The sequence below is a fragment of the Scardinius erythrophthalmus genome (assembly GCF_964197995.2).
Source record: "Scardinius erythrophthalmus genome assembly, chromosome: 1".
Lineage (NCBI taxonomy): Eukaryota > Metazoa > Chordata > Actinopteri > Cypriniformes > Leuciscidae > Scardinius > Scardinius erythrophthalmus.
The window spans coordinates 21,664,413-21,725,489 of NC_138221.1; the positions used below are offsets into that span (position 1 = coordinate 21,664,413).

General features: G+C 39.5%; 2 protein-coding genes across 6 annotated transcripts; one reads left to right on the top strand and one right to left on the bottom strand.

Moving 5' to 3' along the window:
* Positions 1-3,158: 3,158 nt before the first annotated feature.
* LOC308696896 (uncharacterized protein) lies at positions 3,159-14,708 on the bottom strand. Of its 3 annotated transcripts, XM_081375834.1 has the most exons (4): positions 13,858-14,708; positions 8,735-8,791; positions 5,384-6,713; positions 3,159-3,370 (listed from the first exon to the last, which is right to left on the bottom strand). In XM_081375834.1, the coding sequence occupies exons 1-4, from the start codon at positions 13,973-13,975 to the stop codon at positions 3,307-3,309; spliced, it is 1,569 nt and encodes a 522-aa protein (XP_081231960.1). In that variant the 5' UTR covers positions 13,976-14,708; the 3' UTR covers positions 3,159-3,306. The 3 variants fall into 3 exon arrangements, with proteins under 3 accessions (XP_081231960.1, XP_081231962.1, XP_081231961.1); XM_081375836.1 differs by lacking the exon at positions 8,735-8,791 and having other exon boundaries at positions 5,384-6,671; XM_081375835.1 differs by lacking the exon at positions 8,735-8,791.
* Positions 14,709-16,465: 1,757 nt separating this feature from the next.
* On the top strand, positions 16,466-52,450 carry LOC308696872 (uncharacterized protein). 3 transcript variants are annotated; one of them, XM_081375788.1, is made up of 4 exons: positions 16,466-16,644; positions 18,043-18,317; positions 35,441-36,860; positions 51,285-52,450. In XM_081375788.1, exons 2-4 carry the CDS (start codon positions 18,200-18,202, stop codon positions 51,391-51,393), a joined length of 1,647 nt encoding a protein of 548 aa, XP_081231914.1. In that variant the 5' UTR covers positions 16,466-16,644; positions 18,043-18,199; the 3' UTR covers positions 51,394-52,450. The 3 variants fall into 3 exon arrangements, with proteins under 3 accessions (XP_081231914.1, XP_081231916.1, XP_081231915.1); XM_081375790.1 differs by having other exon boundaries at positions 35,591-36,860; XM_081375789.1 differs by lacking the exon at positions 51,285-52,450 and adding an exon at positions 44,262-44,330.
* Positions 52,451-61,077: the final 8,627 nt, after the last annotated feature.

Sequence of the window (61,077 nt, forward strand, 5' to 3'; positions counted from 1 at the left end):
AGGGGGGGAAGTGGCCCCCGGGGACCAAACGAAATTTTTCCGTAAAAGTCTAGTAGACCAACATACCATAAAAATTTCTTCATCCTCGGTGCCACGGTTCAGGTAGTTATTTAGGAAAAACTGCATTTTTTTGGGTTTGGGGGGGCCCAGCGCGGGGGGGGAGTGGCCCCCGGGGACCAAACGAAATTTTTCCTTAGAAGTCTAGTGGGGCTACATGCCCACCAAATTTCATGTTCCCCGGTGCTTCAGTGTCCCTGGTATCGTTGACAAAAAATTTACGGGGGCCCCAGCGCGGGGGGGGGGGGGGGGAGTGGCCCCCGGGGACCAAACGAAATTTTTCCCTAAAAGTCTAGTAGACCAACATACCATAAAAATTTCTTCATCCTCGGTGCCACGGTTCAGGTAGTTATTTAGGAAAAACTGCATTTTTCTGGGTTTGGGGGGCCCAGCCCGGGGGGGGAGTGGCCCCCGGGGACCAAACGAAATTTTTCCTTAGAAGTCTAGTGGGGCTAAATGCCCACCAAATTTCATGTTCCCCGGTGCTTCGGTGTCCCCTGGTATCGTTGACGAAAAATTTACGGGGGCCCCAGCGCGGGGGGGGGAAGTGGCCCCCGGGGACCAAACGAAATTTTTCCGTAAAAGTCTAGTAGACCAACATACCATAAAAATTTCTTCATCCTCGGTGCCACGGTTCAGGTAGTTATTTAGGAAAAACTGCATTTTTTGGGGTTTGGGGGGGCCCAGCGCGGGGGGGGTAGTGGCCCCCGGGGACCAAACGAAATTTTTCCTTAGAAGTCTAGTGGGGCTACATGCCCACCAAATTTCATGTTCCCCGGTGCTTCGGTGTCCCTGGTATCGTTGACGAAAAATTTACGGGGGCCCCAGCGCGGGGGGGGGGGGGGGGGAAGTGGCCCCCGGGGACCAAACGAAATTTTTCCCTAAAAGTCTAGTAGACCAACATACCATAAAAATTTCTTCATCCTCGGTGCCACGGTTCAGGTAGTTATTTAGGAAAAACTGCATTTTTTTTGGGTTTGGGGGGGCCCAGCGCGGGGGGGGGAGTGGCCCCCGGGGACCAAACGAAATTTTTCCTTAGAAGTCTAGTGGGGCTACATGCCCACCAAATTTCATGTTCCCCGGTGCTTCGGTGTCCCTGGTATCGTTGACGAAAAATTTACGGGGGCCCCAGCGCGGGGGGGGAAGTGGCCCCCGGGGACCAAACGAAATTTTTCCCTAAAAGTCTAGTAGACCAAACGAAATTTTTCCCTAAAAGTCTAGTAGACCAACATACCATAAAAATTTCTTCATCCTCGGTGCCACGGTTCAGGTAGTTATTTAGGAAAAACTGCATTGTTTTGGGTTTGGGGGGGCCCAGCGCGGGGGGGGGGGGGGGAGTGGCCCCCGGGGACCAAACGAAATTTTTCCTTAGAAGTCTAGTGGGGCTACATGCCCACCAAATTTCATGTTCCCCGGTGCTTCGGTGTCCCTGGTATCGTTGACGAAAAATTTACGGGGGCCCCAGCGCGGGGGGGGAAGTGGCCCCCGGGGACCAAATGAAATTTTTCCGTAAAAGTCTAGTAGACCAACATACCATAAAAATTTCTTCATCCTCGGTGCCACGGTTCAGGTAGTTATTTAGGAAAAACTACATTTTTGGGGGTTTGGGGGGGCCCAGCACGGGGGGGGAGTGGCCCCCGGGGACCAAATGAAATTTTTCCGTAAAAGTCTAGTAGACCAACATACCATAAAAATTTCTTCATCCTCGGTGCCACGGTTCAGGTAGTTATTTAGGAAAAACTGCATTTTTTTGGGTTTGGGGGGGGCCCAGCGCGGGGGGGGGAGTGGCCCCCGGGGACCAAACGAAATTTTTCCTTAGAAGTCTAGTGGGGCTACATGCCCACCAAATTTCATGTTCCCCGGTGCTTCGATGTCCCTGGTATCGTTGACGAAAAATTTACGGGGGCCCCAGCGCGGGGGGGGAAGTGGCCCCCGGGGACCAAATTAAATTTTTCCGTAAAAGTCTAGTAGACCAACATACCATAAAAATTTCTTCATCCTCGGTGCCACGGTTCAGGTAGTTATTTAGGAAAAACTGCATTTTTTGGGTTTGGGGGGGCCCAGCGCGGGGAGGGGGGAGTGGCCCCCGGGGACCAAACGAAATTTTTCCTTAGAAGTCTAGTGGGGCTACATGCCCACCAAATTTCATGTTCCCCGGTGCTTCGGTGTCCCTGGTATCGTTGACGAAAAATTTACAGGGGCCCCAGCGCGGGGGTGGAAGTGGCCCCCGGGGACCAAACGAAATTTTTCTGTAAAAGTCTAGTAGACCAACATACCATAAAAATTTCTTCATCCTCGGTGCCACGGTTCAGGTAGTTATTTAGGAAAAACTGCATTGTTTTGGGTTTGGGGGGGCCCAGCGCGGGGGGGGGGGGGGGGGAGTGGCCCCCGGGGACCAAACGAAATTTTTCCTTAGAAGTCTAGTGGGGCTACATGCCCACCAAATTTCATGTTCCCCGGTGCTTCGATGTCCCTGGTATCGTTGACGAAAAATTTACGGGGGCCCCAGCGCGGGGGGGGAAGTGGCCCCCGGGGACCAAATTAAATTTTTCCCTAAAAGTCTAGTAGACCAACATACCATAAAAATTTCTTCATCCTCGGTGCCACGGTTCAGGTAGTTATTTAGGAAAAACTGCATTTTTTGGGGTTTGGGGGGGCCCAGCGCGGGGGGGGAGTGGCCCCCGGGGACCAAACGAAATTTTTCCTTAGAAGTCTAGTGGGGCTACATGCCCACCAAATTTCATGTTCCCCGGTGCTTCGGTGTCCCTGGTATCGTTGACGAAAAATTTACGGGGGCCCCAGCGCGGGGGGGGAAGTGGCCCCCGGGGACCAAATTAAATTTTTCCGTAAAAGTCTAGTAGACCAACATACCATAAAAATTTCTTCATCCTCGGTGCCACGGTTCAGGTAGTTATTTAGGAAAAACTGCATTTTTTGGGGTTTGGGGGGGCCCAGCGCGGGGGGGGAGTGGCCCCCGGGGACCAAACGAAATTTTTCCTTAGAAGTCTAGTGGGGCTACATGCTCACCAAATTTCATGTTCCCCGGTGTTTCGGTGTCCCTGGTATCGTTGACGAAAAATTCAGTAAGGTGACGAAAAAAAAAAAAAAAAAAAACTTTGACAATCCCTATATGACCGCTTTCGCTAGCTACGCTAGCGGCGGTCATAATAATCCGTTCATTCTCTCCCTGTTCTCCTGTGATCTCCTCTGTCTCTCTCTGAAACTTCAAGTCCTCCCGATCTAGCTCCATCAGCTCCTCCTCTCGGTCTCGTTCCTTTCGGCCGCTGCTGTTCCTCGTTCTGTCCTTCGTGGCCTGGGGAAAGAAGGACGGTAGAAGGGTTGCCAGGTCTGTACAACAAAAGTCGCTCAAAAAACCCATCGGCTCTTTTACATCGGGCGGCTGAATTCTCCACTGGATTTGTGCGTCTGAGGGATGTTTTAGGGGTGTTGGAGTGCCGAAATCATACTTACAGGGGTGGAAATCAACCCGCATTTTTTTTTTTTTTACTGTGGCAACAACAACTTAAAAGTAGCCCAATCCCTTGTTGCACCGCTGTGAAGCAATCGGCCTTCAAATGCAGCCTTTGGAGGATGCAGCCTCTGAATTGGGACACAGCTAGGGGTGGGAGATATTGACAAAAATGAATATCTCGATATTTTTTTCCAATATCTCGATATCGATATTCAGACAATATTTTTGCCATCCTTCAAAGAAATGTGTGCAAACTGGCAAAGAAGGTCCAGCTGGTCTTTTGACTTGCTGCATTTGACCTTATTTTTGTAGGCTATAGAAAAAACAACAACAAAGGAGCTAACTAAACAGAATCTGAGGTAGCCCCTATCTTTTTCCACTTACAAAAAAAAAAAAAAAAAACGGAACTAGGCACCTCTTGCAACAGTGATTATTAAATCAAACAACAATATTGTTGATGATAAATTCAAAGTAAAAAAAAATATATTTTCAAAACACTATAAATCCATTTTTTCCCTAAAACGCTATAAATCCATATTTTTTTTCCAAATATTTATGGTTGGTCTTTTTAAAAAAGTCGTTTGTCTTTTATTTTTCGTGTTTGCATTTATGAGGAAAAAACAATATTACGTGACAGTTCCCCATTATGGATGCGAGTGCTCTGAAAGCGGCACTAAAAGACTTTCAAACATTCACAGAGACCTCAAAACAGAAAGCACAAATCCTTTCTTTAAAACGAATTTCGTTTTGTATTAATTGTATCTTAATTTTAATTCATTTTTCATTAACCAATTTCCTGGATTTAATACATAGGTAAAAAGTAAATATAGGCTAGCAATCACAACATAAGGTGCTTGAACTGGAGATATCATCATGAACCGAACCGTAGCCTACTCGCCTCACACAGGCCTAAAAAAATTGAAATATATTTACAGAAAGCTGGTTCTAAACAAAACCATCCAAAATAAAACTATGTAGCCTAATAAATGTGCATTTCTCCAGTGCGTTCACTAGCCTACTGCGAAGATCGCGATAGCCTATCGTCAACTTCATCTTTGCAGCCGACACAGAAATTAATAAACAATTAAAATGTCTTTTTGCAATATTTTACATATTCATAATCATTACTTTTGCTGAGGCAGCTTTTTAGGTTTATGGCGTTTTGGAAAAGAGCTCTTCACGTACAAACACCGTTTCACCAAGGCACAGCGGCCCTTCAGCACATAAGAACAAAAGAGAAAAAGCACGGACTTACTAATTACAAAACTTTGATGTGGTTGAACAGGTGAAACAGTCACAAATTCCTCTGCAACTCAAACCTTCTCAGTACGGGTTATGAAGGAAGAGAACAGCATTACAGTTTTCAGCGCGTCCTCCTCTGATTGCTGTGTTATGACTGAAAAAGTGCGTGCAGGAGCACATGCGCAAAATGTAGGTTTGTAAAATGTCCTTTTGTAAAATGACATATACGATAAAATAAAAATAATTCATATATCATTTTAAAAACTGTTTTGAGCATGTGCTTCTGTGCGCACTATTTCGAATTTACGTATGAATGTGCGTTTTTGACGACATGGGACCATGGGCTCGGAGGTTGCTTCCGGGAATAGTACCTGCCCTACTACAGTATTAAAGATCGCTACATATAATTGTTTAGAAGGTTATCAGTGTGCGTTCGTTGTTTTCTCTTTAACTTCTTTCAGCTCTTTTCATGTTTGGGGGGGTCGGATTGTACAAACTATGAAATATTCGATATCCCAATTTTGCATATCGTCCAGACAACAATTTAGATATTATCGTCTAAACGATATATCTCCCACCTCTAGACACAGCACATAATGATGAACTACTTACTGTGATTTCAGACTGTGGTGATGTGGTTTCTCCACTGTATGGATCTTCATGTGTATCTTCAGCTGACTTTTAATAGAGAAACTCTTTTCACACTGATCACACGTGTGCGGCTTATCTCCAGTGTGGATCCTCTCATGTGTTTTCAGATTTGATGACTGACTGAATCTCTTGTCACAGTGTGAACACTTATAAGGTTTTTCTCCAGTGTGAATTCTCTGGTGCAGTTTTAAACAGTTCGCTGTAATAAAAGTCTTCTCACACTCAAAGCACATGTACTCTCTCACACCAGTATGAGTTTTCTCATGTCTATGTAAATGTTGCCACAGTGAAAAACTCTTTCCACACTCAGAACATGAATGTGGCTTCTCCTTCGTATGGACTGTCAGGTGTCTCTTCAGGCTTGATGACCCAATAAATGTTTTTCCACACTGATCACATGTGAACGGCTTCTCTCCGGTGTGGATCCTCATGTGGTCCTTAAGATTTGATTTTAGTTTGAAGCTTTTCCCGCACTGATCACACGAGAACAGCTTCTCTCCAGTGTGAACTCTCATGTGAATCTCAAGACTTTGTTTGGTTGAAGAACTCTTTCCACACTGTTGGCACGCATAGGGCTTCTCTCCAGTGTGAACTCTCATGTGAATCTCAAGACTTTGTTTGGTTGAAGAACTCTTTCCACACTGTTGGCACGCATAGGGCTTCTCTCCAGTGTGAACTCTCATGTGAATCTCAAGACTTTGTTTGGTTGAGAAACTCTTTCCACACTGTTGGCACGCATAGGGCTTCTCTCCAGTGTGAACTCTCATGTGAATCTCAAGACTTTGTTTGGTTGAAGAACTCTTTCCACACTGTTGGCACGCATACGGCTTCTCTCCAGTGTGGATCTTCATGTGTTCCTTAAGATGTGATTTTTGTGTGAAGCTTTTCCCACACTGATCACATGTGAACGGCTTCTCTCCAGTGTGCATCCTCATGTGAAGCTCAAGACCATCTTTGCGTGTGAAACTCTTTCCACACTGAGTGCAGGTGAAAGATTTCTTGGCTCTTCTTTTCTTTAAAAATGTACTTTTAGTCTTTGAGCGACTCAAAGGTTTTTCTCCAGGTTTGACATGATGTTCCTCCTTCACTTCACTCAGTTCTTCACTCTCCTCCTTCACTTTACTCAGTTCTTCACTCTCCTCCTTCACTTCACTCAGTTCTTCACTCTCCTCCTTCACTTCACTCAGTTCTTCACTCTCCTCCTTCACTTCACTCAGTTCTTCACTCTCCTCCTTCACTTCACTCAGTTCTTCACTCAGTTCTTCACTCTCCTCCTTCACTTCCATCAGGTCTGAAATGAAATGTGAAGAAAGGAAAATATTTTAAAATGTATTTTTAGTACATAATAATTCAAAGAGAGAAATATAAAGTGAAAGAACATAAAGGTGAGATCTGGTGTAATAGCAGAAAGCAACTGCTATAAAATATTTCAACTTCACTTTTATGCATTTTTATAAATCAATTATACGTCCCTGAAACTTTTCATGATAAATGAGGTACATTGATATTCCAATTAAAAAATATATATATATATATATATATATAATAATAATTAAAAAAAAATTATTAAGGGCCGGTCACACTAGACTCATCTTTCTGATTTGATTCCGATGATTTATCATTTGGATAAATATTGGGTAACAGAATGTTAATTTTCCTCAAGAAACTCACCTAATACTGTACACAGAGAGCCCTGTCAGCTGGTATTATTATTAAATGTTAAAAATAACACCTTAAATTAAATATAATGTATATAATATAATAACGGGCGACACACTCAATTTGGATGTTATACTCCTAACAAAGGACCTCTAGGTAGAGATTTCCTTACGAGGTAGAAACACGTTGACTATGTTTAGAATAGACGTACATTCCCATGTCTCATCCCATGCCTCTCCTTGCACATATGTACAGACACACCCTGACTTCACAAAATACATTACACAAATAAAAATACTGAAAATAACACAAAAAAACACAATTTTAATCTTCAACAAAGTTTTGCCTAGAGCGGCAGTCGAACTTGTGTCGGCCCTGGCTATACCTTGAATTTATGAAAACATAATATAACAACGATTGCAGTGTCAATACTGGCGTGCACAGACTTCTCCACACAGGTTCACAACGTTTTTTAAACAGAAACGGTGATGCGTTGAACACACTGTTCTGATGACGCAAGAGTTGCAACTATGGCAGCTGAGAAGGCCATTCTTTGTGTTCTTTGTGAAGAATTTTCGGAGCCGGATGAAGTCGGTATAAATATGTGTTTAATACTACAAAATATGCCCAATGTTACAGTTACTGCACTTGCCGCCCAGAACAAAAGAGAACATCCCAATCGAGTGAAGGGATTGCTGAAACTGAAATGGAAGCACACATCTTACCTAATTCAGACTAAAACACATCTATTTAGCCTCACATACTGACTTTATTTGTAGTTCATACTGTTTTAATACCCTGTATTTTCTTTCTCATTTTTAGGAAAAGCACGTAATTACCATTGTTTATTTCTATACCAAATGTCATACACTTGCAATGAAGCTAAAAATATAAACAACTACATCATTATGCTGATATCCTATATTTTTACAATAAAACTTACGACAAACATGTCTTCTAATATCCTCAGTTGTTGCGTATACCGAGCTGCAACGAACATTATTTTCCTTGAAGCCATTGTGCGAGTTCACTTTAATACTGCGTGCTTTATATACATGTTGCTGCTGATTGGACTGCAGTTCTGATACACCCACCAAACAAGAGAAAACGCATCTCAAACCCTTTTGCACACCGGTGCACGCCGTTTCCAGGAAACATGACGTTCAACCCGGAAACCGTAGCAAAACGTTGCGCACCGTTTTGAACTTGAACATGCCCCAGAACTCCAAACTGAATGTCAGAATGGGAAAGAAAGGTGATTTTGAGCGTGGCATGGTTGTTGGTGCTAGACGGGCCGGTCTGAGTATTTCACAATCTGCTCAGTTACTGGAATTTTCATGCACAACCATTTCTAGGGTTTACAAAGAATGGTGTGAAAAGGTAAAAACATCCAGTATGCAGCAGTCCTGTGGGCGAAAATGCCTTGTTGATGCTAGTGGTCAGAGGAGAATGGGCCGACTGATTCAAGCTGATAGAAGAGCAACTTTGACTGAAATAACCACTCGTTACAACCGAGGTATGCAGCAAAGCATTTGTGAAGCCACAACACGCACAACCTTGAGGCGGATGGGCTACAACAGCAGAAGACCCAACCGGGTACCACTCATCTCCACTACAAATAGGAAAAAGAGGCTACAATTTGCACGAGCTCACCAAAATTGGACAGTTGAAGACTGGAAAAATGTTGCCTGGTCTGATGAGTCACGATTCCTGTTGAGACATTCAGATGGTAGAGTCAGAATTTGGCATAAACAGAATGAGAACATGGATCCATCATGCCTTGTTACCACTGTGCAGGCTGGTGGTGGTGGTGTAATGGTGTGGGGGATGTTTTCTTGGCACACTTTAGGCCCCTTAGTGCCAATTGGGCATCATTTAAATGCCACGGCCTACCTGAGCATTGTTTCTGACCATGTCCATCCCTTTATGACCACCATGTACCCATCCTCTGATGGCTACTTCCAGCAGGATAATGCACCATGTCACAAAGCTTGAATCATTTCAAATATGATTGAACATGACAATGAGTTCACTAGGGCTGTCAACGAATATTCTAAATTCAAATATATTCGAATAGTTTTAAAAAACAGGAATTCGAACGTGAGAATTAAAATTCAAATGTGAATTTCGAATATGGAAAAACACGCCCGCGGAAGCAGAGGCTCGGCTGTCTGCTTTGCGAGTGGGCGTGCGCGCTGCCTGAGGGACAGGTCACACGAGTCGCACTGTCTAGCACAGCGTCACTGCTGAAAGTTGACAGTGCACTAAAAAGACAATGGAATAAATTGCAGTCAGTTTTTCTTTTCTTTTTTAATACAAGCACCAAGAATGTAACTGTAAAAGCACTTTATTTTTTATGAACCTCAGGGTAAAATTTATTTGTTGTCACATTTCTCGGAATTGTGTGCCTCATTTTATTTAACGTTAAAGGTACAATATGTAAGAATTTTGCATTAAAATATCCCATAATCTCAAGGCCAGTGTTATATATTTTGTTAAGTTGATTACTTACAATATCCCAAATGTTTCCAACTATTTTTAAATCGTGAAAAAATTGGACAAATGCGGAAGTTGTAGTTGTAGCGTCTATCAAGCAACAAACGTTAGCTTGTTTCTTGCAGTCGTTATGGAACACAATTATTCTTTACCGATTGCAGCTGGATCTGTCGACAAAGCATGCTTAATTTTATATTTTCCAAATGTAGCATTCGGTAATAGTTATGTTTATGTAAGGGAAGTATTATTGCTTTAGGTTTGTGTTTAGTTTATTGACATTGTTTATCATGTCTGGTGTTTATGGCCATGTAAATAAATATAGCATGTGTTATACATAAAGATTAATCAGTATTTTGGCAAATGATGTGGGTATGTTCGAATGTACTTTTACAACAATTGTTTAGAACACGTAAAACTGCGCCGCATTATCACAACAATGAATTCGACATACAGTAACATCTATGATAACCAATTTAGTATTAAACCTTACTTTTCTTGCGGTTAATTCATTTTAATGAAATAAAAGTATGATGAGGTTCAAGAGTCAGGAAGGAAGAAGACAGGGTCGGCGTGACTGGGACTCGTACTTTATTAAAATAAAGCAAAACAAACAAAAGTCGTGCACAACTCGCATTCACCGTGGCAACCGCGACGGCACAAAACAGTTAAAAAACGAGAGCTCGGATCCACCGGTTTTCTTTCTCTGCGTCCAATTTTCTCTTCAGTCTCTCTCTCGTTCCAGCGCCCGGCTTATAAGCGGTCTCTCCACGCGGATCACAGCAATAAGACACAGGTGTTCGTCATTTGCACTTGACCTACTTGCTTCCCGCTCGTCTCTTCTCTCTCTCATTACAGACCGCGCTGAACCCACTGATCTATATAGAATGTCATAACACGCCCCCTTGGCACAAAAAGCATGTCATTATAAAAATAGAACTTAGCCTCATCCATGAGCATGATTTTTCGATTCCCGTCTGACTGATTTACATCCACGGTGGAGTTGAAAACGACAGTTCCCATCATTCCAAGCTCCTTCACATCGTCATCAAGCTACGCCGTTGTTGTTGTTTGGAATGTAGCGCCCTCTAGCGGCCAAAAATTCTTGCATATTGTACCTTTAAACAGAAAAGTTCCATGTTTACCACAGCACAGCTCGCTCGGAGCGTTCAATGTCGGTTCTATACTGTAAAACTTCAATTAATGTTAATAAATTTGTTTCAATCACTGAATAAAGCCTGCTATATGGGACAAGAGTCGCGATCTTAAATTGCTTGCACAAAACTCTTGATCAGCACTCAACATGTGCTTGTTGTTGTTAAACCGTTATGCGCAGAGAGAGCGTGAGCGCGAGGGCGAGAGAGAGAGAGAGAGAGAGAGAGAGAGAGAGAGAGAGAGTCTGCGAGTGAGCGAGAGTGAGGTCTGCGGTCTTGGCCATTAGTTTATTTACTTGGTTTTGTGTTGGTAATACATATGTCAAATATGTTTAAACTTAAATTTACTACAAGTAGTTATGTCTCTTTGTATTAATTTGTCCTGTTATTGACGTAATGCGCGTCATTGACAAAATGCGCAACCAGATGTTCGAATAGTTCGAATATTCGTGTGTTTTTTAGAGGGAATATTCGAACGTCATTTTTGAGCAATTTTGACAGCCCTAGAGTTCACTGTACTAAAATGTCCCCCACAGTCACCAGATTTCAACCCAATAGAGCATATTTGGGATGTGGTGGAACGGGAGCTTCGTGCCCTGGATGTGCATCCTACAAATCTCCATCAACTGCAAGATGCTATCCTATCAATATGGGCCAACATTTCTAAAGAATGCTTTCAGCACCTTGTTGAATCAATGCCACGCAGAATTAAGGCAGTTCTGAAGGCGAAAGGGGGTCAAACACAGTATTAGTATGGTGTTCCTAATAATCCTTTAGGTGAGTGTATACAGTACATCTAAAACAATCCATATCGAATCGCAAGCCTGAGAATAGAAATCTAATCGGAAATTGAGAACTGTTTGTTCAAAATGTTTGGTAACATGGTTGCAAAAAAATGTAAGCCAGTTAACCCTCTGGGGTCTGAGCTGTTTTCTGGGCCCTGGAGGTGTTCTGACATGCTCTGACATTATTTCTGTTACTTGTGACATTTTCATGGCTAAAGTCTAATTACACTGTATTCAGCACAAACTTTGCTACAATAATATATCAGCAGCATGTATGTAAAAGTTTGTAGTTTTGAGATAATGACATTTATGCGTGGTTTGTGAAAATACAAAAATAAATTTTCACTGAAATAACTTTTGAAAATTGTATGACGTAGCCTAGAATATTTGCTCTAAAACTATGTGAGAATCACCCTGACTGCTCATTCAGAGAAGACAATATATTGATTTAAAAATTTTACGACGTGTTTTGTGTGATAAAGCAATATGCGAAGGGGCGGATCATCTCATTAATATGAAAGCTTTCCACACCTGAGAAAGACAAAGAACCTCCCTAATGGCCCTATTAGGAGCTTATCAGGGCCCATCATTCTGACCACCCTTGCACAAAGAATGAGGAGATTTAAAAAAAGAATGGCTTTTAAAATTGTTTGGATTTATTTACAACACAACATAATCCAAAGATACACAACAAAAAAGTACCATGTTCATGTACAGAGGCATGTACTGTGAATGTTGAAGTCAGCAGGACTCAGTGGCATCTGGGCCCTGAAAAAAAAAAAAGAAGAAAAAAAGTGAACATACTGATATCAAGAGAAAGGCCTGCACGATTTTGGGAATACATTTGAGATTTTTCTTGTTAAAATTGCTTTTTAAAATTCACAGAATACACACACACACTCACACAAATGTTTCCAACAATATATTATATAATGAACACCAGGTTTGTTGTGCCTTGTAGGTATAGGCTATGCGCAGTGCTGCATAAAATAATAACAATATAGCAGCCTATATATATTTTCAAAAGGATTTCAGTAATAACTAAGCTAGAGAAAAATATATTGATTATCATGTTACTTCAAATGTTTCCATTCGTTATGATGATATGAAATGAGATAATAGTAAAAACATGAAGCCGTTTGGAGCGTTTTGCTTTTTCCAAAATATGATACATTCAAACGCGATCACGATCAAAAATATGATACATTAAAACGCGATCGCGATCAAAAATATGATACATTCAAACGCGATCGCACTCAAATATAAAACATTATGGTTAGGCCTACCATATACATATCTACGTTTGAGCAGATATCCACAAACACAGTAACAGTAAACACAGGTCTAAATATTATAATATTCACCATATATATAGCAACAGTTCAACTGCAATGTGAAATTTATGCAACAATAGCAAACTAATATGTAAGAATTTCTTACCTTATCTTTCTTGTCTTCAAATATCGTTCTTCTTCTTCTGATGTAAATCCAATCTAAGCTCAGGCACGTCTTTCAAACTCGACGAAAAGTGAAGTGAAGTGTTTTGTTGTTGAGGTAATGAGGGCGATCGCGTTCCATGTGGAGATTTGCATGTGAATATCTTTTGCGCGAGTGGGCGTGGTAAATTAAAAAATAATTAGGAAGCGTTTGAGAAGCTGGACATCTTGTTGGTTTTATACAAATTACTTAAACAGAGAATATTTGTTTTCGTTTTGAATCCGATCATTTAAAAGTACACACTTAAATGTTTATAAAGGTGTATGGCTCATAAATGTGTGACAAGTATTCGCTGAGTTTTGTTTCAGTTTATAGACGTGCTCAAGAAAAAAAAGTTCACCGCGACGGAGAGGCAGAACGCACACCCTGTTTATTTTCTTTATTTTACAAAAGCACAATGTTTTGATTTGATTGGAAGTGGACACATATAAAAGTAGAAATACCACAGATTCTTTTTTTATATTTCTTTTTTCTGTATGACCATAAATGACGGAGAAATTTAAGTTTATAGTGCTACAATGTGGAGAAAAATGCAGCAAAACGCGCCGATGCGTTTGTCGACCTCAGAGGGTTATAATTGTAAAATAAAACAGCTAAAATATTACAAACAAAATAAACAAACAAGTTTGTACCATTTCCCATAGTGATAATAATATTTAGTTTGACCTGATGTTGACAATCAATATGAATAGTTCTCAAACTTCGCTTTACTGACCATTTTTGAAAAACAAAAATGAAACCATTTCATTTCATAGTTGAACTGTTTATCTAAAAGTGATGAAGTGCTTGAATGTCTCTAACATGAATGTTCTTCAGCATCATGAATGAATGAAGAATAAACACCAACCTCTTTGTTCTTCAGGATCTTCAGTGTGTTTCATTCTGCAGGGTTCTGGATCACTCATGTTCTCACTGTCCTCTTTAATAAACTCAGTCTTTACAGATTTCAGATCTTCCTGCTGCATTGCTGCTCGTCTTCACTTGTAGCTGATGGGAATATTCCAGCATTTATTGGAGAATTACAGTGGGAGGAGCTTCAACTGATGATGTGATTGCGGTGGGAGGAGCTTCACTGATGATGAATTCCACTGTGGGAGGGGCTTATCTGACAAAATCAAAAATATATTAGTTACTGAGTTTGTTTTTGTACTAAATATCACATCTAAGCATTTATGTCTGTTTGTCTGTCTATTGTAAAGTAACTGATGCTAATTCACAACTTTTTTTACTAACCTGAACATTATTCTGCTTCTTTGTAAAAAAAAAAAAAAACTCCGATGCATCGCGATTTGCTTGCAGTGCACGGTCTCGCCCGCCGGTGTTTTCCTTACAAATGCTCTACGAAGACATCATTTATGTCTTTTGGAATAAAGTGGGATTATATATTAAAAATCGCTGACAGAAGGATGCTTTCGGTTTCAAATGCTGACGTGGGCTTGGTGAAGAGCGCTCGCGGCTGAGGCTGTGAGAGACTTTAGTGGTGAAATGTTTTTGCATCTCAAAATTATTTCTGACGCGAAATTAGTGAAAGACAGTCAGTTATGTCTTAATGGATTAAACAGACACACCACATCTTATACTTCATTAGTGCATTAGTGAATATCTCCTGCTGTCCATGATGTCATAGTAATAATCAAACAACAGTAAAGCTGAGAAAAAGAAAAAACACTCACAGATCTTGACTGGAAAACGTTCAGATAATCTTAAATACTAAAAGCATGTAATATGTTTATTTGTTCCTCTTTATTATTTACTACTTGCTTTAATGCTTTCAAGCTAAATGTATTAATTTCAATTAAATGTTTCAATTGTAATTATTTTAAAAAGTACTACAAATTATTACAAATGTGATTATATAAAAAAAATTAAGATTTAAGTTGGTAAACTAATTAATTAAGAAGAAAAAAGTAATCGGATCGTGACTCTCAGAATCGGATCGGATTCGTGAGGTGCCTAAAGATTCCCACCGCTAAGTAAAATATAGGCAGATATCTAGAAACAGAAAAGAACACAAATGATGTATTGTACATTCAAAAATAAATATTATTAATGGTCAGAAAAATGTACATATTTGTAACCAACAGATACCCTTAGTCTTAGACCAGTGAAATGATCTTAAAGGATTAGTTCACCCAAAAATGAAAATGATGTCATTAATGACTCACCCTCATGTCGTTCCAAGCCCGTAAGACCTCCGTTCATCTTCGGAACACAGTTTAAGATATTTTATATTTTGTTCGAGAGCTTTCTGTTCCTCCATTGAAAGTCAATGGACGGCATACTGTTCACGTCCAGAAAGGCAATACAGACATCATCAAAGTAGTCCATCAGTGGCTCAAACTTAAATTTATCAAGCGACAAGAATACTTTTCGTGCGCAAAAAGTAAACAAAAATTACGACTTTATGCCACTATTCATTTCCTTCTCTCTGTGCCTCAAGTGAGTTTGCGTAGTGTTTCAGCGTAGCGCGTCTGTGTTGTACGTCACACGTAGGCTCACTATTGGCCGACGCTGGTCATGTGTGATGCGTGTGACGTACAACACAGACATAAGTTTACACTAAACCATGTAAAATTATCCATGTTATCCCCATGAATGAAAGATAGAAATTTGTTTTTTTTTTATAAGGTGAATTTTACATGAAATGCTCTGCAATAATTAATCAATGAAAATTAAAAACAGCTTTATTTCAAAAACATTGTTTAACAAATTAATAAAAGAATTAATAAAAGAGGCAAAGTGTGTATCGCAGGTGGCTTGGAAGATGTGAGTAATCGTTAATCCATTTTCCAACACGAACTGGAGGTAAGCAACAGTAATTTGTAGTTAGATTGAACTACAGAACTAAGATCTTCCATTTTTTTTCTGCAGATGAAACTTCTGTTTTCGCGCAGGCGCAGTGAGCGAAAAACACTGAGTTTAGGGGGATAGGTTCGTAGCTCTGCTTCAACTGTGCAATATAAGTTAGTCACGAGGAGCGACCAAAATTTCTGACATAACAGTTACCAGAAATTCATCCGACCATCCGATTGCCGGTCGGGAGAGGTTAATCGCCTCTCGTTCCCCCTGTACACTGCACGACAAACGACGCACGACAAAGCTGAAAATCGGCCCGACCCGAAAAACAGTCGCACGAGTCAGAATTCAAAATCGGACGAGAATTCTCGCCTTTACACACATCTGTGCCATTTGCTTCACAGGACAGACACACTTAATGGAGTCAGATTATTTATATTGGAGTCAGAGAAAATTAAATGCTTAATCATTAAAAAAAAAAAAGCACACACATTATTTTTCACATAATTTACCTTTATTCTGCACCGCTGTGTCCCTCCTCGTAAACCAATCTGATGATTTCCTGGTTATAAGAAGCCTCTCCCTCAGAAATACACGACGGGCTCTGATTGGTCAGCTTGGCCCAGTCTGTGTTGTGATTCGCTTACCGCCTAGTTCACGCTGCCCGGAATCGTCACGCCGTTACCATAACAGCAGTTGCATGTGCTCCGGTGTGTTTTAAACACAGGCGCCAATATTGCCTTATCAATTTCAGCCCGAATCAGATTTAGGGAATATTAGTGGAGAGGAATCAAGCAGAACTTGTGCACGAACGGCTGTTACAGGACGTTTCAGAAAGGTATGTTTTTTTGTGTGTAGTTGTCTCAAACTTTTTATATACGCGGTTATTTGTAAATGCTACTGCTTATGCTAATGCTACTGTTTATGTTACAACACGCAAATACAATTGAGTACATACAATCGTTCGTTTAAACTCAATATTACAATCATCGATGGGATTATTTGATCACTTCTCTCTCTCTCTCTCTCTCTCTCTCTCTCTCTCACACACACTCATACACACACACATCAGAATATGAGCACATTACGAGACTAACATGGTTTACCTCAGTAAAGAAAGTGTTTACACAGAACCATGTTTAATGTAACGTTCCTGTCGCCATGATAAAATTATTTTATGCCGTGTTTCAGACTTATCCCTTGATAAAACATGAACAAATACATAGAGTGAATTAGAGTATTTGTACATACATTTGACAGTAATACATTATTTAGCCGAAAAGTGCAACAGTAACTTAATCTAAGTAGACCTTTAAAAGCACTAAGTGCAGCCACAGTGTAGTGAAATAAGAGACTTGATAATAGAGAACACAAATAAACCTCAACTGAACAATTAAAGGTTAGTTCACCAAATAATTACAATTCTGTCAGTAATATTACTCACCCTTGTGTTGTTTTTGATGAAATCTGAGAGCTGTCTCACTACTCCATAGGCTTCTCTGTAATTGAAACTTGCAGTGAGAAAGTTAGTAAAGACGATGTTTAAAATAGTCCAAGTGTCTACAGTGGCTCAACCATAAGTTTATCAAGCGACGAGAATACTTTTTGTGCGAAAAACAAAACCTTTATTAATTTAAGTAATCTCTATTTGTTTCTTTTTTTTCTGCTATTAAAAAGTTTTCTCGTCGCTTGATAAATCATGATGATTGTCAGTTTCTGCACATAAAAACTGTTACATGTTAGAGATCTTTTCTTTGTATTATTGGTTGTTTTATGCATGTCATATTGAGATTTAATAAAATAGGAAGTTACTAAATAACAGTTTTAGGCTATCTTTTAATAGAGCAGTTTTACAGGCTTTTATCATGTATCCTGAGTCAAATAATGTGTTTCTAACAGCAAACACTCATAATAAAGTGAGATGATCTGCTGATGATCCTGAATGGCTTGTTGAATGAGTGTTGATAGTCTGAGGCTCATCAGTATTAACAGATCTGCTGAAAACACTCTTTATTTCATGACAATAGTTCCTGTTTTCACCTCATTTATTATGCTGATGTCTTCAGATCTCCTGTACATTGACACTTAAAGCTCATTTCATTGGTGTCAGCAGACTGAGGGTAATTGTTGGTTTCTATATAGAGATACAGACATAAATGCTTACATGCCATTTAGCATTAAAACAAATAATATATTAAAACAAACTCACTAACTGATATATTTTTTATTTTTGCAGATCTGTAATTCATCATCAGTGAGGCTCCTCCCACAGCAATCACATCATCAGTGAAGCTCCTCCCACATAAATCACATCATCAGTGAAGCTCCTCCCACTGCAATTCTCCAATAAATGCTGTAATATTCCCATCCGTCTACAAGTGAAGACGAGCACAATGCATCAGGAAGAGCTGATATCTGTAAAGACTGAGTTTATTAAAGAGGAAAGTGAGAACATGAGTGATCCAGAACCCTGCAGAATGAAACACACTGAAGATCCTGAAGAACAAAGAGGTTGGTGTTTATTCTTCATTCATTCATGATGCTGAAGAACATTCCTGTTAGAAACATTCAAGCACTTCTTCACATTTAGATGCAGTTACACTATGGGAAATGGTACAAAGTGTTCTTGTTTGTTTACAACAAATGATCTGTAAAGGGAGGTTTGAGAATCTGCTATATTGATTGTCAACATCTGGTCCAACTACATATTTTAGCTGTTTTATTTTACAATTATAATTGGCTCACATTTTTTTGCAACCATGTTATCAAACATTTTGACAGTTCTCAATTTTCGATTAGATTTCTATTCACAAGCTTGCGATTCGATATCTATTGTTTTGGATATACTGAGATAAAGTACATGGCAGGGAAAGAAAATCTCTCAAATAATGCTGTAAACTACACATGGGAGTCAGTTGGTACTACACTACTATAATATTGAAGGTTAACATTATTTGTATACAAGTTTTACGCTTAAATTACATTCAAGTAGGGCTGGGTACCGAACGTCGATACTTTTATGGTATCGAAAAAAATATTTCGATCCTATGAGTATCGAAAAATTCTTTATTTTTCGGTGCCAAATTTCGGTTCCAAAAGCATCTGAGCACACAAGCTTATCTGTCCTCTCTGTAGCCTATATTGACAAAGAGCGGAGCTCCGACCCACACACACACGGAGAGGTGCGGGCGGATCAAACTGTTGCAGTTTTGTTGAAGTCACAGAGAGTCACGGTTGGTCTCAAGTGTGGTAACATTTTTTTTTAAACTTCACGCAGACAGCGTTTGCTGCGATATGAGCCGAAAAAGCGGTCACGGTGCTGTTGACGTTACACTTCCTCTTCGACTACTAGACAAGCAGCCACAATGGTGGTTTCTCTGCCCTGATGACCGACTGACTGACTGACAGGCAGTCATTTTATTAATGTTTGGCGACGTCTACATTAATCCGGATACATTTGAAAATGGCGTTTTCATTTATAAACGCTCTCCGTCCACACTAGCGTTTTCGGACGTTTCAGTGTGGATGAAAAACTTTTGAGAAACGTCAAATTCACCTTACAGCGCATGCCTAAAACCTAAGTTATCGCGCCATTCTTCTGACAGGATAATTTTATTTAGTAAAATATCTCACCATTCACTGATGCGGTCCAGGTCGCACGCAGTCACCATGTTGGTCTAAAACGCAACTGCTCTCATGTATTGCCGCAGGACAGCATGTGAGTAGCCTAAATTCTGTCATCTTTGCAGGACTCTGATATGAAGAGTGTGCAATGTAGAATATTTTAATACCGTATAAGTTAGCAACAGTGTAAAAGTTAATAGCACAAAACAGGCACAATACTGGTATAATGGTAGGCCTACAATATGCGTCACAATGGTTTTTAGTGTGGACGTAAGGCCAAAACGGAGAGAAAAATATATGATTTTTATATTTATAATATATATATATATATAATATATAATATATATATATATATATATAATATTATATATATATATATATATATATATATATATATATATATATATATATATATATATATATATATATATATAATAAAATATATAATTTTCAAACGAAAACGTAGGCTATTATGGCCTTACTGAGTGAGCAGTTTTACCAGAATTTTTTTTATTTTGATAACTGTTTTGATTCACAATTAAGGTGGAAAATAAAAGCTTTGTGTTTAATGTATTTTTGTTGATGTTGAAATTAATTTAAAAACATATTATGGCTATGGTATCGAAAAAAGTATCGTTAGGAATCGGTATCGAAACTGAGGTATCGAAATTGGCACCGGATCGAAAGATTCTGAACGATACCCAGCCCTACATTCAAGGATGTTTTTTATGATAATAAAGTTATACTGACTTTACAATTACATAATCATATTTCTACCTTTAAACGGCACCTATTATGACCCTTTTCACAAGATGTAAAATAAGTCTCTGTCATATTGTTAAATTCGCTGATAATCGGGTGACCAGATGGCTACCAGAATTTAAAAACCCGACAAAGCTATGGGTTCACGCACAACTCTCTCATTCGTTATGACGTTATAACATTTCGTCTCGTCTCGTTTTGGTCAACGAAAATTAAGAGACATTTTAGCATACTTTTTATTTTGTAAACCACATTTAGTCTTGTTTTTATTCGTCAACAATATTGCATTAGGCTATACATTTATTTTAGTCATCTTCACATGTCCAACATTCTCGTCTCGTTTTTGTCAGGTGATAAAGGTTCGTTGACGACAATATTTCGTCATAATTTTCGTTGACGAAAGCAACACTACCTGGAGGTGGACTAGGGCTGTCACTTTTGTGAAAAAATCCTGTTCGATTTTTGAGACATATGTGTTCATTGAATCGATTGTAAAATCGATTTTCCATGTCTAAAGACGTTTCCATTTTAAACGCCAAATATGTGACCCTGGACCACAAAACCAGTCTTATGTGTAATTTTTTTAAAATTGAGATTTATACATCATCTGAAAGCTGAATACATAATCTTTCCATTGATGTATGGTTTGTTAGGATAGGACAATATTTGGCCGAGATACAACTATTTGAAAATTTGGAATCTGAGGGTACAGAAAAATCGAAACATTGAGAAAATCGCCTTTAAAGTTGTCCATTTCTATTGGCGATAGTGCTGCATCCATTCACAAAAATAAATGTTTTATATATTTAAGGTGGAAAATTTACAAAATATCTTCAGGGAACATGATCTTTACTTAATATCCTAATGATTTTTGGCATAAAAGAAAAATCTATAATTTTGACCCATACAATGTTTTCTTGGCTATTGCCACAAATACACCCGTGCAACATAAGACTGGTTTTGTGATCCAGGGTCACATATGGGCAAATTACTGCAGTCTTCAACATGGCTGTGTTTACGGTTAGAAAAGTCAAACAAATGTTGCCTACGTGGCGATTGTTGACCGTAGCCTGATTCTGTATCTGTATTCATGAGACTGTCTGAATACCGGCAGAATTCACATTTTTGTAGTAAAAATAGAAACATTATGCAGAAGTATAACGTGTGTTTGTCAGAGTTGCTGTGTGATGTGCGTTCGCTGCGGGCGTATCGTGACGAGCTGGGCGCGTTCCGAGAAAAGACCGTTAAAATCGATTCTCTATTTTCGTTTTCGAAACTTGTGTTGGTTGGTCCAATCGATTTTCGAACGTAAAGTGACAACCCTAAGGTGGACACACACAAACTCAGACACACACACACACAAACCTGGAGATTGAGGTGGACAAAAACCAACACACACCAACCTGAACCTGGAGGTAATAATAATGTCTAGTCTGGTGGCTGTGATATAAACCTACCAACGTCCTTTGCCATGATTTTTGGAATGACTGATTGCGAGCGGGCGCGCGCGTGCTTAGAATAAAAAGACCGTAATCGGTCGTTGGTGTGGACGCATATATAGTTAACTTTATCGTTATCTTTATAGTTATCGTGCTTGGTGTGAACGAGCCTTTAAGCAGAAACAATCCGTCCTCTAACTAACGCATGCTCATATTTTGATTAAAATCGTGCGGTAAGAGACCGGAGGGGTTAGTCGTGCCTCCGTTGTCAGTTTGTGAGAGAGAGAGAGGGAGCAAGCAGCGTGCAGCTCTACAATAAAATACAATTTTACCCATATTAAATAGTTAAAAAATCTGAATCAATCCGTGGCGGTCAACGTTGATATTGAAATTAATGAATGTATGGGAAACCCTATATATATATATATATATATATATATATATATATATATATATATATATATATATATATTAGGGATGTCAACGATTAATCGACGATCGATTAATTGTCGATAATACATTTAATCGATAGAACTTATCGATCATCGATTAAGCAGGTCTTCATGCGGGTTCGCGGCGTGCTGCTCAACCGCGAAACATGTAAAGCGAGCGCGCCGGAGTTATGTTTGGGACCATTTTACACCTTCATCATCATGTAAGTTTGCGTGTGCATTCGCAGCCTTTTGTTTTGTTCAAATGTAAGTTGTAATACTGTTTATTTTGTGTATGCCTATCTATATCTGATTTATCTCATATTGGATGCATTTGGTAAAGAACTCTGTAGTAAAGCGTCAGCTTCAGCGCGCGCAGCTCAAACGGCAGTGCACGACTAATAATGACTATTGGGACTGTAATATTACATAACATTATAAAGAGAACAATATTGTAATAAAAAATTGTGAATTATTTGGGTTTAGTTGCCGTGTCGCGTTGCTTCAGGAAGAGCGCGTCCACAAAAGGAGTAGTTCTGAATGAATGGCACGTAACTTAGTTCAAGTTCACTTGTGCATGAATTTGCGTCATTTTGTGCAGATATAATTTGTAATATTGTTTATTTTAAATATATCTGATTAATCTCATATAGGATGCGTTTCTTTTAGATAAATAACGTGCTAGCAAAGTGCTCCAGTTTAACGGTTGCAGATTCATTCAGCGCGTGCAGTTGTTCCAGGAAGAGCGCGTCCACAACAGTCACACATTCTAGCGCATATGAGGGGGCGCTGGTGACGCGTTGTATTAGTAGTTATATTTGATTATTAAATAATTAATTTAATTATCAATCACATCGAAACATTTTACAATCCTACTAGCCCTTTTATTTAAAACCATTCTAATCGATTTGGTGAGGAACATTAGCATTTGCAGACCCTGTCATGCTGTTGGCCATATGCCACTGCAGTTGACGCATATCGCAGTATTAAGGCTAACGATTAATCGATTAATTGATCGTTAATTTAAACGACGATCGATCATGGGAATTTGTGAAAATTGACATCCCTAATATATATATATATATATATATATATATATAAAATAAAATATAATATAATATAATATAATATAATATATTATATATATATATATATATATATATATATATATACTAGACTACTTTTACCATGCTGTGTTTTATTATAGAATATAAAAACATCATGTCGAACATGTATACAAGCACTAAAAGGTTGCCTACCATTCTAGTTCACATTTCAAAATGTTTCTGTCTATATTGTAACAACAATGAGAAGGAACCAACCACCGACTCATCTTCTTTTTGAATATTAATTCAAATTCTCTGCTTCTCGATGAATGGGGGGGGGGGGGAAGACTTGTTCAGAACGTCTCATGATCCTCATCCATCTTGTCATCGGGGCCAGGCGCCAACCAGTCGGGCTGTTTAAAACTGACCCCCAGCACTAACGAAATAACTGGTCAATACTATCTTTGTTGCCGAAATTACTGATTGGTTAAGAGAAAGACAAAGACCAAGGTCTCACACAAGAGTCCTCACGAACCAGAGCCATAAATCATCCAGTCTCCAGAAAGTCTGCTTACCAAAGACATTTTTATTGGTTAACTTAAGGAAAAACTGGTCAACGTTTGATAGTTTTGCAAGACGGATCAGTTCAGAAAATGGTACTGCTGACCCCTGCGGCCAACGGACCCCATCTTGGTCCCATGAGAGATGAACAAAACCTCTCTTCAGCAAGAACTATCCATGACCTCAGATTGGAATGTCTAAACTTTGCACACCAAAAAGACTTTACCTATCAAGATCCATAAAACTCATTCAAGAACAATTTTCAACGGACTTAAAAACATCATACATCATTCTATGTGTTTCTACGATATATATGTGTCCGTTTAATATGCTTTGATCCCATATAATTCATGTAATTGTTATAATTATAATTATTAGACGTGTGAATGTGTGAAGTGTGTACTGTTTCATATCAATGCTATCTTACGAACACAAATAGCAAGATGACGGGAATTAAATCTGTTTAAAAATGTTCATATTCTGATAATTCGAAATCATGCCTAAACTGCATCTGGTCTTTTAGTTTCATTAGAAAAACCCCTCAGGGAATACATGATTTATGACTTTGAAAACAAAGAACAGTGTCTAATTGGTCCGCTCTCTTCAGAAGGGGAGGACAAATTTTAGTTAAAAACCTTAGACCCAAAACTCTCTGGGCTCTCTCTCCAAGTTCGCTCTCGGGAGTTCAAAAGTTAGTTTGTTCAAAATGTTCTGATACAGAAGAGCTCTCAACGAGTGCAGAACAAAGACGGAGACGGCAGACGATGGTTTTAGTAACCATGTAACGTTAACAGACGAGCAGATCAACCCAAATTAATATCAGATATGGGTTAGATTCAATTTCCAGTCATCTAGCTCCTTTCCGTATCTTATTTTCCTTCTTTCTTTTGTGTTATTCTTCTTTTCCGATTGAAAGTCTCGGTTTTAAGTTAAGTTTTGCTGCAAAGTTTCGTTCCACGATTCACGGCTGCAACGCACGCTTTCAACTTCAAAGACGCATCAACCATCCGCGACCGCCAGCCACACGTGACTGGTCCTCGCCCCATCTATCCAGGCACGAGGAGACTATAACCAACGAACGAACCCTGACGCTGACCAAAGGAATTCCCAAAAGGAACGCAAAAGCAAAGACGCAAGTAGACTACCTCCAGACTAAAATCTTAACTGGTGTTTTGATAAATGTAATAACCTGTCTAAGAAACGATAGAAGGGTTAAATTAATGATTGATGGTTCGTTCAGGTCATGTCTTACAAGTGCATATAGAAATTCGGAATTTCCTTCCTCTTACCCTTAAACCCATTCTTCCCAAACTCATTCTTCTGTTTGTATTTCTTTTTTTTTATTACTCTCTTCCTTTCTGCAACCTGTATGAATGTGTGTGTATGCGTGCGCGTGTGTTTGTGTTAGTTGTTAGGATAATCAATAGAGTCTTGTTTGTGTTAGTTATGAGTTAGTATATAATCAATAAAGTATGGTTTGTATTTGAAAAGATATTGCTTGTGTATGTGCTTATCAGATTTATTGTCTTGAACTTCGATCAAAAGTTACCTATGCTTTTACCCTATTTCTTAATTTACTGTTAGGGGGGTTATTCTTTCTTGGCCAGGAAGATATTATATTTCATAGAGTTAATAATTGTTTATGCCTTCTGTTCATTGGATGAACTGATAAATGATCATATTATTGATTCTGTTACAGTAAATTTTGAAAATAATTAAATTATTAATTATTGATCATAATTCGTTATGAGTAATAATTAATTATATTTATACGTGGGCGTATAAACGCTACAATATATATATGACATTAGGCTTAGTTCATGTTTTTACTCCAAACTCATTTCATAACATACATTTTAATCTGGCACCACCAGTTTTTATCTTACCTTAAAAATAGTCTCATCTCCAAATCACGGTCTTCTAATTCTTCTGAGGTAAATCCAAGGTGCACAGCACAGCACAGCACAAGAGTCTTCCAAACTCGATGAAAAGCAGAGGAGTAAGTTACCGAAGTCTCTGATTCTTTGTTTTGAGGTAATGAGGGCGTTTACAGAACTGCGTTACTCCGCATGGATCATTTGCATGTCAATCGCTCATGCGTGCGTGAGCGTGGTCAAATTAAAGTTAATGAGGACGCGTTTGAGAAACTGTACATGCCGCTGCTTTTGTATGGATTACTTAAAAATAGTTTTTTTTTTAAATATAATTTGCATACTTTAAAAATAGAGATTCCAAGCGTTGTATGTGTTTGAAGTCTGTGTGACAAACATTCCCTGAGTTACAGGTAATTTTCTGTCGCATTTCAGAATGAGTTTCACATTGAGACTGACGACAGAACGTGCATCATGTTTATTTTCTTTTTTTTACGAAAAACACAATATTTTGTTTTTATTATGAGTGTACACAAACACATTTAACAGTTTTGAATAATGTACAACACAAGTATGTAAAATCAACAGAGTATTTTGCACTGATATGAAAAAAACGAGCAGATCACACCGGCGTGATTGAAGACCCCAGGGGGTTAAGGCCTCTCTGTATGCAATCAAGCTCTCTTTCCATGAAACGCGAAATACCTCTAGTTTTGTTTTCTTCCAGTTGTGCTCCATTTTTCTGGCTGCTCTGTTAAGGGCTTGAGTGTGCTCGTTGTACCATGGCGTTGGATTATTTTCTTTAATCTTCTTTAAGGGCAAAGGAGCAACTGTGTCTAAAGTGCTGGAAAAGAGAGAGTTAAAAGTTTCTGTTGCAATATCTAGTTCTCCTAAGCTATTCGGGATGACGTCCCGAGATAACAACAGAAAAGCAGATGGGAAATAATTAGCATAGCTGCTGTTCATAATATTAATGCATTCGATACGATTCAACTGTAACCTAAAAGGTAATTATTATGTAAATGCTTGGCTTTTTCTTTTTAATTAGTACTTTATCTGCAACCTATACTAACTCTGGTAGAAAATCAGCAAATTCTTTGATAAAGTCTATATGGTGCCCTGGTGGCCTGTATACAATAGCCAGCACAAATGTTAAACATGATTTATCATTTACACTGTAGTGTTAAATTTAGCAACAACACTTCAAACAAATTATATTGTAAGGGTAGAATTCCTGCAGTGGTTCAAGCTGCAAGAACTGCCGAATGACTTAAGAAACGTTATTGGCAAGATGGTAGAAAACTGCACATTTCTTGTCTTTAACCACCCACTGCCACTTATACCAACGACGGAAATAAGTGCAGTTACAAAAGCTTAATATTTGTCAGCAGCCATATCACCCTGTAGCCCAAGACTGGTTGCCCACTGAAGCTAAGCAGGGCTGAGCCTGGTTAGTACCTGGATGGGAGACCTCCTGAGAAAACCAGGTTGCTGCTGGAAGAGGTGTTAGTGAGGCCAGCAGGGGGTGCTCACCCTGTGGTCTGTGTGGGTCCTAACGCCCCAGTATAGTGACGGGGAAACTATACTGCCAAAAGAGCACCGTCCTTCAGATGAGACGTTAAACCGAGGTCCTGACTCTGTGTGGTCATTAAAAATCCCAGGATGTCTTTCGAAAGAGTAGGGGTGTAACCCCGGCATCCTGGCCAAATTTGCCCAGTGGCCTCTGTCCATCATGGCCTCCTAATCCTCCCCATATACTGATTGGCTTCATCACTGTCTCCTCTCCACCAGTAAGCTGGTGTGTGGTGGGCGTTCTGGCGCAATATGGCTGCCGTCGCATCATCCAGGTGGATGCTGCACATTGGTGGTGGTTGAGGAGATTCCCCCCTTCTATGTAAAGCGCTTTGAGTGTCGAGAAAAGCGCTATATAAATGTAATGAATTATTATTATTATTATTATTATTATTTGTGGGAGAGCGTTGCTATAGAGAGTGACAATATTGTATTGCAATATGTTGCACTTCAAAGTCAATACCAAATCAAAACTAGTTAGTACATTAGTTGCAATTGAAAATGTTTAATGACAAAATATGGTTATGGTTACACTTAAAATAGTTACAAAATATATGTATGAGATGATGATAACTTACATTATTAATTGTACCCAGCATATATGAAACATGTTGAGAGAGAGAGAGAGAGAGAGAGAGAGAGAGAGAGAGAGAGAGAGAGAGAGCCCCCAAGAAAGGGACCCAGAGAAGAAGATAGCCAAAGCATCAAAAATCCAGAGCAACAGTTACAATCTTATTTTTTCCTTTTCTTGACCATGTGACTAAAACCCAAATGTGAGAAATTCAAATTTACCAATCAGATAATTACACTCCCACCACTGTACTAAAGGTGTGACAATTCATCGACCCCCAAAGTACACACATTTGGCCTGCAAGCCTAGATCACTATCAGTGCCTTAGGAACTCCAAATGGTCATTGTGGCAGAAAGAGGGGGTAGAAAAACAGTCAAGCAAATATCTTTGTTCATTTAAAATATCTTGGATTTTCAATCCTACATATTTAAATCAAGACTTCTCAGTAATTCTGAAGATATTACTATAAATCACAGCCTTTGAGACGAGGTTCATGTTTATAACAATAATCTTGCGGGGTGGACTCATTTAAAGTAATATAATAGGCTCTATGCACGATCGCTTCCGCGTTTTGTCTCAGCCCGCCCAGTTACATCCGGTGCTGCGTCAGAAGCCGTTTTTGCATTAGGTGGAGATAATGGCAAGTTACACTCTCTGTTTACAAGAACTTCCAGCGGTTAACGTGAATGATGTAAACAATATTGTGAGGCAGTTAACTGTCACAAATATGAGTAAGAAAGAGAAGTTCTTTAAATTAAAAATTTCGAGCTACATCGACAACTTTGAGGGTGAGTATTCTATCATATCACGCGAAATCCGACTAGCGAATCAGTTTCTAAAATCATTGTCTCCGTTTCTGAGAAAATTAATTTTATTAAAGTGAATTGTCCTATAGAATGCGCTATGCGGAAGTAAAGACGCCGGCTGAGATCCTACCGGAAATATGTCAGCAGCGTTCGCGCATAGAGCCTATTATCTGGTTTTAGCCAGGTTTCTGTCAAAACAGCACATCTGGATTATTATCTGTAATAATATCATTAACATGAGTGCTTTTGAGGTAAGGGTCGAATATTCAGCAACCCGAGCTTTATCATTTGTCCATCCGTATTATATCTTGTTTTTTATTTGTTGAACATCAATTAAATTTTTACCTTTGAATGGGTTTTAGGAGTTTTTTGTATGTCCTAATTCAGGGAACAGACACAGTCTCTATATGATGATATCTAGGTGAAAGAGGCTCTATGTGATGGGATTTATCTGACCTTGGTGAGGTGAGACAGCTAGCAGTCGGTCGGTTTAGCCAGTCTGTCTGCTTCCTGACTTGAGCCCCAGATTGTCATGTTTGAGCTCTAAGACTATGTGCCATATTACTAGAGAGAATAGCAGCACCATCCCAGGTCAGGTCTGCCCCAAAAACTTTTCCAATTGTTGAATTCGATAACATCTTGCGTACACAACCTCGACAGCCAGCCATTGAGTGAGGACAATCTACTATCTATCTCATCACTCCTGCAAACAGGACGGGGGCCAGAGCAAATTACAGTGCCTGACATCATACTTACAAGTTCACACACCCTCTTTAATTTTAATTTTTGTGATCTCCGACTGGCGGAGTTTAACATCATTAGTGATGACGTGAATAATAATCTTAGAGAATTTACGATTAGCATTAGCCAGCACTTTTAAATTTGCTTTGATGTCAGGCGCTCTGGCTCCCGGCAAACATGTGACTGTGACACATTCCGTGTAATAGAATCCCCAATAACTAGGGCACAATCAACAGGATTCTCAGTGGGTGTTTCACTGAGTGGGGAGAATCTGTTTGATGTTGTAATCGGAACGGAAGAGCGGTGTTTTGTCACCCAATTGCCCTGCTGCACGGGCTCTGCAGCCGGAACCGAACAATGTACAGAGTTCACTAAGCTAGTCGCATCCAATACATTGTCTAATGCTGCGTTCACACCAAACGCGAAAATGCGTCTGGCGCGAGTGATTTCAATGTTAAGTCAATGGTAAGACGCGTTTACGCGCGTCTGGAGGTCTTGCGGCGCGAATGAGGCGTTTAGCGCGGCGCGGTAGACGCGAATTCGCCTCATTCGCGAGTCTAGCGAATGACGCGAATTGAGCGTCTGGCGCGTTTCGCGCGTCAAGCGCGAATTGTGCTTTTTGTGCATCACGCGTTTGACGCGAATTTGCGTCTGCCGCCCGAGTTGAAAAATCTGAACTTCTGCGTCAATTCGCGCCGCGTTAACCAATCAGGAGCCTGCCTGCTTGCTGCTGTCACGTGGTGAACTGACAGTTTATAATGTTATTTTATGTTTGGCCTCATTACATTATTTTGTAATATGACTAAAATGCACAACAAAGCAAATCTTTCACTTAAAAACTCGATTTCAATATGAGAGATAGCCTACTCATTTGTATTGAATGCTATTTATTCCATATCTATTCTAGATTAGCCTATATGAAACTTTATTAATCTAATGTAAAGACACCAAACACAATTAAGTGTACAAAAACTTTTCAAAAAAATCACAGGACAGGTTTCACTTCTGGAGGCTGGCTCCATTTATTATCAAAACAAAAATAAATGACAGATTAGGTGCGGGAGAGGGTAAACCTCGCGCCGGGCTGTACAGCGCGGGCTCGTCATGCAGAGACCACTCGAGGCCGAGGCTTTATACGGCCTACGCTGTCCTCGTCAGCGTCCTCACCGTTAGGTCCACCAAACCTACCTCCTGAAGCAAATTGTGAAACTCCTGAAACCCTCCGGAGGGTTTGGTGGACCCGAGTACAGCGACGATGTCCCCTACGCAGCTGTTTCTGCTCTCCAGAGCATATACGAGCGGTGATTCTCTCGATTAATGCTAATGCTATGCTCGATAAACATCTGAAAAAGATGGGCGCCAACAGCTTTCGAAACTTTCGCCCCCGGGATTCGCCTTTGACGCGCGTGACGCGCGTAAATTTCGCTTCAAACTTTTGATTTTACGCGCGTCAATTTCGCTCTTGACGCGCGAATGCACACAAAGTGGTCACGCGTATAACTAGACGCGGCAGGCGCGAATTTTGACGCATTTTCGCGTTTGGTGTGAACGCAGCATAAAGCCCTTGCACTCTTACAATTAACCTTGATTAAAGTTGGGATGTGTGTCTCTAGTTCTGAAATCTTCTCCGCCAGCCTGACTATCTCCCTGCATTTATCACATGTAAAACCTGTGCAATCAGAGAAGGCTATGCTATACATGTTACATGAGGTGCAGGTGACAATAAGAGGAGAAGATGACATGACTCACCATGTTTGTTGATTGATACTCACCACAATTTTTTGATGAACTCGTAAAAGGTGCAAAATAAAAAGATAAAATTAAAAATAAATAAAGAGCGCATGGAAGGCGCAAGCGCGCTAGAGAATAAAAATAAAATAAAGAGCGCACGGATGGCATGCTAACAGGCTAGCAAATTACTAGCGTGTTGTGCTAGCTATAATGATTTAGATTGAAGCTAGCGATGTCGGGTTAATGTGTGATGCAATAGAACTTCCGGGTGAACGCTGGTGCTATTAGCTGCCGCTGCTCAGGGAGGGAATTTAAAAAAACTTTTAGTAGGCTACTTCTAAATCCTCCTGCACTTATGAATGCATGGATGCATCTATGAACTGTTTAACCCATTTTAAGGAGCCACTCTGACCTGTGTATCCACGCTGTTTCGGCGGGTTTGTACGCTGGTTTTGAGCTGCGTGTTGATCTCTGCGGTTGCTTCTTTGCCTGCCGGTTACTTACTGCTGTTCTTCGTGGTACCTCTGGCACGGGGATCAACTATGAAGATCACTGAGCTACTGGTGCAGATGAACTACATCTGGGTCGTCCTTTCTGCTATATACCATTCTGTAGCATGGACGATGCTCCAGTATTCGGCGGCGGAACTTACTCAGCTCCGTTTGCGTCCTTTTAATCTTCCGTCAGCTCCACATCTTCCCTTGGATATCGTGTACATACCACGTCGGAAATATATACACCGCGGGTCCCGGCGGAGTTACAACATTGATGGCTCATGTCAAATACGGTCCTTTTGGTCATCTACACCACGCTCGCCGAGGAAGCTCACACGGTCTGTCGATCACAGTGTTAACCAACCTGGCCAGATCGGTTGGCAACGATTCTGGTAAAAACAATTTTTCCTTTGGATTACTTAATATACGATCACTCTCCAATAAAGAACCTCTGGTGTACGATCTACTGTCTGACCGTGAGTTTGACTTTCTCTGTCTTACTGAGACATGGCAGAAACCAGATGACTTTTTTTAATCTAAATCAGTCTGTTCCCCCAGGATATAGTTATGTTTGTAAATCACGTGATACGGGACGGGGAGGGGGGCTAGCTATACTTCACAAAGAGAAATTGAAAGTATCTCAGTTAACTTTGTCTACATATTCTTCTTTTGAAACAATTGCCTTAAAAATCAATGGTGCAATTCCTACCATCCTAACAACTATTTACCGTCCTCCCAAGAGCAATAATGCCTTTTTAAATGAACTATCTGAACTTTTGACTTATCTATCTTCCATGTCTCCAAATGTAATCATTCTGGGTGATTTTAACATTCATATAGATAATGTCAGTAATGCATATGTGAATTTTTATCATGTTTGGATGGCTTTGGTATGCAACAATTTAACACACTGCCCACGCATACTAAGGGACATACTCTTGATCTTGTTTGTTGTTCTGGAATAACACCTTATAATTGTACTGTTTCTGATCTGTTCATATCGGATCACCTGCTGGTGTCTTTTTGTGCCAAGCTGGCAGTTTTTAAAGTAAACCCGTGTCGTCCGATCACATTTCGGAATATTAAGAACATTGATGTGCCTACTCTTGCTGATGAACTTGCCATCTTTTCCAGTAAATCTGATTTCTCTACTGTTGATGAACTGGTTACATATTACAATGATGGACTAAACATGATTTTAGATGAATTTGCACCTGTGAAAACTCGAACTGTTTCATTTGTACATTCAGCTCCTTGGTTTACACCTGAACTGCATGAACTTAAAACTAAAGGCCGTAGGTTAGAGTGGTTGTATGTCAGGTCTGGCCTTACTGTTCATAAAGAAATGTATGCTGAACATATTCAACATTATAAGAATGCGCTGTCCAAGGCTAAATCTGATTACTACTCCAACATAATTGGAGTTAGCAATGGGAATTCCAGGTCCCTTTTTTTGGTGGTAAAAAATATTCTGCAACCACCTGATTCTTTGCCATCTGATATGTATTCCACTGACTTATGTGATCGCTTTTTGACTTTTTTTGCATCTTAAGGTTGAAAATGTACATCAGCAATTACGTACTGGTACTCTTCACAATGACTCCTGTCAGTCTATCACTCACACACCTCCCCACTCTGTTTTCTCTAATTTTACACTACCAACTACTTCAGAGATAGTGGGTCTGATAGGCAAATCTAAATCTTCTACTTGTCAGTTAGACCCTCTACCAACTCCTTTAGTGAAAGCTTGTTTACCAGCCCTGTCGCCATTGATTACTAAAATTGTTCATGCTTCACTTGTTTCTGGTTCGGTACCTCCATATCTTAAATCTGCTATTATTACTCCCATACTTAAGAAACCAGGGGGTGATCCATCTAATTTTGATAATTTTCGTCCAATTTCAAATTTACCATTTATCTCTAAGGTAGTGGAAAAGTGTATAGCAATTCAAATTCATGAACATCTTTCCAATAATAACTTGTATGAACAATTTCAATCTGGCTTTCGTCCCCACCATAGCACTGAGACTGCTCTTGTCAGAATAACCAATGATCTACTGTTAGCAGCTGACTCTGGGCTGTTAACCATACTTGTCCTTCTAGACTTGAGCGCTGCCTTTGATACTGTCTCACATGAGATACTTCTTGACAGGTTAGCTTCTATTGGTATTACTGCCACTGCTCTGTCTTGGTTTAGGTCATATCTATCTGGACGCAGTCAGTGTATTCAATTAAAGGGTTTTCGATCAAGAACATCTACAGTCACTACTGGTGCTCCCCAGGGTTCTGTCTTGGGCCCACTTCTTTTCATTATTTATATGCTCCCTCTTGGTTGTATTTTGAGGAAATATGGTGTTAATTTCCACAGTTATGCGGCTGACACCCAACTTTACCTGTCTGCCAAACCTACTGGTTCTTTTCCACCACCATCTTTGTCCAACTGCTTAGCTGAAATTAAAGATTGGCTTTCAGCTAACTTCTTGAAGGTAAATGGCAACAAAACTGAGGCTTTGCTTGTTGGCACTAGATCTGTTTTGTCTAAATCTAATTGTCTTTCTTTGTACATTGACAATACTGCAATCTGTCCTTCTTCACAGGTTAAAAGTTTGGGTGTCATCATGGATAGCACACGCTCCTTTGAAGCACAAATCAATAACATCACGCGGATTGCAAACTTCCATTTGCGTAATACCGCCTCCGTCCCTTTCTTTCAAATAATAATACTGCTGTTCTCATTCACGCTCTAATCAATTCACGTATAGACTACTGTAATGCTCTTCTCACAGGTGTTCCCTCCAAATTGCTACATAAGCTGCAATTGGTTCAGAATTCTGCAGCTCGTGTTCTATCTAGAACACCTTCTACTAAGCACATTTCTCCAGTTCTTCAGCAATTGCACTGGCTTCCAGTAAAGTATAGAGTTGAATTCAAGATCTTGCTACTTACTTATAAGGCACTTCATAATCTTGCACCCCAATACCTTACACAACTTCTCCATGTTTACACTCCTTCACGTATTCTCAGATCTTCATCTTCAACTTCTTTTGTGGTACCTCGGATTCGGCTTACTACCATTGGTGCCAGATCTTTCAGTTATGCTGCCCCCCACCTATGGAACTCTCTTCCCCTTGATGTTCGCAATAGCGATTGCTTGATGACTTTTAAAATGCGTCTTAAGACATATCTTTTTATACAAGCTTTTTTATAACATGTTGTATTGAGTCTTTTTAATGCACTTTATCTGTATGCGGCTTGTTTGTTGTGTGTATTGTCTTATGCAGTGACCTGTATATTGCTTGTGAGGTGACCTTGGGTGTTATAAGGCGCCATTAAATAAAATGTATTATTATTATTATTATTATTATTATTATTATTATTATTATGTTGATTTAAGTTATATTTAGTATAAATAACAAGGAATGATAGTAAATAATGATTAAAAACAGAAAGATACAAAGCTTAGACACAAACCAATGCAACGCAGCAGCAGCACAAGGTTACTATACATCTGACTAAAGTAAATTAGAAACAAACAATCCTTCAATTGATAAAGGTTTGGCCATTTTTTTGTAGGCTACATAAAGTACAAAACATTGTTCATTTCAAAATAGATTATTTTGTATGTAGCCTATTAAATCTCCTGCTGTTTATGATGTCATCTGTTATAATAAACAACAGTCAAGATGAAAAAGAAAAATAGTTCTTGAATTGAAAACGTTATGGCACAGTTGTGTATGTTTAATGTGTTTATTCATTAGATAAGTGTGTCATTGATCAAATATTTTAATAGTTCTCTTGACAGAAACATGGGATTTGTGCCTATAATGTTTTAAAAGTAATAATTGGAAGATCTATGTTCCTCATTCATGAAGATTTTCAGGGACATGCATAATTTATAAAAACTCATCAAAATGATGATCCTATTTCTCTCTTTGAATTTTTATGTACTGCAAATGCAATTAAACTTTTTTTCTTTCATTTCAGACCTGATGAAAGTGAAGGAGGAGAGTGAAGAACTGATGAAAGTGAAGGAGGAGAGTGAAGAACTGATGAAAGTGAAGGAGGAGAGTGAAGAACTGAGTGAAGTGAAGGAGGAGAGTGAAGAACTGAGTGAAGTGAAGGAGGAGAGTGAAGAACTGATGAAAGTGAAGGAGGAGAGTGAAGAACTGATGAAAGTGAAGGAGGAGAGTGAAGAACTGAGTGAAGTGAAGGAGGAGCGTGAAGAACTGAGTGAAGTGAAGGAAGAGAGTGAAGAACTGAGTGAAGTGAAGGAGGAGAGTGAAGAACTGAGTGAAGTGAAGGAGGAGAGTGAAGAACTGAGTGAAGTGGAGGAGGAACATCATGTCAAACCTGGAGAAAAACCTTTGAGTCGCTCAAAGACTAAAAATACATTAAGTTTCACAGCCAAAAATAGTCTTGAGATTCACATGAAGATCCACACCGGAGAGAAGCCGTTCTCATGTAATCAGTGTGGAAAGACTTTCTCAAAAAAAAAACATAATCTTGAGCGTCACATGAGAGTTCACACTGGAGAGAAGCCGTTCACATGTGATCAGTGTGGAAAGAGTTTCACAACCAAACAAAATCGGGAGATTCACATGAGAGTTCACACGGGAGAGAAGCCGTTCTCATGTAATCAATGTGGAAAGAGTTTCAAAACCAAACAACATTGGGAGATTCACATGAGAGTTCACACTGGAGAAAAGCCGTTCACATGTGATCAGTGTGGAAAGAGTTTCACAACCAAATATATGCTTAAGATTCACATGAGTGTTCACACCGAAGAGAAGCCGTTTTCATGTGACCAGTGTGAGAAGAGTTTCACAAGCAAACAAAATCGGGAGATTCACATGAGAGTTCACACTGGAGAGAAGCCATTCACAGGTGATCAATGTGGAAAAAGTTTATCAAACAAAAAAAATCATGAGTGTCACACGAAGATCCACAACAGAGAGAAGCTGTTCATTTGTGATCAATGTGGCAAGACGTTTCTTTTGGCATCAAACCTGAAGACACACCTGAAAGTTCATACAAAGGAGAAGCCACATTCATGTTCTGTGTGTGGAAAGAGTTTTTCACTGCTGAAATATTTACAAACACATCAGAAAATGCACAATGGTGTGAGAGAGTACATGTGCTTTGAGTGTGGGAAGACTTTTACTAGAGCTGAACATTTAAGACGGCACCAGAGAATTCACACTGGAGAAAAACCTTACAAGTGTTCACACTGTGACAAGAGATTCAGTCGGTCACAACATCTGAAAACACATGAGAGGATCCACAGCGGAGAGAAGCCGCACACGTGTGATCAGTGTGGAAAGAGTTTCACTACTAAAAGTCACCTGAAGAGACACATGAAGATCCATGCAGTGGAGAAACCACATCACCACAGTCTGAGATCACGGTAAGTAGTTCATCTTTATGTGCTGAGCAACAAAATCTCTTCTGTGTAAGTTAGTCACAGTCAAATATCTCTTCTCCACCTATAGTTGGCGCTGTTTTACTGTGGCTGCTGTTGAATCATCCAGGTCGTGAATGAGGCCGACACCTGATGTGATTGTAAAGTGCTTGGTGTGTACTAGGGATGTTGACAGATGGTTGACCGTATCAACGTTAACCGATCAAAGTTGTCGGTAGTCGGTTAAAAAAAAGAAAGTGATCTCTAAATTAGGCTATTATAGACAGTGGACTAAACGCTATAGCCTACAGTTAGCCATCTCTTTCCAAGATCTTTTTGTGTAAAGTGAACAAATCCCTCACTCAATTTTTCATAACTCGCCTGTTTGTAGGCTACTTAATAAAACAAAAACATTTGGCACGAGGTCACAGCGTTTGGGTTCGCGGCTCGTGCGCTAACAAGGTTTGCGAAAAGTAAAGGCTACAGGCTAAAACACTCGAGGTTAGAGCCAGGGCAGACGACAGGATGAAGCCTGCAAAGAAAAGTAGTGTGTGGGATCATTTCACCAAAAAGAATGACACAGATGTAAGTTGCAACTTGTGTGATACAGTGCTTAAAGGGACACTGTGGAGAAATTGTGTTTTTGTCAAACAGCGACCCCTAGAGTCGCTGTGGAATACTTGCACTGTCGTAAACGAGTGTTTGTTGTCTGTTAACAGCTCTGATAATCGAAAGCTAGCTAGACATATGTGGAAACTATTGGACTGGTCTAATTATCAGCAATGGGTGAATGAACAGCATGTAAAAAAATGACATACTACAAGCAAGCGCAACAACATATAACATAGAATGCAAACAAGTTTACAAATAAAAGATTTATTTACTGGCCACTTTGTGCGTTTTCTCAGATCGGATAGCTATCAGATTTATCAAAACCATTCTATTTACACCTGGTCACATAAATGTGTTTTTGCGAAACGGATTTAAATCCGATCTTCAATTCTCGCGCTATATGCAGATTTAATGGAGTGCACGTCACCGAAAGCAACAGATATGAGCTGCATTTTATTGATCATCAGCTAAAATTTCTAAATCAGAGACCGCAATAAGAGAGAGCAGCAGCAACACCCCTGGTAAGATCATTTAGTTTCTTTACTTTTAATGATGATGATTGTGTGTTAAGCGTCTGTGACTTACTTTCACTTTTATTTGCAATAGTTTGCACGTTGGCTTGATGAATTGATGCTCAGCTTCTCATCTGCGGTGATGCGTGTTCCAGCGCGTCATCTTATCTGGCAATAACATATAGCCTATAACACGCCCTCACACGTTTTTTTTATTATTTATTTTTTAGCATTTTTGGGAGGAGTACAATTTACATATGTGGTTTCAACAACCATATTCATTTACTCTTGTTCAGTTTCGTCTGGAAATGCGTCTCAGATCTCCTCCTGAAGTGGTTTGAGCGATCGGATTCAAATCCATCTTGAATGTGTTTCGGAGGGCATTTACACCTGTTTTTTTCATGATCGGATAGCTATCTGATCTGAGAAAACGCATGAAGTGGCCAGGTCTAAACAACAGCCCCCATGACAAAAACATGCGCACGAAAGCAGAAAACAAATGCTGGTTGGCATCTCACGTCATAGACAGTATATAAACGCTCACGTCCGAATTTGAGGATGTGGTGGGGGAAGTGACGTATGCCGTAAAGCAGTCGAATTTTGTAGTTCTTTTTGTGCTCTGGTTACTACCCGAACCCCGAAGTTACATAGTGCCAGTAAAAGCGATACAGACCCTGTCAGGCTATGGCAGACGTGTCATTCTACCTATTGTAAGTCGATGTACAATGGAGCGAATTATGTGCCATAATTTAACCAACAAATCCAGCATTTTGCAAACAAACTCAATCTACTTCGCAAAGGAAAACTCGACTCGCAAACAAACTCGATCCGCATTGCAAAGAAAATCTTTTGCAAAGGAAATCTCGACTCGCAAACAAACAGAAAGCAATGTGCAAGCACAAAGGTCAGTTTGAGTGAAAATGCAGTGGATCAACAAATATGTATTGTGTTTTACAAATCTAAATAAATGAGCCAAGATAATACTTCACAAATATATACAAACCATCCTTCAAATTGCATGTAACCTTTGAACAAATACCAAATCTAGTGCATACAAATGCATATCTGTCTGTTATGATTGTGTGACACTTCGCTTTATGAGATCTCTCGGCTTGATTTTCTCACAAATGCGTCCAGGCAGATTTTCTCACAAATGCTCAATAATCACGTTGTTTGCATTCGCCAAAATTGATTAGCCGAAATCAAAACGTGGACAGTGAAAGGAAATTACTGTTAGCGCGGGACGAGTCCTCCTTGAAGCGGAAGCGACCAGACGGCAGAGGATGTTCGCAAATCAAACAATGATTTGTCTCAAAACAGTGATTAAAAAAAGCTGTGATTGGATGATGACAGGTGTCGGTGATCATTCTCAAGTGTCGTGGTCAGCACTGCTGCTGTTGCTGTTGTATCAGTCAGTGGTTTATCAGCTTGTCAAAAAACGGGACACGGGAGGTCACACACGGGACAAATAAATTAGGCCCACAATGCGGGACGTCCCGCTTAATTCGGGACAGTTGGTAACCTTAGTGACAGTATCATCCTAAACCAGCAACCCTTCGCTCAACAGCACCATCTACAGGCCGATGAGTGTACAGTCACTAAATGTGCACATAAATGAATTTATTTTATATCCCCCCCATGGATGAAATTCTACGAAACTTAGCATACCCCCAGAGGATGTCAAGTTAATCATACACATTAAATATGGTGCAGTTCTGAACATCTCAACTGAAAATAGGGGCAATTAAAGCAGAATAATATTAGTGCAGCAGATTAGTAAAAAAATCGTTCACTTTGGTATAGAAGCATGAAATTTGGCACAGATACTCTCTAAGGGCCACTATTTTGGAAAAAGGCGTTGGCCACTCAAAAATCATTGCTATTCAATGTTTATTATATCATTTATTCAAACAGTGATCCAAGCTTAAATTTGATACTCTACTCTTAATATACTCTCTAAAGGACATGTTAATAGAAAAAGATGCTTGTCCCTCAAAAATTCAAGATGGCCGCCATTTTTAAAGATGGCCACTGTTACTGTCGAATATTAAGGTGAGACATGGCAGGCAAAAACATTGTTTTTTTTTTTACTGGTCAATTTTGAGATTTTTGGATATTTGTCTTCAATAACATGTCTTCTTTCAGACTGTGGTGAAAAAAAGTCCAAAAAACACATTTTGATCTTTATTTTACTACACTTTGTCTGTTTGCATCTGTAGATTTCACGTAAATTCAACAAAAGTTGTCGTTGTAAATCCTCCCGCCGATTCGCGATCTCTGTCTGCTCTCTGTCTTCACAGGCACCGCTGGAAAGCTCTCTCTTCACTGTACAATGCTGTCGGATCCAAATATGATCATTTCCTTTTTATCAGCAACCAATCGCAAAAGTAAAAGGGCTGAATGCGCAATCTCATTGGCTGATGATAAATCTTTAAAGCCCGTTTTCTCAAAATGACCTTTCTCTTATACTCCAAGTCTGAAATCTCCACTTTAGTAGCACCTATATACACCAATCTTTCCAGTCTTGTACCTAGTTATATTATGAAGACATTTACTGAGGGATCTGTAAATATATTATTCCTAGCCTGATTTATATAACATTTTATTCCAAAAAACATGGCGAAAATCATTTTTAAGGCTATTGACAGTATATTATGATTTACAGGATGACAAAAGTAGATATCCATAAATGCCTCTGTATTTTTTCCCCATCTAATATGTGAACACAATGAAAAAATAATTTTTAATCTGGCTTTATCCAATACTCAGATTTCGTTTTTTTAAATATATACAAATTAGCGCATATTTAATTAGATATTGCCTAATTTGCTAATTTAAACATTAAATTACAGAAAACTTTTAATAATTTTTTTTCTCATCTTAATGTAGGTAATCAACTGGGAAAGTTTCATGGTGATATCTGCTAGTTTTTTTATTTTTACCCTATTCACCCGTAGTGTCTCGCCTTAATTATTTAAATTGTTAAAATGGTGATGCAAGCATACAATTAGGCAGAAATACTCTTCAAGGAACACTCTTTTGGAAAAAGGTATGTGCCACTCAAAAATTCAGGATGGCCACCATTTTCAAGATGGCCACCATTTCTGTCAAATAGTTATAATGTCTGCTTTGTCTGCCTCTTCTTTGACCTGTCCAGCTTAGTTAAACTTGCCAGGGATATAAAATCCCCGCCGGCATAGCTCTTAGGTTCAATGGAGTTCATACACAAGCCTCTCCACCACGGCAAGGTGTAGTCCACAGAGAGGAAGGGCCACTGTTAGAAAAAAGGATACGCTACTGGTACAGGTTGCACATACAGTGGGGAGAACAAGTATTGGATACACTGCTGATTTTGAAGGTTTTCCTACTTACAAAGCATGTAGAGGTCTGTAATTTTTATCATAGGTACACTTCAACTGTGAGAGACGGAAATCCAGAAAATCACATTGTATGATTTTTAAATAATTAATTTGCATTTTATTGCATGACATAAGTATTTGATCACCTACCAACCAGTAAGAATTCCGACTCTCACAGACCTGTTAGTTTTTCTTTAAGAAGCCCTCCGGTTCTCCACTCATTACCTGTATTAACGGCACCTGTTTACCTGTATACCTGTACACACACTCAATCAAACAGACTCTAACCTCTCCACAATGGCCAAGACCAGAGAGCTTTGTAAGGACATCAGGGATAAAATTGTAGACCTGCTCAAGGCTGGGATGGGCTACAGGACAATAGGCAAGCAGCTTGGTGAGAAGGCAACAACTGTTGGCGCAATTATTAGAAAATGGAAGAAGTTCAAGATGACGGTCAATCTCCCTCCATCTGGGGCACCATGCAAAATCTCACCTCGTGGAGCATCAATGATCATGAGGAAGGTGAGGGATCAGCCCAGAACTACACGGCAGAACCTGGTCAATGACCTGAAGAGAGCAGGGACGACAGTCTCAAAGAAAACCATTAGTAGTAACACACTACGCCATCATGGATTAAAATCCTGCAGTGCACTCAAGGTCCCCCTGCTCAAGCCAGCGCATGTCCAGGCCCGTCTGAAGTTTGCCAATGACCATCTGGATGATCCAGAGGAGGAATGGGAGAAGGTCATGTGGTGAGACATGAGACAAAAATAGAGCTTTTTGGTCTAAACTCCACTCGCCGTGTTTGGAGGAAGAAGAAGGATGAGTACAACCCCAAGAACACCATCCCAACCGTGAAGCATGGAGGTGGAAACATCATTCTTTGGGGATGCTTTTCTGCAAAGGGGACAGGCCGACTGCACCGTATTGAGGGGAGGATGGCGAGATCTTGGCCAACAACCTCCTTCCCTTAGTAAGAGCATTGAAGATGGGTCGTGGCTGGGTCTTCCAGCAGGACAACAACCCGAAACACACAGCCAGGGCAACTAAGGAGTGGCTCCGTAAGAAGCATCTCAAGGTCCTGGAGTGGCCTAGCCAGTCTCCAGACTTGAACCCAATAGAAGATCTTTGGAGGAGCTGAAAGTCCGTATTGCCCAGCGACAGCCCCGACACCTGCAGGATCTGGAGAAGGTCTGTATGGAGGAGTGGGCCAGAACCCCTGCTGCAGTGTGTGCAAACCTGGTCAAGAACTACAAGAAACGTATGATCTCTGTAATTGCAAACAAAGGTTTCTGTACCAAATAAGTTCTGCTTTTCTGATGTATCAAATACTTATGTCTTGCAATAAAATGCAAATTAATTACTTAAAAATCATACAATGTGATTTTTCTGGATTTTTGTTTTAGATTCCGTCACTCACAGTTGAAGAGTACCTATGATAAAAATTACAGACTTCTACATGCTTTGTAAGTGGGAAAACCTGCAAAATCAGCAGTGTATCAAATACTTGTTCTCCCCACTGTATCTGCGAGAGGGAAGGCGGAAGGACCATCAGAATTAAGACTGGTTTCAACAATATAGGTGACCAGTTCAGAAAGAGCCATAAGAAAGATGGCTGGTTGAACCGTTTCACTCTGTGACTCTTTCTCAAGCCTTCTGAGGTGGAGTTTCTCTCTGTTGTAAAGATGAATGAGACACAAATGATGGTATTTCAGCTCCTGTGCAATGGCATCAGCACCACTTAGTTGAGACAATAATTTAGCATCATTCACTGTTTGTGCACATTCATGTAGTCTGTCATTCAGTTGCAGTGTCATTACCTGACGTAGGTCAGATTCAGGAGATATGTTATCACAAAAAAAGCAAACCTGATCATCTAGACTTTTCTGCATCATGGTTCTGCGATGCTTTGTTTGGCCTTCATCTGTCTCACTACATTGAGCATCGGATTGTTGCTTCTGGGCACGAAGTAACTTTGTGTTGTTGAACTGAAGTCGACAATTGTAGTGATACTTCGCTTGGTTCCTTCTCAAAGTAGCTTCTATACCACCACCTTCATCCAGTCGTTCCAGGTCCAGGGTCATTGGCATTTTGTTCATCTTGTGAAAGAGTGGAATGTTGGTGGTAATCATTTTATAGCCATCATGTTGAGAAACATGATGGGTAGGTGGTGATTGGAGGGGTTCCTTTGTGTCTGTCTGACAAAGACAACATTTCATCCAATCAGTTGGCCTCTTGGCTGACATGGGATTTTCATTTGCCATTTTGGAGGTTTGTTGTCTGATTAAGGCCGAGGGGTTATCCTTTTACCACCTCAATCATAGACATAGTACACACTCAGGTATGGGATACAACTAGGTACGGGTCACCTACACCTAGCCCGATCATTCATCCAGTGCCATTTAAGTCCCGTGTGATCTGTACACCTTCCAGGTAAGCATACATGAACAAGTCATGTATTGCCCCGCTTACCCTTGGCTTTTTCCATGATAATGTCCCTTTAAGAATATTTGTACCAAATTTCATGATAGCATCACCATTTGAAAAAATAATAATTAAGGATTCAAGAAAAATGGCGGCCATCTTGAAAAATGGCGGCCATCTTGAAAAATGGTTGCCATCTTTCATTTTTGAGGGACAAGCACCGTTTTCCAAAAAAAAACATTCTGAAGAGAGTCTTTTCACAAAATGTTATGCCTACATCACTGTTTGAACGATTGACATAATGAGCATTTGACAGAAATAGCGGCCATCTTGAAAAAATGGCCGCCATGTTGAATTTTTGGATGGCCAGCGCCTTTTTCCCAAAGAGTGACCCTTAGAGAGTATCTGTGCCAAATTTCATGCTTCTATACCAATTTGAACGATTCTCTTGAAATATGCCATTAATCTGCTGCACTATATTGCATTTTCATTTTTTATAGGAGGGGCGCAAATCACAAATGAGTGATTATGGGCTAGGTTGATGTGGGCCCTTAAGAGCAACATACCATAAAACTTTCTTCATCCTCGGTGCCACGGTTCAGGTAGGTTCAGGGATAGTGGCCCCCGGGGACCAAATGAAATTTTTCCGTAAATGCTATGCTAGCGGCGGTCATAATAATCTATTACTTCAAGCAAAAGTGCTTAATTCAAAAAGCCTTCAGAAAACAATGACAAGAGCTGGATGCACAAGGCAAAAGGACTTAAAACATCACAATGAGTGGAAAAGTCCAGCGGAAATGAGTAATCTTACAGGAATTAAGTCCGTCAGATTCATGAAACATGTAATGGATGAGATTGTATCATCTTTTCCTTTTGCTTATCAGAAGTCAAGAGAAGAGAATTTGAACGAAGAGGAGAAAGAGGAGAATTTTCCTGATCTTATTGTTTTAGCTTTTGTAGAAGAACCACGAGAAGAATCAATCCTCACTTTTAAGACTCCAGAGATACATGGTTTTAAAGAGGCTTCAAAGAAAAGTTTGTATTTGACTTGTGTAAAAGTCGCTCATCAATCAGTTCTGAAGGACAGCAGTGAAACAAAGTGGACAGATGTGCCAGGGCCAAACTCTTCTCCTAGAAGATGCTGGAGGTCATTGTATAAATCTCCCATTGAAAAATGAACTGCAGATCTATAATGGAGAATAATACATTAGGCAGCAGCTACGTGGCACATATTGATCCCACTGTAGAAAAAAATCGCATGATTTTTTTTTTTTTTGATGGCGCACACATGATCCAAAATGCACCTGTATGCGTTTCCTCTAGTTTCTATGCTCCCAGGAGTTCTAGCCAGAGTTTGCCATCAAAGGTCTTGCCTATTACAGTGCTGCGTTGGCCGAACAGAGGACAATTTATGGGGCATTTATGTCAGTGTGCGGAGACACTCTAGCTCAGCATGAAGTGGCTGGATTTAAGATAGGAGTGGGATTTGCCTACAGTAAATGCAGGCACTGCGAATGCAACTTTGAAGACATGCAGGAGCAATTTAATGAAGATTTGTTTGTTAAAAGGACAATGGCAAGGCATAACAGGCAATGTAATGACACTGAAAAGGCAAAAACTGAAAGACAATCTAAAAATGACATATGGCATAAACAGGAGAAGCAAATTAACAGAATTTCCTCACTTTGATATAATCAATCAAACCCCACAGGACATCATGCATGTCATTCTTGAAGGTGTTGCCCCATATGAAATCAAATGTTTATTTAAAGCATCTTCACCTATTATTGCTCTCTCAACTCTTTCAAGGCTGAAGCTTTTAATAGAGCACCATTTAAAACATTTCAAACAACTGTTTCCAGATGCAAATATTATACCTAAACAGCATTACTTGCTGTATCTTCCTTCTCAGATTAAGGTACTTGGTCCTAAAGTGAGGCACATGTGTATGCGCTTTGAGTCAAAGCATTGCTTTTTTTAAGCAGTGGGCTTTGAAAAGTAGTTTTAAAAATATCTGTAAGTCTCTTGTGAAGGACAACCAACGTTATGAATGTAGTCAGAATGTGCTTGAGAAACATCCAATTTGTTCAAGTGAAGTTGACATGGTCCCAGCCTCTGAGGTGAAACATGTTCACTATGTAGAAGGAAAGATTAAAGACTTCTTAGGAATAGAGCACGTTGAACATATAGTTTCTGTAAAGTGGATTATGCAACATGGAAATAAGCATACATGTGGAAAATCTTTGGTTATTTCTAATGTCATACATGATACTCCAGAGTTTGCACTTGTAAAAACATTTATATTTTAAATGCGTCAGTGTATTGTTTTGAATGCCAACCTCTCTCTACAGTTGGGTGGAATGATCATTATTTAGCTTATGAGGTAGAAGTTCCCGATCTAGCTGTAACGCAAAGAAGATGGTCAGATTACCAGCTCTCTCTCTATATATATTTAAATTACTGAAATTACCAACAAACGGACTCTGTCCTTCTTGAACTGTCTACAAACAACAGATGGCATCTATCAGCTCAAGTAACTCATTGATGGCTGTCTATAGACACCTCTTTTATGAGTTTACACGGGAAGCCACGAGCGCAAGGCGCCACGATGTCTGAGATTACGCAGATCCCCTAGGGGTATTCTTAGACACTGATTTATACGTCAGAAAACAACAAGACTTTGTCCGGCCAGATGTGCTGGCTAATGATCTCATCAAACCAAACACACACACACATAGGCAAGAGAGCAAAAGTTCAGCGGCAGCATGAACTCTCAGTCCTGGTCACACACACACGCACACACACACACAGAAACACACATGGATCCTACCACGTGTGATCAAAATCATTTGGTACAATGTTTAAAATGTATTTTCTTGATGTGTGCATGATCCCTTGTCCCAAATATTATGCATATATAACTTTATTGGTTTGTAATCAATGTGATGTGACTATAATCGTGTATCTGTGTGTAATTATGTCATAGCAGTGCCATTCATGGTATCGTCTTGTTCCAGATATCCCAGCGGTCTCGAATGTTTAACGCAACATGTCAGAGGATGCATTGTTTTATTAATACCAGTGATATTAATGTTACGAACGAATCTATCATTCCAATTTCTAAGAGGAAGGGGGGTATAGATCTCGAAACGTCAGGAGGTGAGCCCGATCCGTTGTTAAAGACGGTTGGCCCACGTCCGTGATTACATTCAGTGAGCCTTTTTCAAGCTTCACGCGACACCAGAAGACGCAGCAGAAGTGCGCGTCCCCTTTTCTCAGCCTCACCCGAAAGAGAACAGACTTGCAAGTATCTTTTGATCCCTCTAAAGCTGATTTCCTGGGGTCCGGCTTTTAGGTTTCTGTATGTAACAATTACTAGCCTTCTCCCTCTTCTCTTCTCTTTCTTTCTTTCTTTCTTTCTTTCTTTCATTTCATTTTATTCTGATCACGTATTTTCTTGTTTGGTTAAATGTTTGTTGTTTATTGTTTGTAATTTTGCGTACGTTTATATTTGTAGCTCATATAATCTCTAGCCTTACATTTATTAAAATCCATTTATACTTTTCAATGTCTCTGTGTTTAAAAAAACCCACCATTCTAAAGTCAATGAAATAAAAGATCTTAAGCTACAAGCTCTATATTAGACTACATTCAGTAGTTTTAATTAATAAACTCATAAAGTTTACTGTTCGTGGCCAGAACCTAAACTTTATTGGAGTTTGTAAATACTGTGATGATCTTACTAGGGCTGGGTATTGGCAAGGGCCTCACGATACGATACATATCACGATACATGGGTCACGATACGATATATCACGATACGATACAATACAATACATATTGCGATATATTGCAATATTTTTTTTTAAATCAAAAATGTAATAAAAAATAAAGAAATAGAGCTGAATATACAACTTTTTATGTACCACCTGGGGTATTCAGGTATGTGTATCACATTATATTGATAACTCAGCAGACAAAAACTTTAATTCCAATTTATTCGCAAAGGTATTTGCATTGTGTCGAGTGTGTCTGCGTGCGCGAGCGACAGTGCGCGAGAGTCGGAGTGTGTCTGCGCTCTGCGCGCGAGAGAGACCGAGTGTGCCCCAGCATTAGTAGCCTAATTGGTACATAATATTATATACTATAAGAGGCATGGAAGTTCGATTAATGGACAGCAATAATCAGTACTACAAACGTCTTGTTTTGAACTATTGTTTATAATAATTTAATTGTTATAATTTATATTGTTGTCCATTAATCGAACGTCCATGCCTCTTATATAATATTTATATATTATTACTACATACATTCAATCTTATTTAATCCTCCATATGGAAGTTTATGTGCTCGAATTATTTATATTTATTAAACAATAGTTCAAAACAAGACGTTTGCACTGATTATTGTTGTCCATTAATCGAACTTCCATGCGTCTTATATAGTAATTATATTACTATGTGTGTACCAGTCCAATACTAATGCTCGGACTCGGTCTCTCTCGCACGCAGACACCCTCGGTTTCTCTCGCGCGCGGATACACTCGGTCTCTCTCGCACGCAGACACACTCGGTTTCTCTCACACGCAGACACACTCGGTCTCTCTCGCACACAGACACACTCGGTCTCTCTCGCACGCAGACACACTCGGTTTCTCTCGCACGCAGACACCCTCGGTTTCTCTCGCACGCAGACACCCTCGGTTTCTCTCGCGCGCAGACACCCTCGGTTTCTCTCGCGCGCGGATACACTCGGTCTGTCTCGAGCTCTGTTGCTCGCTCGCGCAGTTCGCTTCGCTTTTGTCCAGTCCGGCGCCTCATACAACTGGACAGTTGAGTGACAGTTGACAACTGTCGTGAGTCAGCGACAACTACAGCAGCGGTGGAGGAGGTCGTTTGACGCACACAGGGATTTGATGAAAACTTTTTTTTATATATATATATATCGATACTAGAGGTTGAAATATCGATACACTATCGTGAAAAAAAAATATCGCGATAGTTAGCTGTATCGATATTTTTGCACAGCCCTAGATCTTAGTTATTCGCTGGACGAATAACTGATGATTAGACCAGTTATAGAACAAGGTAATCTCGATAATTGATTAAATAAATGTACATGCGACTTATGAATTATGACCATGAGTTATGATTGTTAATATTTCCAATATTCTATATAGCCTTGAGCTAATCTCGATAATTGATAAAATAAATGTACATGCGACTTATGAATTATGACCATGAGTTATGATTGTTAATATTTCCAATATTCTATATAGCCTTGAGCTAATTCAAATTAACCCAGTGTCGTATACACTACATAGCTCAAGCCAATATTTTCATGGATGCTGAAAAGCTTGTTGATTATACACCATATCACTATGTAAACTTCAATAATAGCAAGTACATTCCACTGAAGTATGATCTCACAGACATCATTAAACACAATTCTTGAGTCTGTATTGAGTGTGGGTTTTTGGGCGCAATGTATTTTTTTAAGCACTACAAACACTGTAATAATTGATGACAGCATTTATTACTTTTGCAGTAGCCTATGTCCAGAGTGCGACAGAACAGAGAAGGAAACATAATTCCAGCTTTTGCCATGGTCTTTTTTTACATATCACATGGACATGGCTTGATGCAAATGTTCAAGATGGACTGTCTAAAACAAGCTCCTTTATCTCACTTAAATCTTGGTCTTTAGGGGATTTTGTCTTATGTTAAGTGTGATGAGATATTTTGACTGGAAATTAGAAAAATATACTTGGCAAGATTTTGAGTTTTTGCAGTGTGCAACTTTCTCTTTCTGACATTACTTATTATGGTGAAGATAAAACTTCAAACAGTATTTTCATGTTTTCTAACAGCAGTTCATGTTTTTGTATTTGCTCTGGTGCTTATCAAGAATACAGAGACGAGAAGCTTCCAGATTCTTCCTCTGTTAATGTTAGAAAGGTGTTGGAAATTATGTGATTGCTTAAAGATTACATGTCAAGTATACGCCATTTAGAGTTTCATGACCAAACTAGTGATTTATAACACAAATCATCTTCATAATATTATAATAGTTAGGGCTGGGTATCGTTCAGAATCTTTCGATCCGGTGCCAATTTCGATACCTCAGTTTCGATACCGATTCCTAACGATACTTTTTTCGATACCATAGCCATAATATGTTTTAAAATTAATTTCAACATCAACAAAAATACATTAAACACAAAGCTTTTATTTTCCACCTTAATTGTGAATCAAAACAGTTATCAAAATAAAAAAAATTCTGGTAAAACTGCTCACTCAGTAAGGCCATAATAGCCTACGTTTTCGTTTGAAAATTATATATATATATATATATATATATATATATATATATATATATATATATATATATATATATATATATATATATATATATATATATATAATTATATATTTATTATAAACATAAAAATCGTATATTTTTCTCTCCGTTTTGGCCTTCCGTCCACACTAAAAACCATTATGTGACGCATATTGTAGGCCTACCATTATACCAGTGTTGTGCTATTAACCTTTACACTGTTGCTAACTATACGTTATTAAAATATTCTACATTGCACACTCTTCATATCAGAGTCCTGCAAAGATGACAGAATTTAGGCTACTCACATGCTGTCCTGCGGCAATACATGAGAGCAGTTGCGTTTTAGACCAACATGGTGACTGCGTGCGACCTGGACCGCATCAGTGAATGGTGAGATATTTTACTAAATAAAATTATCCTGTCAGAAGAATTGCGCGATAACTTAGGTTTTAGGCATGCGCTGTAAGGTGAATTTGACGTTTCTCAAAAGTTTCTCATCCACACTGAAACGTCCGAAAACGCTAGTGTGGACGGAGAGCGTTTATAAACGAAAACGCCATTTTCAAATGTATCCGGAAATGTAGACGTCGCCAAACATTAATAAAATGACTGCCTGTCAGTCAGTCAGTCAGTCATCAGGGCAGAGAAACCACCATTGTGGCTGCTTGTCTAGTAGTCGAAGAGGAAGTGTAACGTCAACAGCACCGTGACCGCTTTCGGCTCATATCGCAGCAAACGCTGTCTGCGTGAAGTTTAAAAAAAAATGTTACCACACTTGAGACCAACCGTGACTCTCTGTGACATCAACAAAACTGCAACAGTTTGATCCGTCCGCACCTCTCCGTGTGTGTGTGGGTCGGAGCTCCACTCTTTGTCAATATAGGCTACAGAGAGGACAGATAAGCTTGTGTGCTCAGATGCTTTTGGAACCGAAATTTGGCACCGAAAAATAAAGAATTTTTCGATACTCATAGGATCGAAATATTTTTTTCGATACCATAAAAGTATCGACGTTCGGTACCCAGCCCTAATAATAGTACATAATTGTGCACAGCAGTTGTTGACCAGATATGATGGGGTTGAAATGACTATTGAACTCATCGGTGATCTTGACTTTGAGCTTCACTTTTCCTTTCAAGTTTGTCTCTCATTTGAAATCTCACTTGATTTGTTTCTTTTAGACCTGATGGACGTGAACAAGAAAGGAAAATCAGAAGCCAAAAGTCTCCTGCCCTCAGTGTTAAATGCATCAGTGGCAACAACATAAACCTTCTGGGTGGAAGGAGATAACCGTGAAGCAAAACGATCTTGCAGGAACTCAAGTATTGAACTAACTAAAGTGCAATTAACTGGATCCCATTGTCTTAGATTACACCAAGCATTGAATACAAACAAGCACTATGTACGGCTGTAGAGTGTGAATGTGTAAATGGTGTTTAATGTTTAAGGAAAATGTATATATTTGTGTGAAGTAAGTTCAATTTTTTTTCTCATTACCAAGTTCATTACCACTAGGTGCTAGCTTGCTAACCACGTACATATATTTCTAATGTGTCAACCTAATGTGTACAAAGAGAATAAAATCGATCAGACAGACATATTTTAATTTAAATAGTTTATTAGAAATTGAAATGAGATATGATGACTGTGAATATTTGGAAAATGTGATTTAGTGATTGTTGTTTTCTTGGCTTTGTGTTTTCAAGGCCGTTTTTTTTTTCTCTTCCTTCTTTCTCTTTTTATTTTTGGGCATATGTGAGTAAATGTTTCATCTGCTGCCGATCCTGAGCTTCAGCAGTTGAGATTGACATAGAGGAATTGTCCTTGCCTTTTAATGTATTGCGCATTGAGAGGACTGGCGAGCCATTCCCATCTTAATCGTACCTGGTGACACAATTTCAAGAGTGAGGAATACATATTGGTTGGACGAACCATTCTTCTTTAATCACCTTTATTTTACTGGATTGAGCGAAATATTTTTTACTTATTTTTTCCCCTCTTATTTTGGACTCGCTGGATTGAGAAACTGATTTTTCATGGACTAAGGCCACTATTCAATATATTTTTTTTTCTCTTCCCTGAATCTGAACTGAGACACTGATTTTCTGAACTGAGACATTATCTTATTATTTTTTTATTTTTTTTTCTCATTTGACATTTCAATTGAATGAGACACTGTTTGTGTTTTGTTTCTCTCTTCTGATATTCAAATTGAGTGAGACACATAGTCGTTGTATTGTTGTTGTTTTTTTTTCCTTTTCTAATATTTCACTTCAAGAGTTACTAAGAAAAGAAAATCTAAAAAGATACGAAAAATATAAATACTTTTCTTATGGTTAATACTTACCATTGATGTTTTGAATGGTTATTCCCCTTTTGTTGTTGTTGTGTTTTGTTATAATTTTTTCCTCCAGAGAGTCGCACTTAATCTTCTGTGACTGGTCTATACTTTATTTAAACTTGTGACGTAGAATTTGTGAATTTCCACATCAGTTTATTTGTGCCCACGCACCACGCCCTCCCAGGATCTACGTTATCTAGGCTACTTTCACTTTTAAAAATGCATCATGACCGCGCGCGCGATCTGCTTGCAGTCGTCGAGATGGATGCTGAGGAGTTGAAGAAAAGAATAGCTAGTGGAGATTGTGAAGTTGTCGACAATACGTCATAAAAAATCAAGTCCAGTGTGTGGGAGAAATTTGGAGTTATCTGAAGAAAATATTGTGAAAGGCTTTGCAGCATGCATGCATTTTGTTGGATAGCCGCAATGTGGAACTTCATCGCTGAGGAAGCACGCAGATAACTGGTAACAAAGCAGTTCTATCGAACAGTATTTTTCAAATTTAACACTGTTAAGTATGTGTGGTGTGCAGGGCGTGTTTGAATCCAAAATTGTCAAATGTAGGCTAGACGAAATTGCTTGGCAGATAGTGTTGTATAGCCGCGTCTGTTCGATTGGTAAAATGTTATAAGTTACTCACTTTTGTGGTAACGTTAGCCATGTTCTTTGTGTTAATTGTTGTGTAATAACTTCTGTATGACCTGGTGATAAACATTTTTGTAAGTGTGTCTATAATTGTCACGTATAACTAAAGAAAAACTAAAGGAGAGGACTCAAGTGCAGAAAGAATTATTTATTAAATAAAAGAAACATAACGTGAAATGAAACAAAAACCGTCATGGGGGGAAACATGATATACCAAAACTACAACTTCAAAAACAACATAGCCTACCGGGGTTTCACGGGAAAGCGGGAGACGTAAACAAGACAACGATCCGACACAGACCTCAAACACAAAGAATTTATAAAAGGGACAAATCAGGCAGGTGATGAGGGAACAACAGGTGGGGCAAATGAAACCAATAATGAGATAACAAGGAGGGTGGGGTCAAAACAGAGACAGGAACACAATTTACAATTTGGATTTACAAAGCGGATTTACAAAATCGGACACGTGCAGGACTCTGTCTTGCATTGCAAGAGTGCTATAGGCTACAAACGGTGCTGTACAAAAACGTAAATTATAGTTCGCCTCAAAATTTTTTATTTGTGTATTTATTTAATTTGTATTATTTCTTCCCCAAGCTCATAAAATAAATTTGGGCTGCACATAAATTGACAGGGTCGGTCGGAAACCGGAACCAAACAAATTTTATTTTTAGGCCTAATCATTTAAGTGTGTACTTTTAAATTATCATATTCATACTGAAAACAAATATTCTCTGCTTGAATAATTTGTATAAAACCAACAAGATGTCCAGTTTCTCACACACTTGCTCATTAGTTTTAATGTGACCACGCCCACACGCGCAAAAGAGATTGACATGCAAATCTCCACGTTAAGGAACGCGAACGCACTCCTTACCTCAAACACAGCATCAAACTTCAGTCTCTGCTTTTCGTCGAGTTTGGAAGACATGCTGTGATCTTACATTGGATTTACCGAAGAAGAAGAAGAACGCGATTTGAAGACATGATGTAAGGTAAGGAATTCTTAATTATTAGTTAATGTTATTGTTGCATAAACTTCACATTGCAGTTGAATCTTTACTGTGTTTGTGGTAGAGGTGGGCATAGATTAATTTTTTTAATCTAGATTAATCTAGATTAATTTAGAAATTAATCTAGATTAATCTAGATTAAAATGGCTCATTTGAATTCTGCCGAAGGCATTCATAATGTGTGCTACCCAAATAATGACTATAAAAGTAAGTCTTTGAGAACGGGTTTCTCAAGCCAGGTGGCGCATTAGACCAGGGGCTCATCTCCTGTTTCCAAAATGCATCACAAACTGCTTGAGAAAGCTGTTCTACTCACTGTAAAAGGTTACTACTGTACTGTTACCGTCCGTAGGCAACATTAGGTAGTTATAATCAACTAGGCCTAGGCTATCAATTAGGGATGGGCGATATGGCCTAAAATCTATATTGTGATATACATTGCAGCCTCTTGTGACAACGAATTATGTTGTATACTTACAGTTTTGCACAATATATGTTCTCAAAACCACATACACCCTTTAAAAAAAAAAGACATTTAGCAGTTGTTTAGCAGGGTCTGTGTAACCTGTTCTGAAATGGTTTTATTATAATATACTGTATATGTAGTTTTGAGAACATATATTGTGCAAAACTGTAAGTATACAACCAGGGCTTGACATTAACACCCGCCAACCCGCCAAATGCGGGTGGATTTTGCTCGTGGCGGGTAACACAGTCACTCCAACTAGCCACTTTGGCGGGTTGAATAATTGTAGTCTTTTCAAAAGGCATCTGAAATAAGTGTGACACTACGACACTACAACTCCCATAGGGCTGTCAACGAATATTCTAAATTCGAATATATATTCGAATAGTTTAAAAAAAACAGAATTTCGAAGGTGAAAATTAATATTCGAATGTGGAAAAACGCCCGCGGTAGCAGAGGCGCGGCTGTCTGCTTTGCGTGTGGGCGCGCTGCCTGAGGGGTCATTTTATTTAACGTTAAACAGAAACATTACTGAAGTGTAGGCTACTGTAGCCTACTGACTGAATAGACATTGCATGAATAAGGTAGGTTAGATACAGCAGTTTAATGCACTGCAGGCTTCCACTGGTTTGATTATTTACCGTTTCATGTCAAGGAAAAGTTCCATGTTTACCACAGCACAGCTCACTTGGAGCGTTCAATGTATACTGTAAAACTTCAATTAATGTTAATAATATTTGTTTCAATCACTGAATGAAGCCTGCTATATAAGAGTCGCGACCTTAAATTGCTTGCACAAAACTCTTGATCAGCACTCAACATTTGCTTATTGTTGTTGTTCATTTAAACTGTTCATTCGCGCCGCAAGACCTCCAGACGCGCGTAAACGCGTCTTTACACTCGCGCCAGACGCTCTATTCGCGAAAGAGTGCCTGCGAGTGAGCGAGCGAGAGTGAGTGATGTCTGCGGTCTTGGCCATTTGTTGATTTACTTGTTTTCGTGTAGGTAATACGTTGTCAAATATGTTTAAACTTAAATAAACTACCTATACAAGTAGTCATGTCTCTTTGTATTAATTTGTCCTATTGACATAATGCGCGTCATTGACAAAATGCGCAACCAGATGTTCGAATAGATCGAATATAAGCGGTTTTTTTTTAAAGGGAATATTCGAAGGTCATTTTTGAGCAATTTTGACAGCCCCAATGAGTATTGTCGCTAGTGACCGACAACAAAGAATCGAAGAGACAGCTAGCTGCCCTGCTGGAGTTATGTCGTATGCCGGTGGAGCAATGTGGCGACATATAATACATAATACATGGTTTTATTTAAAAAAAGGTGCTTTACACACAACCTTATCAGAGCTAATGATAATGACCTGTATTGTTATATATTTATGTAGTCTTGATTTGGGTTTGTACAGTGGTTTTACATTTAAAAGGGTTGTAAATCTAGTTCAAGTAAATTTTAGCACGCCATAGTCAACTTTTATCAGGTAATTTCACAACAACAAAAATGTGGCTAGTAAAAATGCTGTGTGGCTAGTAACTTTGGAAAACCACTAGCCACATTGGCTAGTGAGCAAAAAAGTTAATGTCAAGCCCTGTATACAACATAATTTTGCAGATAAATAAAATTGAAGTACACTAGCTGCAGAGAATTAAGTACGTATTTTCCGCACTATAAGGCGCACTTAAAAGCCTTTCATTTTTTCAAAAAACGACAGTGCGCCTTATAGTGCGGACCGCCTTATATGGACCTGGCGCCTTATGTTAATGTCTGTAAAACAACCGCTGACTTAAAACCTTGTTTATTCTGTCGGCTGGCACCGGAGCGCGAGCCTCCGCTGACTGCGCGCGCAACTCCCCAAACAGACGAGGCATTTATACTTGACGCAACTGTTTTGTTTTAGACTGAACACCAGACCATTCAACTGATTTAGACGCGCAAACTGGGTGCCGGTGTGATGATGAGATGTACTAATATCCGTCTGCTCGGGCAGATTCGGCTCAAGTCGTGCATCTTCTGATGCGGAGGCGCGCGCGCTGTTAAGCCGAATCTGCCCGAGCAGACGGATATTAGTTTTTTTATTACCTTCGCGCTCATGCGGACGCGTCGAGTATAAACAAGGTTTTACAGCTCAGCCACTTGTTTTTTTTTATATATTTTTTTTTGCAAGTGGAAGATCTTGGTTTACATTTCGACTTTGGATGTGATCTCTAGGCTTGAAAAGGTTGGTGACCACTGCATAACGCAAACCCAGTCAAACGTTTGACTGCAGTATCTTCTATTCTATGCGCCTTATAATCCGGTGCGCCCTATATGAAAACAGTTCTAAAATAGGCCATTCATTGAAGGTGCGCCTTATAATCCGGTGCGCCTAATAGTGCGGAAAATACGGTAGGTCTAATGTTTATTATAGCTTGGAGCTTATGAAACCCCAAATTTAAAATTAGAATATTGTCTAACTGATGTCTTTTCAGTTAAAAAGAAACACAACAACGATTCTTAAAATCGGGCGTAGACAGAGATTATGTGTTAACGTTACACCACTAAAATATATTGGAATGGGAATAATACGCGCGCGCTGGTATTCAGTGATATAATGTTTCGTTTTGAATTTGAGGTGGTAGAACGGATTAGTCGTGTGTACTTACCAAACCGTTACCCCACACACTCTGTCTATAGTTTGCTGCTGTTTGTCGGACGGCTTAAATCTGAACCAAGTCCAAATAATGGATGTTGCAAAAGATGTTGATCTTTTTCACCAGCTTATACTTTCAGCCGTGTTTACTTAAGATGATGACGAATATGCGTTGCAGCCGGGTGTTCCTCGCGGCCGCAGGTAGATTGCGTCATCATAGCTTGTAGTTGAGTCATCTCCCAACCCAACTTGGAGAATAGATTAACGGCGATATTTTTTTTATCGCGCTGCGTTAACGCCGATAACGGCCCACCACTAGTTTGTGGATATCTGCTCAAACATAGATATGTATAATATGGTAAGTAACCATATAATGTATCATATTTTGGAGCGTGCTCTGCGTTTGAATGTATTTTGGAGCGCGTTCTGCGTTTGAATGTTTCATATTTTGGAGAGCGCTATGTGTTTAAATGTATTTTGGAGCGTGCTCTGCGTTTGAATGTATCATATTTTGGAGCACGCTGTGCGTTTGAAAAGCAAAATGCACCAAACAATAGGCTTAATTTTTTTATATATATATTGTAATCAATATATTTTTCTCTAGCGTAACGTTAGTTGTTGCTGAAATCTTTTGGAAGATTTAATTTATTGTTATTATTATTTTATGCAGCACTGCGCGTAGCCTATGCCTCATATGTTCATTATTGTTGGAAAAATTTGTGAATTTTAAAAAGAAATTTTAACCAGAAAAATCTAAAAATCTATTCCCAAAATCGTGCAGCCCTATAGTTTCTCTTGATATCAGTATGTTCACAGTGTGTATTTTTTTTTTTTTTTTTTTTTTTTTTTTAAACAGGGCCCTGCTGCTTCAACATTCACTTGAGTCTCTGTACATGAACATGGTAAATCAAGTGAAAATCAAACACCTTGGAAATGAAAGGTATGTACAATGTTTTTAGGAATGGTCTCTGTCTTTGGATCATTGTTTTCCATAATGTGCTTTTTTGTCATTTGTTGTGTATCTTTGGATTATGTTGTGTTGTAAATAAATCCAAACAAATCTACTCATTCTTTGTGCAAGTTTGCTTGGAATGACAGGGCCTGATAGCTCCTAATAGAGCCATTAGGGGAGGTCTTTGTTTTAAGACCTAATAGACCTCCCCATACATATTAATGAGATGTTTACGCCTACCCGCATAAAGCTTTCTTACACAAAACACGTCTTACAAATTTTAAATCAATATATTGTCTTATCTGAATGAGCAGTCAGGATGATTTTCACATAGTTTTGGAGCAAATATTCTAGGCTACGTCATACAATTTTCAAAAGTCTTGTGAAGAAATAATCAGTATGGGTTTCATGGCCTTATTTCAGTGACATTTTTATTTTATTTTCACAAACCACACATAAATGTCATTATCTCAAAACTAAAAACTTTTACATACATGCTGCTGATATATTATTGTAGCAGAGTTTGTGCTAAATACAGTGTATTCAGACTTTAGCCATGAAAATGTCACAAGTAATAGAAATAAGCACAAACGTCAGAACACCTCCAGGGCCCAGAAACCCCCTTCAGCAATTCGTGTTTCGTGCTCATTCTCGTTTCTCACAAGACTTCCAATTTCTATCTTGCCGGGACGGTAATACCCAATTTGCAAGGTTGGTTTTCCGCCTGGGAACGCTGGGGGGAGCGGGGAAAGTCACCAATATCACCAGAACAGGTTGTTTAACCATCCAAATGATTTCTAGACGGTTTTATTAAGTTACCAAGTTCTGCTTTAAAGTTTCAACTAACTTTTGTGAAAACAAAATGTCAAAATATAGGTGAAAATATGTCCGCAGAGAAACAGAGATCGCAAAGAGAACAGACTTACTGATGAAGAACGCAATCGAGCCGGTCCCTACAGCCGATATGAAGACCGGCTTCTACAACCCGTACCTCACTGTACCCAAGAAAGGTGGTAGGTTACGATCGTGTCCTGAACCGGTCCCTTCACAGGCTGCCATTCTAGATGCTTACGCAGAAACACATTTTAAAGTGCATCTGTCCCCAAAATTGGTTTGAAGCGGTTAACCTGAAGGACACATACTTTCATGTCTCGATTCTCCCTCGACACAGACCATTTCTTCGCTTTGCGTTATAGGGACGGGCATATCAGTACAAAGTCTTACCCTTCAGGCTCGCCCTGTTGCCCCCTGTCTTGCCACCTAGGGCTTTGGGTCAGCTAGGAAAAGATCAAACTCACCCCCGGTCAGAGGATCTCTTTTCTTGGTATGGGGTTGGACTCGATAAACATGACAGCGCACCTCATCTCACCGAGGCCCGTGTTCAGTCAGTGTTGAAATGCGTGAGCATGCTCAGATGCAGAAAAGCGGCACCACTGAAACTTTTTCAGAGGCTCCTGGGGCATATGGCATCTGCAGCCGTGATAACGGCTTCATATAAGGCCGCTCCAACACTGGCTCCAGGATCGAGTCCCGAGATGGGCGTGGCAGAGCGGCTCGTGCCAGGTCCAAGTTACAACGCACTGTCGCCAAACTCTCAGCTTGTGGTCGGACCCTTCTTTCCTGCGGGCAGGTGTTCCCTTAGAACAAGTGTACAGGCATTCTGTGGTCACCATGGATGCCTCTACCACCGGCTGGGAGGCCACGTACATCAGGCATGCAGCTTCAGGTCTGTGGATGGGGCCTCAACTGCATTGGCACATCAACTACCTCGAGTTGTTAGCAGTACATCTTGAGCTGGGCCGCTTCAAAACACCTCTATTAGGCAAGCATGTACTGGTCCGTATGGACAGCACTGCGACCGTACGTTGCGTAAGGGTGGTCTATGCTCCCACCGCATTGGAGTCAGAAGCATCTGAGGTCGCTTCATGCTATTTATATTCTGGGCCTGCTCAACCGTGCAGCTGACCTAGACCAAAGTCTTTGACCCGTGTAGCCGAGAGAGGACCTGACCTGGTCTCTCAGAGACGCGGCACCCTATGACACCCGCGTCCAGACCTCTGGAATCTCCATGTCTGGTCCCTGGACAGTGTAAAGTTTCTGAATAAGACTCTGACACAGCAAAGCAGCTTTAAGACCTTTTAGCGAACTTATAAATCTCTGTTACAATTGTTTACATTTCTGTTAACGCTCTTTTTCTTCTCTCCTGCTTCCACAGTCTCAACGCAACATTCTAAAGCGCCCCCTTCTGGAATGAATAAACAATATCTGCTTTCAAACTAACACACATGTGAAAATATTATAACATAACGTCACGTTATAAATCGTAAACATTACAGACGGGGTTCAGGGTGACCTACCCCAGGCGGTAGTTGAGACCATCACTTCCGCTAGAGCCCCCTCTACGAGGTGCCTCTATGCATTGAAGTGGAACCTGTTTGTTGAGTAGTGGTCTTCTCACAAGGAGAACCCCTGAACTTGCTCGATCAGAACTTTGCTTTCCTTCCTGCAAGCTGGGTTGGAGCAAAGGCTGTCTCTCTCTACCCTCAACCCCCTGTTCAATACCAGCTCGCTTTTTTTCTTATCAGTGCAAAAGAGAATCAAAATACTCTGTTGATTTTGATCTTGCATATAAGTGTTATACATCATTCGTTCCTGTTGAGTGTCTATTTTTTTGTGTATACTCACAATAAAAACAAAGTGTTGTGCTTTTTGCCAAATAAAGAAAAATAAACATGATGCGAGTTCTACCTTCTCTCTGTCAATGAAGTCCATTCTGAAACGTGTTCGAAAACTGCTCTGTCAATGAAGTCCATTCTGAAACGTGTTCGAAAACTGTAACTCAGCGAATACTCAGTCACGTAGACATACAGGCACTCAGGCATGAAGCTGGAATTCTCTTCTTTTAAATTT

Coding starts and splice junctions, on each gene's coding strand:
- LOC308696896 (XM_081375834.1), bottom strand. CDS start 13,975: ATGCAGCAGGAAGATCTGAAATCTGTAAAGACTGAGTTTATTAAAGAG. Junction 6,714..8,734: donor TCTTCAACTGTCCAATTTTG/GTGAGCTCGTGC, acceptor ATTTCATTTCAG/ACCTGATGGAAGTGAAGGAG. Junction 3,371..5,383: donor CACCACAGTCTGAAATCACA/GTAAGTAGTTCA, acceptor TTCTTTCCCCAG/GCCACGAAGGACAGAACGAG.
- LOC308696872 (XM_081375788.1), top strand. CDS start 18,200: ATGCATCAGGAAGAGCTGATATCTGTAAAGACTGAGTTTATTAAAGAG. Junction 18,318..35,440: donor AGATCCTGAAGAACAAAGAG/GTTGGTGTTTAT, acceptor CTTTCATTTCAG/ACCTGATGAAAGTGAAGGAG. Junction 36,861..51,284: donor CACCACAGTCTGAGATCACG/GTAAGTAGTTCA, acceptor TGTTTCTTTTAG/ACCTGATGGACGTGAACAAG.